At 43.4% G+C, this 72089-nt stretch overlaps 1 protein-coding gene and 2 long non-coding RNA genes across 6 annotated transcripts; 1 reads left to right on the top strand and 2 right to left on the bottom strand.

Moving 5' to 3' along the window:
- Positions 1-7039: 7039 nt before the first annotated feature.
- On the bottom strand, positions 7040-11360 carry LOC128928193 (uncharacterized). The gene is made up of 3 exons (XR_008472996.2): positions 11145-11360; positions 9727-9833; positions 7040-7771 (listed from the first exon to the last, which is right to left on the bottom strand). It is a non-coding gene; the product is annotated as an uncharacterized LOC128928193 (long non-coding RNA).
- Positions 11361-29788: 18428 nt separating this feature from the next.
- Positions 29789-69880, top strand: LOC128928192 (uncharacterized). Of its 4 annotated transcripts, none has more exons than XR_008472994.2 (3): positions 29789-29966; positions 35503-35676; positions 69478-69880. It is a non-coding gene; the product is annotated as an uncharacterized LOC128928192 (long non-coding RNA). The 4 variants fall into 4 exon arrangements; XR_013520531.1 differs by lacking the exon at positions 69478-69880 and adding an exon at positions 35753-38616; XR_013520530.1 differs by lacking the exon at positions 69478-69880 and adding an exon at positions 35727-38616.
- Positions 42798-64198, bottom strand: LOC118142997 (uncharacterized). The gene is made up of 14 exons (XM_078333036.1): positions 64058-64198; positions 62458-62485; positions 61877-61944; positions 61407-61434; positions 57501-57547; positions 56807-56828; positions 54855-54922; positions 54403-54433; positions 52508-52572; positions 52045-52069; positions 45830-45864; positions 45355-45416; positions 45180-45264; positions 42798-44475 (listed from the first exon to the last, which is right to left on the bottom strand). The coding sequence occupies exons 3-13, from the start codon at positions 61889-61891 to the stop codon at positions 45192-45194; spliced, it is 471 nt and encodes a 156-aa protein (XP_078189162.1). The 5' UTR covers positions 61892-61944; positions 62458-62485; positions 64058-64198; the 3' UTR covers positions 42798-44475; positions 45180-45191.
- Positions 69881-72089: the final 2209 nt, after the last annotated feature.

Here is a 72089-nt window from a genome sequence, read left to right as displayed (position 1 = left end):
CTGCAAACACAACATCATCAATGTACTGCAGGACAATGCACTCATCGTTAGGTGGAATGAAAACCTTGAGGTCCATGGTTAGTGCTTCTTCAAATATTGTAGGATAATTCTGAAACCCTTGTGGGAATCTAGTCCAAGTGTACTGCGTTTCTCCCCATTGGAAACCAAAAACGGGCTGGCTTATGGAAGACAGCCTGAGACAAAAGAATGTATCCTTCAAGTCTAAGCAAGTCAACCAGACTGCACTAGCAGGTATTTGTCTAAGCCAGGGGTATAGATTGGGCACCACTGGGTGGATTGTGACTGTAACTCTATTAACAGCACGGAAGTCTTGCACTGGCCCATATTCACCAGATGGTTTTTTCACTGGTAAAAGAGGTGTGTTCCATGGTGACTTACACTTTCTTAAAATCCCATATTCAGTGAGCTGTTCTATCTACTTCTGAATGCCCTGGACTGCATCCATGAAAATAAGGTATTGGTGGACTCTCACTGGGATGGCTCCTGGCAATAACTCTACAAAGACCAGTGCTTGATTGACTGCCAGTCCTTGTGGATTGTTTTCTGCCCAAACTCCAGGTATCCTAGAGTCAAAATCATACTTGCTGTCACAGCCTTGGGTCTATCTAGTGCCCAACCAGGAAGTGCCTCTGCATAGTCTCAATTCCTCAGACTTTGGGTGAGTGAGGGTAAACACCACTGCCTTAGATTGGCCTAGATTCAAAGTTACGTTCCCTGGTGGGCTAAAGATTTGTGCCTGCAATTTTTGGAGTAGGTCTCTTCCTAAAAGAGGGATTGGCCAGTTGGATAGGTATAGAAACTCATGCTGAATTTCCCAAGCAGCAATTACACATCTTTTAGATTGACAGAAGGGCCTTCTTTCTGACACTCTGGTGACCCCAATGATGGTAGCATAATTTTTTGTTAATGGCCCAACTGGCTGAGTCACTATTAAGTGCTCAGGACCTGTATCTACCGTAAGACTTGTTTGTTGGCCCCCTATATCCATTTTGACCATGGGATCCTGGAGGTGAAGAGAAAGAGAGCCCAATCTGTCTCAGTCTGCATAATTTTCAGCTTCAACCTTGCCTATTAGCTCAGTACTGGATTTCAGGACACTGGAATTATCATGCCATGGGCAAGGAAAGACCCTCTGGTTTGACTGCATCTCCTAAATTTTTTACCCTTATCCTTTTCTGGGCAATCATTTTTCCAATGACCTTCCTTTTTACAAATTACACATTGGTTCCTTCCTACTCTGAATTGGCCTCCTGCTTCATTTGGGTCCTTCCCTTGGCCCTGGGCACAGCCTTGGCCTTGCTGTCTTCCAAAAGAATTTCCCCTGTCAGCTAGGGTGACCACTAGCACTTTTGCCTGAGCTGTTGGCACTGTTTCATCTTTTTCTTTTAGTTTCTGTTTAGCCTCTCTCTCTTCCTTCTGATCATGGTTTATGAACACTTGACTTGCTGCTGATATAAGTTCAGAGGCATTCTTTCCATCAAACCCTTCAAGTTTTTGAAGCTTCCACCTGATGTTGCCCTGTGACTGACAAAGGCTGTATTTACCATTCTCTGATTTTCAACTGTTTTGGGATCAAAGGGAGTATAAAGTATGTAAGCCTCACAGAGTCTCTCATAGCACTGGCTGGGGCTTTCATCAGCTTTCTGTAGTGCCTCTTTGTATCTCTGTAATTGTTCTAAATGAGGGGTTTTTTGGGGTCCCAATTTGGGTGTCAGGGAATTGGGCTTCTGCATATCAACATGGATCATTTTTACCTTCAGACACATTGCTCTCCAGCCAGCGAAGAGCTGCTTGCTCTATATATTTCTTCCACACAGAACGGAGTAACAAGCAGCTGCTGACAGTCTGCCCAAGTAGGGTTATGAGTTAGGAACATTGACTTCGTTGTGTCTATTACTGCCTGGAGTTTTTCCTTATAAGAAGGATTGTGATGTTTCCTATTTAAATTATCAGTTGTGGAGAAGAGCAAATAGGAGTAGACTCATTCCTCTCCTCTCACCTGGCACTGTTCGTTAAGATGCATTTGAGCCTGAGTATCTCTAAGTGGCATCTACAAAACTCAGGTGTGGCCAAATCAGAGGTCCCCTGCTTCCTAGTCCTGCCTTTTCTCCCTGATTTTGGACAGCGGGGGTGAAGATTCCTCTCTCTGAGGTGATATTTGTGTCCTGCTGCTTTCTGAGCTTGTCTACTCCAAGGACATCTGTCCCTCTTCTTGTCTGAGCCTTGCTAGAGATGGATATATGGGACATATGGAGGAGGGGCATCTAATTCCTCTGGAGGAGCCTGCAAAATTGGTTTCTCTTGGCTCCCTAAGAGTTTAATTTCTTTTTTGGGAGGCTTATACATTACATTTTCTCTGGCCTCCTTTGGGCCTCCTCAGGCAACCAGGGTTTTGCAGTACTCAGCCATGCACTGTCTTAGCCACTTGAGCTGCATCTGAATTACATTTAGCCAAAAATCAATAGGTGGAAATTGATCTGGTTGCCCAGGTGGGCCTGATGCCCCTGTTATTATTTCACTTGGTTAGTAATCTTCCTGTCTAGGGTGCCCTCTGGAGGCCAACCAACTCTAAAGGCAGACCACTCCAGATTACAGAGGGTCCTTAACTTCTGAAGGGACAATTTGACACAATACTCCCCTGAAAATACTTTCTTGACATTTTCTAGAGTATACTCCATAGGAGAGCATTTTTGTCTCTTTGCCTCCCTCTTCCACTCATCATGACACACACACCTCAGACATTTTTTCCAGGCTGACCTGGCCGGGCCTTATTACATGGAGGTTTGGGTAATGCTTGGTCAGGAGGGTTTCTTAATCCCTTATGGTGCACCTGCCTTTTACAGGGATGCTCCTGTTGACCTTATTCACCACCCTAGAACAAGCCAGCTACACTCTCACCTCGGAGGGCAGAGTCCATGCTAAGGAAACTGTGTCTCCCCACGTCACTACCTGCATTGGTTCCTTCCAAAGCTGTCTCTTCCTCACACTTTCACACACCTCCCCCATCTCAAAAATCCTCAACAGACATGGCAGGTCCCTCCCACACTCTGGGGCAGTTCACACACACCTCTATTCCTAAGACTTCATATGGAGCCTTTCTCAAGTCTTAGGGCTACTTGCTCATTCGGCTGGTTTTACTTTCTCTGTACTGACTCAGCGAGCTCTATCTTGCTGTTCTGTGTCAATTGCTGGCTCAGGGGGCTCTATCTCACCTTTCTGTGTTGGTTGACAGTCTGAGTTTTGTCTTTTCAGTTTCTTAATTGTGGTTTTGTATGAGCAGAAGTTTGAAATTTTTATGAAGCTCAGTTCACTTTTATTCTTTTATAGTTACTGCCTTATCTCTCTAATCTAAGAGATCTTGGCTTATCCCAAAGTCAGAAAAATAGTCTTCCACATTTTCTTTTAGAGTCATCATAGTTTTAGTTTATACATTAAATCTGTCATTCATGTCACATGTCACATTACTTTTTGATATGGTGTGAGTTAGGATTTCAAGTTTCCTCTTTTTTTTTTTTCAACATACAGATATCCAGTATTTTCAGCACTACTGTTGTTTCCTTTTTTTCATTCATCTGCTTTGGTATCTTCATAAAAGATCAACTAATTTTTTACATATTGGTCTAATTCTGTACTGTTCCATTGATATCTTTTTCTGTTGATATATTTCTCTTGATCACTATGACTTCATAAAGTCTTGAGAAAAGATTGTGTGAGTGCTCTCAGTTTGTACTTATTCTTTCAAGATTAACTATTCTTGGACTTTTACATTTCTATATGAATTTCAGAAACAGTTTATTAGTTTATTAGTTTCTGCAATGAAGCCTGTTTAATATTCTGGGAGAATTGTAGTGAATCCAGATCATTTGGGGAGAATCAACATCTTATTACTGGTTTTCAAAAATTCATAGTTTTCAATGTAGCAATCTTGCATATCTGTTTACAATTTATTCTTATGTTTTATAACATTACTGTAAACAGAACTTTCAATTTTTATTTTCCAATTATTTGCTGTCAGTATGTAGATATACAATTCATTTTTGTATATTGACCTTGTAATCTGGAATGTTAAATGCACTTATTACTTCTAGTGGTTTGTTTATATAGAAAACTAAGAAATTTGCAAGTAAGAAGTATAGTTTTACTTCTTTCTTTCAAATCTTATGTCTTTCATTTCTTTTTATTGCCTTACTATACTAGCCAGGAATTTCATCGTGTAGAACAGAAGTTGTGACAGTGGGCATAATTGCCTTGTTCCTGATCTCAGGCAGAGGCTGGGTGTGACGTGGGAAGCAGGAGGGACTCACTGGTGTTGGAGGAGGACCATAAAGAGCCCTAATCCGGCAACAACTGCACACATGCTGAAAGAACTTATGAAAGAATGACTTGAATGCCTTATATTTTTATTTTATTTCATTCATTTTGAGATAGGGTCTCGCTCTGTTGCCCAGGCTGGAGTGCAGTGGCGTGATCTTAGCTCACTGTAACTTCTGCCTTCCACTTTAAGTGATCCTCCCCCTTCAGCCTCCCAAGTGGCTGGAGTTACAGGCATGTGCCACCACACCCAGCTAATTTATGTATTTTTTGGAGAGATAGGGTTTTGCCTTTTGCCCGGCCTAGTCTCAAACTTCTGAGCTCAAGTGATCTGCCTTGGCCTCCCAAAGTGCTGGGATTACAGGCATGAGCCACTGTACCCCACATCAGATATCTTAAGAGCAGGAATTGGCAGTGGCATGGAAGCCAGGGAAGCATGTGGAGGATGTGAAGCCTGCAGATGGGGGTGCAGTGCACACCTTGAGAGTCAGGATCCTGTCACGGTGCAGATCTGACAAGCGACCTAGCTGCTCGGCAAATGACCTGGAAGGCTCTACCCAGTGTCACAGCCAGGCATTCTGAGCTCCAAGGGTACAGAGATACAGAGGCAGGTGGGGAAGGCAAAGAGCCAGCTGCTGGGGTGTTCATTCTGCCTCCAAACCTCACCCCAAATCATGCCTGTGGGTTTGATATCATCTGGGCCTTGGGCTGAGTTGTATCAGGTAATAAATATAGCCCTATCTTTTCCAGAGATATAAATGGAACAGGTGTTGGATGTGTTCTGTGCAGTTTACATAATCACCTCCTATTTGCCCCCAAAAACCCCCTCAAAAAGTTATTGTATCATTGAGTAACAAGAACTAGTCTTACTTGCCTTGTAGTGTAGCCCTCTTGGCTACTGGCATCAGAGGCTCAGTACGAAAGATAGCAGACAGAGGAAACGATCTGGCCACACCACAGCGTGCAGCAGAAAGAATCATGGAGGCTGCCTTTTGGGGCCCTCCCTGCTGGGTGAAGATCCTGCAGCCTCAGACAGGCCCAGCCTGTGTCTGCAGGCCTCCTGCTGTGAGGCCAGTAGGACCCACACACCACCCTGCAGGCATTGCCCCTGGACTCCCATGGCTGGATGTTGGCAGTGTGAAGTAGAGTCACCTGCTTGCAGCCTTCTAGCAAGTGTTCATACTGAGGGGTGGCAGGTGAGAGAGCCATCTAGATCAGCTGTGGAAACTAAGGCACAAGAGACTAACATTTTCAGACTCCAGTGAGGATCCATTGTACTTTGCAATAGTAAGCCACTGGGGTATCCATTGGGAAGATTTTGGAGCAGCCAGTGGCTTGGCTTGTTAAGGGATGTGGGTGAGCTGGTTTGAAGGCTGCTGCTCTACTCGGCCCCAGAACACCTTAGCAGAAGCTGGCTGGGCCAGTTTTCTACAAGAAGCTGCTTCTGCAGTACAGCCCTGGCCTTAGAGGGGCATGGAATAGCTTCAGCTCTTCATTCAAGAGGGAACTCCTGCTGCACACCTGGGGAGCCTGGAAGACAAACCTTTGGAATGTGCCCCACTTTCCGGCTCATGCCCTGCTCAGGTCCCCTGGTGCTGGAGAACCTGGAGGACAAACCTTTGGAATGTGTCCCACTTTCCAGCTCATGCCCTGCTCAGGCCCCTAGTGCTGGCCACCAGGCTTGGCTTCCCCATCTTGGATGCAGTGTCTCTCTCCACCTGCCTTGCCAATGACAGAGCGAACATCCTAAAGTCCAGCACTGTCCTTGCAGCTGTGCCCAGAACCCACCACATCCTCTGTTGCCCAAGGGCACTCAGGCCTTCCCAGTCTGTTCTAATCCCATCCATACATTTCCCCCGACAACAGCCAGGGCCTAATGCCTGATGGGAGCACATACCCTCTGCCAGGCTGAACAAGAGCCAGGTACTCTGGTCTGTTCTGCTGTTGTCCCCACAAACTTTATTTTGCATTTCCTCATCACCACTGCCAAACCCCCAAACTCTCCATTCTGTATTCTTAGGTAACTATAAACTGCAATCGTCTCTAGGCAGTTCTGATAGAATTGCTAATAGCATCAGTTATTCACAAAAATGTCTGTTTAGACAACATTCTCTGGGCATTCTACAGACACATCCCGGATCCCTGGCCCCCTTCAGGCCTGTGTGCAAAGGGAGCCCTGCTCTGTGTCCTATGCCACTCCCAAGGCCCAGGTGAGGGCCTTCCCTGGAATATCTTCAGCCCACAACCATGACTCCCCCCATTGCTAACCCCCAGGGTGCTGTGTGACAGGGCAACGGGGTGAGAGCACATGGTTGCGTGTTCTTTGAAGTGCATATAAAAGACTGTGTAAGACCATAGAGCATCTTTCTGGGTGCTCATCCTATTTTCCAAGAACGTCACCAAAAACAGTTGTCTGTGGCCACTCAGCCAGGCCAGGAAGCCCCAGGTCCTAACTAGGGCCTTCAGCTGAGGGCAGGGAGGGCTTCACAGATCAGGCCCTTCCTAGTCTGCAAGATTAGACAATGTCACAGAGCTGGGGCAGTAGCTCACCCCATATAAAGGTTTGCTATTATAATTTCGATAATTAGTTATTGTTATTACTATCTGTGTTCTGATTAGGGCAATTTACACGTGGTCCCGTCCCCTGGTAACTGTCAGATTAATCGTCATCAGAAGTACAGGGTTCTGTTTCATTTTTTTCCCAGTATATAAACAGAAACATAAGGTGTGGCACGTGGCAGGGATGGCTGCTTCTCCTTTGCATGTGGCTATTCCTCACCAAGCACCCACTCCTTGCCAATCTCTGCCATGCCAGGCCCTCAGCTCCCTCTCCAGTCCTCACAGTGACCCCACCAGGTAAACAGCATTGTTTCCACTTGATAGATGAGAAACCTGAGGTTCAGGGAAGCGAAGGAACTTGCCCCTTTCCAAACTCTAGAAGGAGGTAGTGTTGGGATATGATCCCAGATCTATCTGACCCCAAAGCCTGTACCACATGTATGAGAACTTCTTGGGTACAAATATGGGACTGCCACACAGGTGCTTCCTTTTGGGTCTGTTTTTCAAATGCTTACACAGAAATAAATGCCAAGTCAACAGCTACTTTTGTCTTCAGTGAAGGCCCTGCCATGCTGTCGTGTGGTTTCATTGGTTGTGGTTACAAGGCATGTTCTTCGCTCCAACACCCCTGTGCTTTCTAGGGAAGTGGATTGCCATCTAAGTGGGAGGTGGGCTGGGACTATCTTCATTGTCTCCAGAGCTGGATGACTAAGTAAGGTGAATGCCTCTTCCAAGCCTTGATCCTTTTGCACTTGAAGAAGCACATTGAAAATACTAGAAAAACATGGCCATCAGGGCTCTGACATTTGGATTCCTGGTTCTCCAGACAGTGAAAAGCGTATGACTTCCAAAAATGAGAAGACTTGACATGTTCAAGGTTCTGTTTTAGAGAATAGTGATAAGACTTAGCAACTACCCTCCAGGAAATTCATTCCATTTGAGGTAGCACAGATATTGCAGTCTGGTCCAGCATTCCAGGATTCCAGAAGGCACCTGAGTGCAGAACCAGCTTATCCAGAGCATACATACACATAGAGTGTGATCGCTTTTCTTTCACCATATTTTCTGTCTCTTCAATTTCTCATGTATTCATCCATCCATCCACCCTCTCATCCATCCGTCCATCCATTCTTTCATTTCTCTATCCTGTTTATTCATCCACCCACCCATCCACCCATCCATCCTTCCATCCATCCATCCATCCATCCATCCATCCATCCATCCATCCATTCTTTGATGCATGCACGGATGGACGCATGGATGGATCCATCCAGTCATCAGTCAGTCCTATCTGTCCATCCGTCCATTCATCCATGCATCCATCCATTTATTACAACCAAACATATTCAAAGCTTTTGTTCCTATTCTTTCCTTAACCTGAAGCTCTTTTTCCCAGAGGTCCATATGGTCCATCTCTGCTTCTTTCCTGAATGTGCTCAGGTTTCCCTTTCCTAGCAAGTCCTTTCCTTACCACCCTATAGAATAACAGCAGCTCTCCCAGTGTTCCTCTCTATTCTCCTTCTTCTACTTTAGTTTTTTAATACCATTTGTTGAGGCAGCTGTTTTATATTATATATTATATATATTATATAAGACAGCTGTTTTATATTTTACAAATATATCACTGACCACCTCATATAAAAACAGCAACTCTCCCATTGTTCCTCTCTATCCTCCTTATTCTGCTTTAGTTTTTTAACATCATGTGTTGAGATACTCTATATTATTTTGTTTATAGGAGGATAGAGCATTTGTTAGCTTCATTATAATTTTATTATATCCTACCCTAAAACAGTACTAGTTCTAAAATAAGTACTCAACGTGTATTTATTGAAAAATTGAGTCAATGACGGAATGAATATTATAACTAAGTATATGCTATCTTTAAGAATCACTCTTTCGGAAGATTACATACTCAATTCCAATGGTGCCATTTGTAACTTTTTAAAATTAATAATTACTTGTGTCATGCTAAGCATGTGTGCATTTTTATTTCTAACTCATGATATGCTGCAGGAGGGCGATGTATCCCCACTGTTAAGATGGAGAATCTGGGGCTTCCCAAAGTGACATAGCTCATGGATGGCCAGCCCAGGCTTCTGACTCAGTCCATCTGCAGCCAGCCCCCTTCCCTACTCAACACGGACTCTCAGTCATCTCAGACTTCCTTTCACAGAAGCCTCTCATACCTGTTTTAAGAGCTGCACACAGAGCCCAGCCCCATCACCCTGTGGCCATACCCAGCCCTTTGCCATGTCCATCTGACATGTTTATTTACTGCCTTGTCTGATTTGGCACCAGATTATTTTGACTGCTTCCCAAACTCCATCAAAAAGTATAACTGTGCCTAAAGACAAGACCTAATGTGCTGCTGAGGACAATGCCAAAGGGGCTGGTCTCCACAGCTTATTATCCCAAAGTTTAAATTCAAAAAGGAAAAATTTAGAAAAACCATCCAATTAGAAATGTCCCATTACTTAGGAACAGTAACAATAAATAGATAAAACTTCAACCAAACTAAGAAGGTAGAACTGAAGACACAAGATTTATCACAATTTCAGAGGGTAATGATAGTTGCAAGTTGAGGAAACAGAGGGGTATAAGTGTATGAAATTGATGGTAGAGCCTGGAAAGACACATCCGGCAAGCAAGAAAAAAGATATCCAAGAAAATTTTGAAACTCACTAGTAAGAGAATGAATAACCATAGTGTAGATATAAATTTGATGTTACTGGATATTAATATCTCAAAGTAAAAAAGCAGCATTCAAAAATGTAAAGTAGAAGGGCAGCATTCAAAAGTGTACATACAAGATGAAAAATTACATTAAAATACCTGGAGAGAAGCATATGTGGCCAGGAGTGGTGGCTCACACTTGACATCCCAGTGCTTTGAAAGGCTGAGGCAGAAGGATCGCTTGAGGTCAGGAGTTGGAGACGAACCTAGGCAACATAGCATGACCTTGTCTCAAAAACTAATACCAACAAAAAAATTAAGCAAGCTGGCACATGCCTAGAGTCCCAGCGACTCAGGAGGCTGAGATACTGAATATATCCATCTCCTCCATTTTTCTTTTATCCTTTGGTAGTCTTTCCCTCCCACTCCTCTTTTCATTCCAAATCAACTAACCACCACTGTTCACCTTCTTGTCACTATAGATGAGTTTGAATTGCATATATAATTGTATAAAAATAGAACCATTAAAGTAAGCATTATTTTTTGCCTGATTTCTTTTATGCCACATAAATTATTTTGTGATTCATCCATGTTATTGCACTTACCTATAATGCATCTATTTTATTGTGATTTTCCCTGTAGCAGAAACCAGTTTAATACATTCTGTACCTGCGCCCTGTGAGACAGGCCCACCACCCACAGCCAGAAAACCCTAGGGCAGAGCACCCTGCAGCCCATGTCCAGCTCTTGGGCACTCGGGAAGGGAAGAGCAAAGTGCATCAAGTTCATAAAGAGAATAAAACAGGCTCAGGTGAGCCCAGGCCAGCAAGCCTCCAGTCAGTGTTTGTCTGTGGTGGCTGCTGGGCTCACAAACCCTCCTCAGTGCAGGCCAGACCTGTGGTGAGGCCAGCCAGGTCCACAGCCTTGAGCAGCTGGAGGTAGGTGAGGGGTGAACATAGTGGAGGTTGAGCCAGTCTGGCAGCCACTCAGAAGAGCAGCAGGTGCTTCTCCACCTTCCTGAGGTCTGCTGCTGCCGGCACCTGCCCACCATCCCAGCACAGGCCACCTCCTCACTGAGCGCCCCCTTGCACTCAGACACAAAGATGCCATGCAGTGCCCGGGCCAGTCTGTCATCCACTCCAGTCACTGCAGCCTGGCTTGTACTCCGGGCACCGTGTCACCTGCACCAGCTGCTTCTGTCTCAGATTGCTCAGGCAGGTCCTGGGACACACACTGCAGGGGGTTGGAAGGGATAGCGGGTGGGGTGGGGTAGCTGGCAGTGCTAGCCTGGAGGACGCTGGGCTGGGGGACCTGGGGTTGCTGGGCTGCACTGACCACAAGGCTGATTGAGTCAAGGCATCCTCCCTCCTGAGCAACATCAGGCTGAGGGCCCAGGCTGAAACCTCTCACGTGCTGGTGAGCTGCTCGGTGGTGGGCAGCTGGCGTGGCACAGCTGGCTCGATATCCAGCACCTTATCCATGTAGAAGTGCGAGTGCCAGAGGCTTGGAGAGATCGTGGGCACCGCCCTGGAGGGCTCAGTGAGACCATGAAGGCCTCGTGGTGCTCCTTGACTCACCCCACCATCTCCTGGCTGAAGACTGCAGGAGGCCTGAGCTGAAGGCTGCTCCGCTGGGCTGCTGGTTCAGCTCTGGGGCTTGACTGTGTGCTGGGAACCTGGGAACCGGATCCCGAGGCACAGTCCTTGACGGTGGGGTCCCATGATCTTGGCGGAAACTTTGAAAGGCAGCCTCCACGGTTCTGAGTTAGCCACGTTGCGCTCCCCAAAGCGCTTGAGCATCATGTCCCGGACATCCTGAGTGACCCTGGTGAAGGTCGTCATCTTGTAGCCATTGTGGCGCGTGCCCACAAGGGTGTCCACGCTGTGGAATATCCTGGCAGCAGCAGCCTTGGAGGGCCGGGCGGGGCGTGAAAACACTGGGAAGCGAGCACCTTCCCACCCCGCAGCGCCTCTGGGCCCCACGGCTTGTCTGCTTCCGGCGCTTCCCGCGCGTAGGGCTCCCCAGCATTCTGGGCACCGGGGCCACTGCCGGCACGCGTGAGCTCAGACAAGGTGAGCTTTCAGGCTCCTTGTCTGGCTGGGCTGCCAGGCGGGGCAGCTGATCTGCTGAGGGGTGGTTTTCTTCATCTTCTCGCCTACAGGACAGCAGGCTGAAAACTGCTGCTGTCCACTGCCGCAGCCTCCTGCACCTGTCATCCTGGTAGCGCCCTGGCGGCAGACAAGCAGCGGGCATGGCTGCAGCCACGTGTCCTGGCACAGGTGGCAGTGGAAGGCGGCCTCCTTTCGAGGCTCCCATGGAGGCCAGCACCATGTCTCGTTGACATTGTCTTCCCTGGAGGCGAAAGGACTGAAGCGAGGCTCCAGGCTATCGGCCCCACAGAGATGCGCATGCAGGGTTCAGGATCCGCACTCTTGCGCTGGGGCACCGCGCCTTTCAGCAGCAGCTGGAACTCCTGCAGCAGCGCCCCTGGTGGGATGCTGGGGCCTGGGTCCTGGCGGGCCGCTTCTTGTCTTGGCCCCTGCTCCTCTTCTCGTTGTTGAACCTTTGTCACTCTACCAGGAAAAGCATCCAGGCGTCCCTGATGCCGACACTGCCAGCGCGCTCAGCCGGGCTCAGGGAGAGGCGGTTCCTCCCAGGGCCCCCCAGGGGCCAGCAGGCCTATAGAGAGGAGGAGTAAGGCGCCCTGCAGGGCAGCTGGCCGGGACCCTGCGAGGGGCGGGTCAGTCTGGGCTTCAAGTTCAGCCTTTCAAGATTTCCCCGGACCCACGGCTTATAATGCACATGAGTCCCATGCCTTGTGCACCTCACGGTCACCACCCCTGATCTGCTCCCTCTCGTGTTGCAGCAGAGGGTGTGTAGGGGAGAGAGGGGCGCAGAGAGAGAAAAACCCCGGGGAGGGTGAAGATCTTTTCATAAGCTTTTTCCCATCTGTATGCCGTCTCTGATGGGAGCCTCTTTTGGTCTTTTGTCCATTTACTAATTGGTATGGTTGATATCTTATTGTTTTGTAAGTGGTTTTTAATGGTCTGGATGCAAGACTGGCGTTTTGGAAATATTTTCTCCCTGTCTGTGTCTCGTTTCTCCATTCTTTTAATATTTCCTTTCCCAGAGCGAAAGATTTTATTGTAATAAATTAACACCACTATCTTCTTTCATGGTAGAAATTTGTCTTTTATGTTCTTTAGTGTTGTATCTACAAAACCCAAAGTTACCCAAATATCTATTCCTTTTGTTATTTTACAGAAGTTTTACCACTTTTTTATTTAAATTTAGGTCTAAAAATTGAACTCGGGCTGGGCGCGGTGGCTCAAGCCTGTAATCCCAGCATTTTGGGAGGCCGAGGCGGGAGGATCACGAGGTCAACAGATCGAGACCATCCTGGTCAACATGGTGAAACCCCGTCTCTACTAAAAATACAAAAAATTAGCTGGGCATGGTGGTGTGTGCCTGTAATCCCAGCTACTCAGGAGGCTGAGGCAGGAGAATTGCCTGAACCCAGGAGGCGGAGGTTACGGTGAGCCGAGATCACGCCATTGCACTCCAGCCTGGGTAACAAGGGGGAAACTCCGTCTCAAAAAAAAAAAAAAAAAAAATTGAACTCATAAAAGTAGAGAGTAGAAAGGATTACCAGAGGTTGTGTTGCCTGGGAGAAAATGGGAAATTGTTCACTGGTGCAAAGATTCAGGTAAACAGGAGAAATATATTTTGAAATCTATTGTACAGCAGGATGACTACAGTCAATAATAATGTAGTATATATTTCAAAATAACAAAAAGTAAATTTCAAGTGTCTAACCACAAAAAAAAATTGAGATGATAAATATGTTATGCTTGATGTAGTCATTCCTCATTTTATACACATATCCAAGCATCCCATTGTACCCCATAAATGTATGCAATTATGATTTGTCAATTTAAAATATTAGTCACCTAAAAATGTGTCCTTTGAGTTAATTTTTGAGGTGCAAGGTCTGTGTCTCAGTTACTTTTTTGCATGTACTATATATATATACATGCAACAGATTCATCACTTTTTGAAAAAGCTATCCTTTCTCCATTGAACTGCTTTTACCTTTTTGTAAAAGATCAATTGACTGTGTTTGTGGGATCTTATTTCTGAGTTGAGTTTTCTATTCTATTCCATGGATCACTTTGCAAGACCTTGAACTTTGTTCCTCCTCCTCTACAACATTGTTGTCTATTCTGGTTAGTTTGCCTTTCTATATAAACTTTATAAGTAGTTTGTAAATTTTCACACAATAATTTGTTCATGTTTTGACTGGAGTTGTATTGAATTTATAAATCACATTGAACAGAATTGACATTTTAACAACACTGAGTCTTATTTTGTGAACACAGATGTTTCTTCATTCATTTAGATCTTTAATTTCTTTCAGCAGGTTTCTTTTTTTTTTTTTTTTTTTTTTTTGAGAAGGAGTTTCACTCTTGTTGCCAAGACTGGGCAATGATGTGATCTCAGCTCACTGCAACCCCTCTCTCCCAGATTAAAGTAACTCTTTGACCCAGTCTCCTGAATAGCTGGGATTACAGGCACCCGCCACCATGCCAAGCTAATTTTTGTACTTTTAGTAGAGACAGGTTTTCACCATGTTGACCAGGCTAGTCTAGAACTCCTGACCTCAGGTGATTCACACTCCCCTCGGCCTCCCAAAGAGCTGTAATTACAGGTGCAAGCCACCATGTTCAGCCCTCTTTTACATAGATTTTATAGTTTATCTCATATGAACCCTGCCCATATTTTGCTAGATTGTGTCTATTGCATTTTTTGATGCTAATGCAAATGGTATTGTGCTTTTAATTTCAAATTCTGGTTGTTCATTGCTGGATGTAGAACAGCAAATGATTTTGTATACTAACCTTCTATCATGCAACCATGCTATAATCTAGAAGGCTTTTTGGCTGATGCTTTGAGATTTTCTACATAGAAAATCAAGTTATCAGTAAGCAAGGAGCATTAAAATGCCTTATATTTTATATCTTTTATTTTATTTTCTTGTCTTATTGCCTTAGCTAGGATTTTGGTATGATGTTGAATAGAAACAATGAGAGGGAATATCCTTTCCTTGTTTCTTTCTTTCTTCCTTTTTTTGAGACAGAGTCTTGCTCTGTCCCACATGCTGGAGTGCAGTGGCATGATCTCAGTTCACTGCAACCTCCGCCTCCTGGGTTCAAGCAATTCTCCTGCCTCCACCTCCTGAGTAGCTGGAATTACAGGTGCACACCACCATGCCCAGCTAATTTTTGTATTTTTAGTAGAGATGGGATTTCACCATGTTGGTCACGCTGGTCTCAAACTCCTGACCTGATGATCTGCACACGTCAGCCTCCCAAAGTGCTGGGATTACAGGCATGAGCCACTGTGCCTGGCCTCCTTGTTTCTTAGGTATAAAATGTCTAGTTTTTCACATTATGTATGATATTGTCTATATGGTGTTCTTTTAGTAGATGTTCTTTATCAGTTGAGGAATTTCCCTTCTATGTCTAATTTATTAGCTGGAAGTTTTAACCATGAATGGGCTTTGGATTCTGTAAAATGCTTCTTGACCTATTAATATAATCAAATAACTTTTCTTCTTTAGCTAGTGTGTGATGGATTATCTTAACTATTTTGAGTGTTGAGCCAGCCTTGCATACCTGGAATAAGTCTCACCTGGTCTTGGTGTCTAATTCAACAATGTATTGCTGGATTCAGCATGCTAATATTTTGTTGAGCGTTTTGATGAGCGATATATGTCTGAACATTTATTTTTCTTTACATGTCTTCTGCTTTTGGTATTAGAACCTCATAGAATGAGTTTGGATATGGTCCCTTTGCTTCTGTTTTCTGGTAGCAATTGTAATTGGCATCTTTTCTTCCTTAAATGTTTCATACAGGACAAGGCATGGTGGCTTATGCTTGTAATCCCAGCACTTTTGGAGGTTGAGGTGGGTGGATCCCAAGGCCAGAAGATAGAGACCGTCCTGGCCAACATGGTGAAGATGTTTACAGGTGCAACGATTCAGTCTCTATTAAAAATACAAAAATTAGCCGGGTGTGGTGGTGCACACCTATAGTCCCAGCTACTCAGGTCACTGAGGCTGAAGAATCGCTTGAATCTGGGAGGTGGAGGTTGCAGTGAGCTAAGATTGTACCACTGCCACTGCACTACAGCCTGGGCAACAGAGCGAAACTCCATCTGAAAAAAAGAAAAAAAATGTTTTGTACAATTATCTACTGAAATGATCTAGGGCTGTGGGTTTCTTTCTTGGAAGGTTGTTAATTATTTATAGATTTCTATACTAGACAAAGACTTACTCGGATTATCTGTTTCTCCTTTTATAAGTTCTATGGACTAAATTTTTGTGTCTCCCCAAAATTCATGTACCACTACCTAATCCTCAAAGTGATGGTATTTGAGGTCCTTTGAGAGGTGATTAAGTCATGAGGATGTAGCCCTCATAGGTGTGATTAGTGTTTTTTTTTTAAGAAAGATTCTTCACCCCTTCTGTTATGTGAGAACATCTTGAGAAGATGGCTTCCATGAGCCAGAAAGTGAGTCCTCACCAGACATGAAATCTGTTGGTGCCTAGAATTGATCTTGGACTCTCTAGCCTTCTCTAGAACTAAGAGAAATAAGTTTTTGTGTTTATGAGCTACCCAGTTTATGGTATTTTGGTATAGCATCCTGAACAAGCTAACACAAGAAGTTTTGGTAGTTTGTTCTTTCAAGATATGGATCCGTTTTTTCCAAGTAATCAATTTGTGATAACATAATGTTTATATTATTCATTTATTATCCTTTTAATGCCCAGGACATCAGTGCTGATAACCTTTCCTTTCTGATATTAGTAATTTTTGGCTTCTGTCTCTCTGTTTCTCAGTTGACTCCTCTCCTTCATTTGCCATCCTCTTTCTGCCTCTTTGTTTCTTTCTTTTCCTTTCTTTTCTTCCTTCTCCTCCTCCTTCTTCTTATCTTCTTCTTATCCATTAGATTATATAAAAGCAAGCAAAACAGAGATTTTATTTTACCTTCATGTATTTTAATTTTATTTTACATTCATGTATCCTTTTCTAAGCTCTCCTTTCTTCATGTACATCCAAATTTCTTATTTTTCTTCCAGAAAATCTTCTTTTTAATTCTTTACAAAGTATATCTACTCATGACACATTTCCTCAACTTTTGTTTGTATGATAAAGTATTTTTCTCCTTTAATTTTGAAGGATAATTTTACTAGATACAAAAATATCAGTTGATTGTATTGTTCTTTCAACACTAAATATTTCACCTTACTCTCTTTTGATTGAATCGTTTCTGGCAAGAAGTCCTATGCAAATCCTATTCTTGCTTCTTTAAAAATCAAGTATTTTATTTCATTCACTTTCAAGAATGTGTCTGTCTTTGGTTTTCTGAAGTTGAAACATAATTTGTTCAGATGTATGTATATTTTGGTATTTTTCTGGACTCCCTGTATTTGTGGTTTCAGTAGTTAATGTGGGAAAATTCTCAGTCAATATTACTTCAAACACCTGCATTTTTTTCCCTTCTCTTTCTAGCATTCCCATTGTGTGAATGCTACATGCTACAAGAATTCTTGAGTATTCTGTTCTTTTTTCCCATTTTTTTCTCTTTGTGTGTAGTTTGGGAAGTCTCTACTGACGTATCTTCAAAATGACTTGTTCTTGACTGTGTTCAGTTCACTGATAAACCTGTTGAGGACATTTTAACTTCTGGTTGCAGAGTTTCAATTTCTAGCATTTCCTTTTCATTTTTATTATTATTTTATAATTTTTTTTTGAGATGGAGTTTTGCTCTTGTTACCCAGGCTGGAGTGCAATGGCGCGATCTTGGCTCACCGCAACCTCCACCTCCCGGGTTCAGGCAATTCTCCTGCCTCAGCCTCCTGAGTAGCTGGGATTACAGGCACGCGCCACCATGCCCAGCTAATTTTTTATATTTTTAGTAGAGACGGGGTTTCACCATGTTGACCAAGATGGTCTTGATCTCTTGACCTCGTGATCCACCCACCTCGGCCTCCCAAAGTGCTGTATTTTTATTTTTTAAGAGAAAGGGTTTATTTCTTTCATTGAGGCTGGAGTATAGTGGTATGAACATAGCTCACTGTAGCTTCAACGTCCTGGGCTTTAGAAATTCTCCCACCTTAACCTCTGGGACCACAGGCATGTGCCACTATGCCTGGCTAGTTATTTGGTTTTTAGAATGTTTTTTGTAGGGAAGGGTCTCACTTTGTTGCCTGTGTTTGTCTTAAAACTCCTGGACTCAAGTGATCTTCCCGCTTCAGCCTGGGATTATAGATGCGAGCTGGGATTACACACATGAGACACTGCACCCAGCCAAAATCGATACATTTAAAATATACTGTTTTTAATGTATATGGAAGAGGGATAATGACTATGAGCATTTCATTAACATTTTGTGAGAAGCCTAATACAAATAAAATTTCATGTGATTATTACTCACTTCTCCAAATGTCGAGAAATTTGCAAGAAATCTCCAAATGTCGAGAATATCCAAGAAATAATTCTGGCTGCTTTTTGGTGTTTTATTTTCTGCAAGTAGTAGCAAAGTAATGACATGGCTTATGGCCTGAGGCTTTACTAAGACACTTGGTGCCTGTTACCATTATTGCTGGGAGCTCCTGAGTTAGGCAGGAAGGCCAGGTGTCAGGGAGACTACTCAAGAGCTAAGAGCCAGAGAGGGAAGCCAGGTGCTATTGAACAAAATTGCCATGTCTTGGGGGTGTGCTGAGAATCCAACAGAAGCCTGTGTCAGGCTCCGTATGCTGGGTCTGAGGTGAGTGCCTGGGATCGTTGAATGGCTGGAATTCTCCAGAAACCTGGTTTATACAGTGCAGTTGAAACTTGTAGCTGCATCTGATGCACCTGGGGCAAGGCTGATTAGAACTACATGATTGGAACACAAGCTGGCTAGGTAGGATGGGAGGGCCCACGCACATCAGGGCAGACCTGTGCAGGCAGGCACATGGTCTTCACAGCCCAGCAGGCTGCCCAGTACCTCCTTGAGGCCCAGTTGACTAAACACACTTGAGCAATGACTGCCTCTGGGTGTGGGAGCTATGGTCTTGTTTCCAGTAAACTGTCCCAGCAAGAAGGAGCTTCTGATGTGCTTTCAGACTTGACCCTACTGATCTGGGCTGGGGAATTCTGTGTCTGTTCATGGCTGGTCATTATTGTTTACAAAACCTGTTGTGATCTGTGAGAATTTTAATGACTGGCTCAAGGTCATGATAATAATATGCTATGCCATTGCTGAGGCAATATATCTATTTTCAAGTGAAGATTGTTTCTAATTTTATATTAAGAATTACATGGAAGAAGAGCGGGGGAGGTATATACATGAAGATGAATCCATCAGCATTCCTTCAAACTACTGAACCACACTTTCTGATAGAAATTGGAGTAGGTGGCTGGAAGCAGAATGCCTGCATTGGAATTCTCATTCCACAGCTTTCTGCTGTGTGATAGTGAGTAACTTACTTTCTCTCTGTGTATCAGTTTCCTTTTCTCTAAAAGCAAATAATAGTGACCTACCTCATAGACTGTCATGGAGATTACAATAATTTATATATGTAAATAAGACTCAGAACATAGATTGTCCATAAATTTTAGCCATTGTTACTGCTCCTATTGACCTGAAGTATAAGGACAGAAATGTGCCCTGGTCCTTGCCTTGGGTGGAATCAGAAAAGAAGCAACAGTTCAGGGAAATGTTTGTATCAGGCATTTTCATTATTCAAAATAGAGACAGCCAGCTCCTTAAATATCAGGCTCTTCCCTTAGAGGGCTCTGCAGTCTAATTAAAAACTTGTTCTCACCTAAACCCAACCACTTTCCTACCCAAGGAAATGGCAGAACCTAACATGACTGTGAGGAAGTTGTGGTACGGATGTATGTAGCCAGGGAGGATCTCAGGGAAACTTTTCTAGAAAATCCAGACTTGACCCTTTTCATAGCTGGAAGTTTCTTTGTGGAGCAAGCACCCTGTATTAAGCAGGATACGCAATGGTCACTCCAAATGGTGTTATTATAACTGCATTTCTTTCTTCACTCACAAGTGCACAACTAGCTGAACTGATAGCTCTTACAAGAGCACTTGAATTAACAAAGAAAAAGGTAGCTAACCTTTGCAATGACTCCAAGTATGCTTTCCTAGTTCTTCATACTCATGCTGCCATTTAAAGCAGAAGACCCTTTCTTTTTTTATTCAGACGTAGTTTCGCTCCTTACCCAGGCTGGAGTGCAATGGCGCGATCTCGGCTCACTGCAACCTCCACTTCCTGGGTTCAGACAATTCTCCTGCCTCAGCCTCCTGAGTAGCTGGGATTACAGGCATGTGCCACCATGCCCAGCTAATTTTTTGTATTTTTAGTAAAGATGACGTTTCACCATGTTGACCAGGATGGTCTCGATCTCTCGACCTTGTGATCCACCCGTCTCGGCCTCCCAAAATGCCGGGATTACAGGCTTGAGTCACCGCGCCCGGCCTAAAGCAGAAGACCCTTTCTTACCACTAATGGATATTCTTTAAAATACCATTGGCAGGGGGTGGGCGCGATGGCTATGGGTAGATAATTTTACTAACTAGGTGGAAGCATTTTAATGTAATGCTGAAAAAAACCTCTGAGGTGATAAAAGTGTTAGTTAATATAATAACTCCCTGCTTGGTATATGTAAATACCTCCAAAGTGACAATGAACCCTCATTTATGGCAGCAATCACACGGGGGGTCTCAAGGAAACTAGGCATACAGTGTCATCTCCATTTTGCTCAGAGACCCCAGTCCTCAGTAAAGGTAGAGAAGACAAATGATGTCATTAAAAGATACCTCAAAAAACTATCCCAAGGACCTCACCTTCTTTGGGTCACTCTTCTTTCTATTGCTTTAATGTGGGTACAAAATACCTTTTCAAAGTTAGGTTTGTGCTCTTTTCAAATGCTATATGGATGGTCTTTCTGTACAAATGATTTTCTGTTAGACCAAGAGGCTTCTTAATTGGTTTAGCATATAACCCCCTAGCTCACTTTCAAAATGAACACCTTAGCAGAGAATCCTGCCTGCATAATAAAATATTAGAAGGGGGATTTGTGTCTATGCAAATGGCACACTTGGTCTAACCAGTTTTTTATACCATATGTAAATCATACACCACCACCTCACCAGCTTATCTATAAAATGCCCTGCATTTCACCACAGACCAGGAGTCCATTTATTTCAACCCCTGTCTGCAGCAGAGAGTTATTCTCTTTCTATTGCCTATTAAACTTCTGCTCTCAACCTCACTCTTTGTGTGTCCATGTACTAGTTTTTCATAGCTGTGAGACAATGAGCATCAGGTGTTACTCCAAACAAGGAAGCTGTTTTATTATGAATGTATACTTGTGATTATGCTGTCTCCTGCTTAAAATGTTTTCAATCGTTTTCCATTAGAATGAAATTTAAAACTCCTTTATGGCCTGAAAGCCTACACCAGTTGACTTCTAGCTTCATCTGGGAGCATATTATTTCCTTTCTTACTATAGTATAATGACTACTTCAGCTAGGATTGATTGTTATATAACCCACAGAAGTGAATACTGTACAATTTAAGCAACAAGGTGAATTTATTGCCTATTTATGCTTATTATAGAGAATTAAAAGAATAGTCTGTCTCATAATTCTGGAAGGACAGAACTAAGCTTGGTTTTAAGAGTTATATGAACAAAAATTAACAAATAGGGTGCATTATACTACCATTGGACTGACATAGGTCTGACCATTTTCTGATCTTTAGAGTACATGTTTAAAATTTAAACGTGTAAGAGAAACTATTATTGTCTTGGCATGGGTCACATGTTCACCCATGGGCCAAGAGGGTATGAAATGTGGGAGAATTCACTGATAGAAAAGAGAATGCTATTTGGGAAACAAATGAAAGGAATTTTGAGTGAGTAAAAACAACACAAATTATTTTAAGTATTTATTAGGTGATGTGTTACTTTTTCAGCAATGCCTGCCCTAGACTGTTAATTTCAATGGTTACCTTTTAAAATTCTGTCAAAGCACATTTTACTGGTCAACATAACATTAATATGTGTATAATTTTATAATACACGTTTCTTTTACTTTAACTTTTATAAAAGCAGGGATGACATCTATTTAGATTTTTGTAGTATTTTTGCATCTATTATTCTACCTCAGCACGAAAGGCACATATAATTTATAGAATACTATAAAATAAAGTTAATTATGCAAAATTTACTGATTTGGTCAATTATATGATGTTAAAATATTTAAAAGAATTTTATAATGAAATAGAAAATGTGCATATTAAAAGTAAAAAGAATGAAAAATTCTATATTTGGTATATGGGCAATTATGAAGAAGAAAACAAAACCACAAACTGCACAAAAAAAGCTTGAAAAATATTTTATCTCTTTCTTATTTATAAATCCTAGTTTTGATAAATATAGAATTATTGGCTGACATTTATTTTGTTTCAGACTAAAAGCAGAAGGACCCCTATCCCCCTGGTTTGTATGTTTTTTGCGGAGAAATCTGCTGTTAGTCTAACAGATTTTTTTATAGGTTACCTACCTGATATTCTGTTTCACAGCTCTTAAAATTATTTCCTTCAAATTGACTTTTTTAGACAAACAAGGGCTGAAGGAATTTGCCACTACCAAACCAGCACTACAGGAAATGCTAAAAGGAGTTCTAAATTTTAAAACAAAAGCTTGATATGCACCAAAATAGAACCTCCTTAAAGCATAAATCTCACAGGACCTATACAACAATAACAATGAAAAAACAAACTAGGTAACAACTGACATGATTAATTGAAGAATACCACACATCTTAACATAAACATTAAATGTAAATGGCCTAAATGTTCTACATTAAAAAAGTATAGAACAACAGAATGGATAAAATTCCAACAACAACATATCTGCTATCTTCAGATACTTAACACATAAGCACTCATGAAATTTAAGGTAAAAGGGTGAAAAAAGATATTCCACAAGAAAGAAAACCAAAAGCAAGCAAGAGCAGCTATTCTTAAACAAAACAAACCTTAAAGCTCAAAAATCTGTTGCTTTGAAAAGGTCCAAAGACAAAGAAGGATACTGCATAATGATATAAAATTAATCCAACAGGAAGGTCAGTTAATATCCTTCTTTGTCTTAAAAAAAAAGACAAAGAAGTATATTATAAAATAATAAAATAATTAGTCCAACAAGATGATATTAGAATCCTAAATATAAATGCATCTAACACTGGAGTTTCCAGATTTATAAAACGATTTTTACTACACCTAAAAACCAAGATAAACAGCAATACCATAATAATGGGGGACTTCAATACTTTACTGACAGCACTAAATAAATCATCAAGGCTGAAAGTAAATAAGAAGCAATGAACTTAAATTACACTCAAAAAGACCAGGGGTGGTGGCTCATGTCTGTAATCCTAGCACTTTGGGCGGCCAAGGCAGGTGGATCACAAGGTCAGGAGACTGAAGCAATTCTGGCCAACATGGGGAAACCCCATCTCTACTAAAATACAAAAAAAAAAAAAAAAATAGCCAGGTATCACACTGTGCACCTGTAATCCCAGCTACTCAGGAGGCTGAGGAAAAAGAATCACTTGAATCCAGGAAGTGGAGGTTTCAGTGAGCTGACATTGCACCATTGCACTCCAGCCTAGTGACAATGAGACTCCATTTAAAAAATTACATTTTAGAATGAATAAACTTAGGCATTTCAAAAACATTCGTCCCCCAAACTGCAGAATATACATTTTTCTCATTAGCACGTGGAAAATTCTTTAAAATATACCATATAGTAGGCCTCAAAAAAGTCTAAATAAGTTTAGAAAAGTTAAAATCATGGACACATGAGATCCAAAATGGCTGATTAGGAGCAGCTCAGGATTGCAGCTCCCAGCAAAAGCACAGAGGGTGAGTGAACACTGCATTTCCAGATGAATTTTTGTTGCCCACAGACCAGGAGATTCCCAGGCGGAGGAGCCCCATGGTTCGCCAGCGTGGCTGGTTTGGCTGGTGCGGCTGTTTTGTCAGTGCCCTGGTGCGGCAGTTCTCTGTAAAAAATACATTGGTCTGGGAGCTGTTTTAGCTGGCTATTGGAGCTCTGGGAAGGCAGAGTCACCCATACATCTGATTAAAAAGGGGACTGAAACAGGGAGCCAAGACAGGAGATTCCCAGGCAAAAAAGCACCACAAATCTCAGCGTGGCTGTTTCAGCCTGTGCAGTGGGTTGCCGCAGGGGAAATTGCACAGATCCTGGAAACTTTTCAACAGGTGACTGGAACACCTGGGAGACAAAAAAAAAAAAACGGCTCTGAGGCAGGGAGCCAGGTGATCAGGCTCCGCTGGTCCCACCCCCACAATAAAACAGCAATAGGAAATGCTCTGGATTGAGCGTTTCACAGCAAGCACAGCTGAACCCGGGTTGGTCCAGCTTTGTGGGGGAGAAGCATCTGCCATTACTAAGGCAGTCCACCACTATGGAGGTAATTTGCCATTGCTGAGACAGTTCACCATTACAGAGACAGTCTGCCATTATAGAGGTGGGCCACCATTGCCGGGGCAGTTCTAACTACACCTGTATAAACAGGACTGCAGGGAAGTTCACATGGCAGCTGGGCAGAGCCCACAGCAGCTCAGCAAAGCCTCTGCAGGCAGACAGTGACTAGTCTGCCTCCTCACTGGGCAACGCAGCCCTGAAAAAAGCCAGCAGCACAATAGAAACCCACAAATAAAGCCCTAACTCCCCAGGACAAAGCACCTCGTATTAAAAAAAGGGGGATTTATGAGTTCTACTGCAGCAGACTTAAATGTACCTGCCCAGCAGTTCTGTGTGGACAACAGAGCTCATGGCTTAGCACTTGGAGGCCCAGCTCTTTGCCTCAGCATGGTCTCCTATCAGGCTCAGCTCCTGTGTTTTTGGCAGCATGTATCTACAGGCCCAGCTCTGGCCTCCCAGTGGCCTCTTTAGGCCAAGCTGGTGCCTCCCTGGCGACCTTATCATGCTCAAAGTTGGCTTTCTGGCATCTTCTCCCAGACCAGAATGTTGTCAATTGGACCTCTCCAGGCCCAACTCTTCCTCCTGGCTGCATCTACAGGTCCAACTCATGCCTCACAACAATCACATTTTGCCCTGCTCCTGCCCATCTCCTGGCAGCCTCTGTAGGCCCCAGCCTTCCTCAAGTCTGGCTTTTCTCACCCACCTTTGGCCTCCCAGTGGCCTAGACAGCTCCATCTCCTGCCTGACAACAGCCTTTCCAGGCCCAGCTTTTGCCCCACATGGGCCTTCTCAGGCCTAGTTACTACATGTTTTTCAGCTGACTTTGCAGGTCTATGTTTTGCCTCACTGTCACTTTTTTCAGGATTACCTCATGCCTCACATTTGCCTCTCAAGATTCAGCTTCTTTTTCATGGCAGCCTTTGTTAGACCTGCTGCAGCCTCACCATGGCCTCTCCAGGCTTATCTTCTGCCTTTTATTGAACACTCAAGGTCATCTCCTGCCTTATGGTTGCCTTTTCTGATGCTGCACTTGTCTCACAGTTGTCACTTCTGGATTCAGCTTTTTAGGTCATTGATGGTAAACAGCAGTCAAAAGCTTAAAGCTTCCCTGGACTCTCATTTGTTTACTTCACGCAGTGTGTGTTTGCAAAATACCTGTCTCCACTTGTAACCTCGACAGTGCATTTCTGTCAGATTTGTAATAAATTCTGCCTTAGTTTTTCACAGTTGTGTCTGTTTTATTTACTGTCTAATGGTTTGTCTTGTCTTCTGGGGGTTAAGAGGGGAATAGGCCTCTGCTTGGGCTGTTAGTCTTTGCCCTGGACATAGCACCTTCTCATTTCATGTCTTCTGTTTTTATATATTTTACAGTTTTTTTCTTAGCCTTTTATTCTTTCAACCAGGCTGGAGTGTCGTCATGTGATCATGGCTCACTGTGGTCTTGGACTTTTGCCTTCAATCAATCCTCCTAACTCAGCATCTTGAGTAGCTACAGGCACATGTCACCATCCCTGACTAATTTCTGACTTGTTGGAGAGTTTGGTTCTCACTCCATGGCTGGCCTTAAACTTTTGGACACAAGAAATCCTCTTGCCTGGGCCTCTCAACATGCTGAGATTACAAGCTTGAGCAATCATGTCTGGCCTAACATTTGCTCATCATGAAGTATTAAGAATTTACTTTATGATCAATATATTGATGATTATATACATTTGTGACATTTATGAATGTGTAAATATTTTAAAGTTTTCTGGGATACCAATTTATTTTGAGGCAAATACTACTTTGTCATGCAAGTTGAAGTGCAGTGGTGTGATCTCAGCTCACTGCAACCTCTGCCTTCTTGGCTTAAGTGATCCTCCCACCTTAGCTTCCTGAATAGCTGGGACCCCAAGTATGAGCCACCATGCCCATCTAATTTTTATATTTATTGTAGAGACACAGTCTCACCGTTTTTCCCAGGCCAGTTTAAAATTTCTGGGTTCAAGTGATCTTCCCCCCTCAACATACTTCTGTGCTGGAATTACAGGTGTGAGCCACTACATCTGGCCTGCTATTCTCTTTTCATGGATCATTAAGAGTTTAATTTTTAATTAGCATACTATATATATTTGTAGATACATGTGTGTATGTTCATATGTGAATATATGGGTGGGTGTATATATATATATTTGTGAGACGGAGTTTCACTCTTGTTACCCAGGCTGGAGTGCAATGGCATGAACTCGGCTCACTGCAACCTCCTCCTCCTGGGTTCAGGCAATTCTCCTGCTTCAGCCTCCCAAGTAGCTAGGATTACAGGCACGCGCCACCATGCCCAACTAATTTTTTGTATTTTTAGTAGAGACGGGGTTTCACCATGTTGACCAGGATGGTCTCGATCTCTTGACCTCGTGATCCACCCGTCTCGGCCTCCCAAAGTGCTGGGATTATAGGTTTGAGCAACCACGCCCGGCGGGGTGTATATATTTTCATAGCGTGTGCACGCGCGCACGCACACACACACACACACACACACACAGTGAAAGAGATATTTGAATACCTAGAAATTGATACGCTTCTTCCAGTTTGTGAAATGACCCTTAGCACAAACATGAAAGAAGTACAAAGTATCATTATTAATGACCATGGACCAAGATGACAATGAGCCAATAGTACTTTGCATCTCAACCACTTTACAGCAGAGCATCTCAAAGGACTGGATATATCAGATCATCATATTCTTTCACATAGCTTAGAATGCTTTGCAATTATTACTTCTCCTCAGACCTCAGTGTAATCCTCATCAGTGTGAAATCAGAAACTTTCCCCAATTATAGAGAGATTGAATAACAGCTTTGGAAAGGAAATAGTTAATGCATTTGGTTTGTCAGAACAAGTTCCTGGCCTAGGCAGATGGAATATTGCACAAGTGTGTGTGTGTGTGTGTGAACATTCTTGTGCACAGATGTGGGGGTGGAAGTAGGGGGTTGATAAAACTAGCAGGGGGCAGGCTGCTGGGAGCAGGCACTTGTTTTGACAGCAGCTGTGTAACTCTAGCACTAAGAAATAATTGTAAGCATCAGTTTCCTCTTTTGGAAATTAAAGATTATAATTCCTCCCTTGATTCATTGATTAGGTGGTCCACTATATGCCAAATATCTAGTATAAAACAGGTGCTGAATAAATACCACTTTCTGTAGCTCATTCTTAATCACTGCTTAATTTTAAAAATAGAATGACTACTACTTTTGTAAAAATTGTTTGTAATTATTACACAAAATCTAAATCCTATAGAAAAGTATGAAGAAGGCCAGATGCCATAGCTCACACCTGTAATCCCAGCACTTTGGAAAGGCAGGGTGGGAGGATTGATCAAGGCCAGGAGTTTGAGACCAGCATGAGTGACATAGCAAGATTCCATCTCTATAAAAAGTAAAAAAAAAAAGAAAAAACAGTTATTGTAATGCACACCTGTAGTCCCAGCTACTGAAAAGGCTGAGCAGGTGGCTTGCCAGAACCCAAAAGTTTGAGGCTGCAGCCTGGGCAACAGAACGAGACCCTGTCAGAGAAAGAAAGAGGATAGAGAAAACAGAGAAGCAAGAAGCAAATCATGCAATTTTCAACTACCAATAAATTACTCAACATTAGGTGATATGGCCAGGCACCTTATCTCACACTTGCAATCCCAGCACTTTGGAAGGCCAAGGTGGGTGGGATCACTTGAAGTCATGAGTTCGAGACCAGCCTGGCCAACATGGCAAAAACTTGTCTCTACTAAAAATTCAAAAATCAGCTGGGCGTCATGGTGGGTACCTGTAATCCCAACTACTTGAGAGGCTGAGGCATGAGAATTGCTTGAGCCTGGGAGGTGGAGGTTGCAGTGAGCCGAGATTTCACCATTCCACTCCAGCCTGGACAACAGAGTGAGACTGTCTCAAGAAACTAAGGTAAGATGGGAGAATTTCTGAACTTCGTATAAATGCCTATGTGTAAGCGGTATCTTCATTCAACATTCATTAAAATTATGATAAAAGATAAAAGTGTCATGATTCTATTTAATCTGCAGTTTCTATTTTCACTCACAGCTGCTGTATTTTTGAAATTGGTTTGAGAGTTTCTGTATAATGCATGCATACTTGGATGACATCTTTCTTGGAAGAATATCCTTAATTCATTTTCATTTTCTTCAGTTCTTCCTCCAAGTTCTGACTCTATTATTATCTGGTTCTGGCTGGGGCTATGGGAAGACCTGAGGCTGGCTTGAGGTTCTTCTAACATGTGCCTTATGTTCTCCTGCTGAAAGACTAGTAGAGTACTTTCTTTATCATTGAAGTTCAGTAGCTTAGCCAGGGTTGGCTCTAGGCCAGTAATTCTGTATTAGTTTTTCCAGGTATACGGGGTGCCCTTTGACTGCCTACTTATCTCCTCTTTTCTTCCTTTCTTTCTTTTTCACTCTCTTTTTTCCCTCCCTCCTTCTGTCCCTCACTCCCTCCCTTCCCTCCCTTCCTCTCTTTCTCCCTCCCTCCTTTCTTTTCTTTCTTTTTCTTTTCTTCTTTCCTTTTTTTTCTTCTTTCTCTTTTTCTTTCTTCCTTCCTTTTTTGCTTTCTTCCTCTCTCTCTCTGTTTTTTCTTTATTTCTATAGAACTTTGCTCTGTCACCCAGGTTCTAGAACACAGTGGTGTCATCATGGTTCACTGCAGCTTCAAACTCGTGGGCTCAAAAAATGTTCCTGATTCAGCCTCCCGAGTAGCTGGGACTACAGGTGTGCACCACCACACCTGGCTAAGTTTTGTTACTTTTGTAGAGATGGGGGTTTTGGTGTGTTGCCCAGGCTTTTCTCAAACTCCTGGCCTCAAGTTTTCCTCCCACCTCAGCCTCCTAAAGCACTGGAATTATGGGCATGAGCCGCCGTGCCCAGCCGTTTTTTTTTTTTTAAGGTTCTTTAATTCAGGGTCGTCAATTGACAACCCAGTGTTAGACTACTATCTCTAATCTCCACCGCTTTTTTCAGTTGCATTAATGTACTTCTTTTATCCTCTGATTCATTTTGATTACATAAAGCATTTTCTGCATGTTGCACTTTTTTTTTGAGATGGAGTCTCACTCTCTCACCCTGGCTGGAGTGCAGTGGTACAATCTCAGCTCACTGCAATCTTTGCCTCCCAAGCTCAAGTGATTCTCCTGCCTCAGCTTCCCAAAGTAGCTGGGATTATAGGTATGCACCACCACACCCGGCTATTTTTTGTATTTTCAGTAGAAAAGGGGTTGTGCCACGTTTGCCAGGCTGGTGTCAAACTCCTGACCTCAGATGATCTGCCCACCTTGGCCTCCAAAGGTGCTGGTATTACAGGTGTGAGCCATTGTGCCTGGCTGCCACATTTTCTTTATTCTTCTTTCCATCAAGGGAAGAAAACTTAGGTTGATTCCATCTCTCCACTATTATGAATAGTTGCCCTCAAATTTTTTTGACACTTGTTATCAAAAGATAGAATTTAGTTTCTCTTCCCTTGAAAATGACCATAGTCCCCTGCTTCTGTAAGTAGAATACAGTGAATTGTTGCTCATGATCTGCCAAAGTTAGGTCATAAAAGATGATATTGTTTCCACATGGCTCTCCCTCCTGGGGTGGGTGTGCTTAGAACCCATTCACCATTTTGTCAGAAAACCCAGACCATGTAGGGAGGTTACGTGTGGGTATTCCACCAGATAGCCCCAGGTGATGCCCTGGCTGACAGCCCACATTAACCAGGAGATACTTGAGCAAGAAAACCTTTGACAGTATTCTAACTCCATACTGTTTAAAGGCAACCACATCCTGAGCCAGAACTGCCTAGGTGAGTCTAGTCAGCCTCCAGAATTATGAGAAGACTAATAAGTATCATTGTAACTGTATAATTTGGGGCGGTATTTTTTTGTTGTTTGTTAGTTTGTTTTCTCAGATGGAGTCTCACTCTGTCTCCCAGGCTGGAGTGCAGTGGCACAATCTCAGCTCACTGCAACGTACACTTCCTAGGTTCAAGTGATTCTCCTGCCTCAGCCTCCTGAGTAGCTAGGATTATAAGTGTGAGCTACCACACCTGGTTAATTTTTAGTAGAGAAAGGGTTCATTATTTTGACCAGGCTTGTATTAAACTCTTGACCTCGTGATCTGCCTGCCTTGGCCTCCCAAAGTGCTGGGATTACAGGTGTGAGCCACCACACCTGACCAGTATGTTACACAGCAATAGGTAGCAAATACACAAAGTCATCTTCCAATACAAATATGTCAATTCTCCACTTGATACCATTCAATGGTTTAGAATTGAGTGTAAAACAAAGACAAAACACAATCCTGAATCCATCTGACAAGGGATTAATAATTAGAGTATATAAGGAGCTTAGGTAAAAACAAAATCAATAGGACAAAAAGCTCTAATAATCTGATTTAAAATGGGCAAACAATCAAAATAGACATTTCTCAACAGAAAACATACAAATGGCATCTTTATAAAAAGATGCTCAACATTGCTGATCAAAACTACAATGAGCTATCATGCAATCCCAGTTAAAATGGCTTATATCCAAATGACAGGCAGTAACAAATGCTAATGAGGATATGGAGAAAAGGGAACCCTGGTACACTCTTGGTGAGAATGTAAATTAGTGCAACCACTATGGAGAATGGTTTGGACAGTCCTCAAAAAACTAAAAAGAGCTACTTTATGACACAGTAATTCTACTGCTGGGTATATACCCAAAAGAAAGAAAATCAGTATATCAAAGAAATACCTACGTTTCTATATTTGCTGCAACATTATTCACAATAGTCAAGATTTGGAAGCAATCTAAGTGTCCATTAACAGGTGAATGAGGCCAGGTGCAGTGGCTCACGCCTGTAATCCCAGCAGTTTGGGAGGCCGAGGTGGGTGGATCACAAGGTCAAGAGATTGAGACCATCCTGGTCAACATGGTGAAACCCTGTCACTACTAAAAATACAAAAGATTAGCTGGGCACAGTGGTGCATGCCTGTAATACCAGCTACTCGGGAGGCTGAGGCAGGAGAATTGCCTGAACCCAGGAGGCAGAGGTTGCGGTGAGCTGAGATCGCGCCATTGCACTCCAGCCTGGGTAACAAGAGCAAAACTCCATCTCAAAAAAAAGGTAAAAAAAAAAAACAGGTGAATGGATAAGCAAAATGTGGTACATATACACAATGGAATATTATTCAGCCATGATAATAATAGCATCCTGTTACTTGCAACACCATGAGTAGAACTGGAGATTATTTTATTAACTAAAATAAGACAGAAAGAGGGAGACAAATTTTGCATGTTCTCAGTCATTTGTGGGTGCTAAAAATTAAAACAATTGAACTCATAAAGATAGAGAGTAGGATGAAGGTTACCAGAGGCTGGAAAGAATAGTGGGCTGGGGGGGTGGTTCACAGGAATAATTAATGGGTACAAAAATACAGTTAGAATGAATAAGATGTAGTACTTGGTAGTACAAAAGAGTGACAATGGTAAACAATAATTTACTTATTTAAAAATAGCTAAAAGGGACCAGGTGTGGTGGCTTATGCCTGCAATCCCAGAACTTTGGCAGGCCAAGGCAGGAGAATCACCTGCCAGGAGTTCGAGACCAGCCTAACTAGCATAGCAAAACCTTGTCTCTACTTAAAATACAAAAATTAGTCTCAGCTACTCAGGAGGCTGAGGCAGGAGAATAATTTGAACCCTGGGGACAGACATTGCAGTGAGATGAGATTGCAACACTGCACTCCAGCCAGGGAGAAAGAGCTACACTCCAGTGCAAAAAGAAAAGAAAGAAAAAGAAAAAAGGAAAAGAACATAACTGAATTGTTTGTAAAATAAATAAAGAATAAGTGGTTAAGATGAGGAGTATCCCATTTACCCTGATGTGATTATTACACATTGCATGCCTGTATCCACTAGGAGGCAGAGGCTGGGCCTAGAAGGGCCTACCACAGGCAGGAGCCAGGCCTGGACAAGCCCACAAGAGGAGGCTTTGGGCCTGGAGAGGCCACTGACAGGCAGGATCTGGGCCTGGAGAGGCCAACATCAGGACCATTTGGCCCTGACCAGGCCACTGGGAGGAGGCTGGAGCCAGGCCAAGAGAAGCCAACTTGTGGAAGTTTCGGGCCTGTAGATGCCGACAGAGAGCAGGAGCTGGGGAGGCCACCATGAGCCTTTCAGGCCTATGGAGGACACCAGAAGCTAGGCAGGAGCTGAGTCCACAGAGAATGCTGGGAGGCAGGAGCTGGGCCCAGTGAGGTCATTGGGAGACAGGAGCTCACCCTGGAGAAGCCAACGTGAGGAGGTTTTGCAACCAGAGAGGCCACTAGGATGGCAGGACCTGGGCCTAAATTGGCCAACTTTAGGAACATGTGAGCCCCTGAAGCCACCAGGAGGAAGCTGAAGCCAGGCCAATAGAAGCTGACTTGAGCATATTTGGGTCCTCAAGATGCATTCAGAGGGCAGGAGCTGATCTTGGAGATGCCATCATGAGGCATGAGCTGTGTGGGCCTGGAGAGCTTGATTTCAGGACCTTTCAGGTCTACAAATGCGACAAGCAGCCGAGTTCACAGAGGTTGTTGCAGGGCAGGTGGGGGGCCTATAGATGCAGCCATGAGGAAAAGCTTGCCCACAATGGATTCCAGAAAGCAGCACCTGGGCCTGGAGAGCCCACAAAGGGATGAGCTTATGAGCTGGGCTTGGAGAGGCCACCAAAAGCTTCCAAGTAGCGGGCGTGCAGACCTGAAAGGTCTAGTGAGGAACAAGCTGGGCCTGCAGAGGATGCCGAAAAGCAGGAGCCTCCATCAGCCTGGGGAATTCATGGTGAGGCATGACATGTGCCTAAAGAGGCCATCAGAGAGCCAGGAGCTGCCATGAGGCAGGCACACAGGCAGGCAGAAATGGCCTGGGGAGGCCAACATCAAGGGTAAGAGCTGGGCCTACCTGTTAGTAGGCAGGAGATGGGTCTGTCCAGGCCACTGGGAGGCCAAAGGTGAGCCTGGAAAGCCCAACTTGAGGAAGGCTGGAGCCTACACAGACTGCTAGGAGCTGAGCAAAAGCTGGGCCAAATGTTGTTGTGAGGCAGGAGTTGGACCTGTAGATGTAGCCAGGAGGAAGAGCTGAGACCGGAGAGGCTGACTTGAAAACATTCTGAGCTGAAAGAGGAAGCCAAGAAGCCAATGCTGGGCCTGGAGAGGTGTCTACCACAGGCAGGAGCCAGACCTGGAGAGTTACACGAGAGGACTAGTGCAAAGACACATGTACACATATGTTCGTTGCAGCACTGTTTACAATAGCAAAGACTTGGAACCAACCCAAATGCCTATTAATAATAGACTGAATAAAGAATATGTGGCACATATACACTATGGGATACTATGCAGCCATAAAAAAGGGTGAGTTCATGTCCTTTGCAGGGACATGGATGAATCTGGAAACCATCATTCTCGGCAAACTGACACAAGAACAAAAAACCAACCACCACATGTTCTGTCTTAAGTAGGTGTTGAAGAATGAGAACACATGGACACAAGAGAGGGGAACATCACCCACTGAGGTCTGTTGGGGGGGTGTGGGACTAAGGAAGGGATAGTGGGGGGTGGAGAGGTTGGGAAGGTATAACATTAAGAGAAATTCCTGATGTAGGTAATGGGGGCATGGAGGCATCAAACCACCATGGCATGTGTGTACCTATGCAACAATCCTGCAAGATTTGCACATGTACCCCAGAACTTAAAGTGTAATAAAATTTTTAAAAAAAGAAAACAGGCTCCAAGGTAGTGACTAAACAATAATTTGTAATGAAACAGACTAAGGCACAAATGAGTCAATAAAATTAAGAAAAAATAAAGCAGGCTTTCAAGTAGTGAACTAAACAATATGTAATCAAAAATAACAATCATATATAAATGATTCAATAAAGTATACAATTTTTTTGAGATAGAGTCTCACTCTGTTGCCCAGACTGAAGTGCAGTGTTGTGATCTCAGCTTTCTGCAATCTTCACCTCCCATGCTAAAGCCATCTTCTTACTTCAGCCTCCTGAGTAACTGGAACTATATGCATCCACCACTGTGCCTAATTTGTATTTTTTTTGTAGAGTTGGGGTTTCACCATCTTGTCCAGGCTGGTCTCTAACTCCTGGACTCAAGCAGTCCACCTGCTTTGACCTCCCAAAGTGCTGGGATTACAGGAATAAACCACCACACCTGGCTTGTTTTTATATTTGACATGACAGAACCATTATAACTTAACTCAGGTATAAGTCATTATAAAAAATTTAACCTCTTTAATAGGACAGGACAGAAAGATCCTAACATGTTATCAAAGCATAGGGTAGGATAAATGTCATCACAAATAAATGGGAAGAGAGTAGGCCCTTCGGAAAATGGCGTGGCAAACGATTACCTCTATCAGAAACATATGGATGACCCTATCCTAAGAAAAGTAAAAGGAAGAAAGAGAGGAATGGGGGGCGTGGGGGGGCACTGCAGAGGGTTTCCATGTTGTAACACCCAGCTCAGCAAAGACAAAATAAAACAAGCACTCTTACTCACAGTCTAAGCTGACACTGCCTTTTTACAGGTTAATTTTGCAATTACCATTAAAAGTCTCAAAAGCACTCATTGTCTTGACTTAGCCCTTTCACCTCCAATAATCTAGCATACAAAAACACTTGAAGATTGAATACATTCAGGTCAATAACTCTTTATCCACCTATTACACAATCAAAAAAAGTTTAAAAGCTCGTTGGTAACGAAAATTGTCCTTAACAAATGGGCTACTATTTAGTTTCTATTTATACCACTCAGCTGGCCTTGAAAGCCATGCATACTTTCAATTTAAATAGGCCCCAGCCTACTTCTCTGGGCTTATTTACCAACACAGTCTCCCACAGGTGCTGTAAACCTGTTAAACAAAACCCCTGGCTGTTCCCCAAACACTGCCCACCTGCCTCACAGCAGCACCTTTGCCGATACCGTTTCTGCTTCCTGACACATTCTCCTTCTCCCACATCTAAGGCCTACATAGGACCCATCTCATTTCGTAAAGCTTCAGCCATACCTTCGAGTTAAATTTCTGACTCCCATGATTCCCAGGCACATTCTGGTACTGCTGGGTGTACATTAACACAATTTGAAATGTGGTTTTGCATCTCTTTTTTGCACCTGGCTGAGGTCTCAGAGAACAGAGGCTAAATATTTCACAGCTCCCCCAATTTCTAAACACAGTGCTGTATACTGAGTGGCACCTTCAGATGATGACTTTGTACTCTAAATGTTAAACTGAAGGATAAGTGAAATCATATCAGGACTAATATATAGAAATAAATTCTTGAATTTTATCCCTTAATAGAGACGGCCATTTGAATGCTGGCAGGTAGGAAGAAAAGAGGAGGATTAAAAAGTCCCAGAAGTTGGCATTTTAACTACTGCAACAAAAAAGGAGAATAAAGCAGAGTAGCAAGGTAAAGACCAGAGAAACACAGGTCACTGCAGAATGGAAGAATCTTCCAAGCTTGTCAGTAATGTAAGTTTCTCATTTTCTAATAAAGTAGTGTGGCATAGGTCACTGTTTAGAGGCTTGTCTTCAAAATGTTTTCCAGGATCAAGAACAATCTACAAGAAACAAAATTGTGAGAAAAAGCAGCATGCTCATGGCTCCAAAGAGGAGCCGTGAGCACAAGGCTACAAAAAGGACCAAACACATTCTCAACCTGCAATGTGCTCAGTGTCTGTAAATCATAAGTTAGGTGACGAAGGGCTAGTGGTTTTACATTAATAACTTTTCTTCTTGCCCCCATGTTATCTTTCTCACCTGACCCACCCAATAAAACATCCTTAAAATACCTCTCTCAAATTCCTTGCACATATGAAGCTCCTCTCAAATTGCGTGCACATGCTTGGAGAAACTCAAAACACAGTTAGTACACTAATACACAACTAAACTTGATCAACACAAGGCTTACAAGAAAGTGAAGAGAACAGCAAAACTGGGTCCAGCAGCCATCACCTAAAGAACTCTTCACTCGTTATACTGGAGCAAGTGATTTCTCTGGAACTAGGAACCACAGAACCCTGAGAAGGACCAGAATTCAAGGCCTGAAGTGAAAATGTAACATTTCCCTCCAAGTGCTTATTTCTGCAATAAACTGGTTTAGTTCTGCAATGAACAGCTAGATTTATAACTGATATCAACAAACACTTTTTTGTTGTTGCTGCTTGATGTTTTTATTTTTATTTATTTGTTTTTAATTTTTTTAACAGCACTTTCCAGGCAGATGTTTCTACAATAAGTTCTGTTATAGTAATCTCCAGGCATTTCTCTAGTTAGACTCTGCATTTATCTGTTTTCCTCTTATCCCTGCTCAAAATTAGAGATTCATATCATTTAGCTTCATCTGGGAAGTATTAATTATCCCTAGACTTTCCTTCATGCCCGTGATGAATACATCAACTGGCACAGAATTGCTTTGCAGGAGGATTTGAAGGGGATTTTGCCTCTGAGACTAGGTTAACGTCCTTCCTTTCTAACACTTTTTTAACCCAGCACTTTGGGAGGCAGAGGTGGGTGGATCACAAGGTTAAGACATCGAGACCATCCTGGTAAACATGGTGAAACCCCGTCTCTACTAAAAATACAAAAAATTAGCTGGGCATGGTGGTGCATTCCTGTAATCCCAGCTACTAAGGAGGCTGAGGCAGGAGAATTGCCTAAACCCAGGAGGCAGAGGTTGCAGTGAGCCGAGATCATGCCATTGCACTCCAGCCTGGGTAACGCGAGTGAAACTCAGTCTCAAAAAAACAAAAAGAGCGCCTTGCTCTGTCACGCAGGCTGGAATGCAGTGGTGATGTAGTCGTGGTTTACTGCAGCCTCAACCTCCTGAGCTCAAGCAATCCTCATCACTTAGCCTCCCAAGTAGCTGGGACTACAGATGGATGCCACCACACCCAGCTAATTAAAAAATTAAAAAATTCCTACAATATATTTTATTGTAGGAATGAGATCTCAATATGTTTCCCAGACTGGTCTTAAACTCCTGGAATCAAGCAGCTCTCCTGCATTGATCATTCAAACTGCTGGGATTACAGGCAGTTACTACTGCACAAGGCCATTAACACTTATATATGTCAAATATATACAAAATAAAAACCACTATGAAACATAAACATGCTCCATCTTCATGTAACTTACCATAACATGAATATGTTTTAAAAATGAGGTAAAAGCCATTAAGAAAATGAAATAAAGCACACACAAAAATATCCATCAAAATTACAAACACTCAAAACTGGATGAACAAAACTTCAAAAAGGCTGAAAACAATTGACAAATAACTTCATCAAAAAATGTAAAACAGAAACAACACAAGAACAATTTATGCTCTCTAAAAAAACACATTAAGATCAGAAAAATATTTAAAAACAAATTAAACAAAGATTATAAAAGTTTTCAGAGTAACACAGATTTCAAATTATCAGAATCCACATAAAGTTTGAGCCATGTTGACATTTTATGAGGTCTCTTCCTGGTGTTCGAGGCATCTGCAACACAGAGGTGCAAGGGTCACTGGGGAGGCACAGAGATGGAGGGAGAAAGGGTTCCCTAGGATGGCTGTGCAGGTCTCAGAGAGCTCCTCAGGCCCTGCAAGGTGACCCCTGAGCTCCCCACAGTCAGATCTACTCAGATGCCAAGGCCTCTGTGCTGCTCTCTTATGAGGGGTTATCTGTCCACAGAGAGTGTCTGTAAGGGTCATGGAAGAACTGAACTTGGGCAATCACATGGGCATCTTCAGGGGGTTGGTTCCCCAAAGAGTAAAATAGACACGGAGAAATGGGGAAATTTCAAGGACTCCAGGATCAACATGCAGAGTCTCATGACGCTGAACCCTAGGAGGAGGAGAAGGTCATCTCATGACACAGGGTGAAGGGGTCACCCTGCCTTGTCACCCAGATTCTCTGTGCCATCCAGACAGAAGAGCTGCATATCAAATATGCATAGCTTCCTAGAGCACATCATTGTTATTGCCTAATAAGACCTGGTCTTTCTAACGTCCCACCAGACCTTTCTTTGCATTGTAATTTTTTTTGAGACAGAGTCTTACTCTGACCAAGCTGGAGTACAGTGGTATAATCTTGGCTCACTGTCACCTCCACCTCCGAGTTTCACCACGTTGGGCAGGCTGGTCTTGATCTCTTGACCCTGTGATTTGTTTGCCTCAGCCTCCCAAAGTGCTGAGATTATAGGCGTGAGCCACCGCACCCAACCTGCATTGTAATTTTTAAAATTATGTTTCGGTAAGACATAAATTTCTCACTTTAGTATATTCTAGCATAAAAGAGTAACAGAAGACATTCATTTGAAAGAGTAAAAAACAGTGTATGTATACACACAAACACATTCATATGTGTATGTTATTTCAAAATTGAAAAAAAGTTTTATTTTTTTAATTTTTTATTGCATTTTAGGTTTTGGGCTACATGTGCAGAACATGCAAAACAGTTGCATAGGTACACACATAGAAGTGTATTTTGCTTCCTTTCTCCCCTTCAACCACATTTGGAATTTCTCCCCAGGCTATCCCTCCCCAGCTCCCCCCCCCGCTGGCCCTCCCCTTTTCCCCCCAATAGACCCCAGTGTTTAGTACTTCCCTCCCTGTGTCCATCTGTTCTCATTTTTCATCACCCGCCTATGAATGAGAATATGCGGTATTTTATTTTCTGTTCTTGTGTCAATTTGCTGAGAATGATGTTCTCCAGGTTCATCCATGTCCCTACAAATGACACGAACTCATCATTTCTGATTGCTACATAATATTCCATGGTGTATATGTGCCACATTTTCCCAATCCAGTCTATCATTGATGGGGATTTGGGTTGGTTCCAGGTCGTTACTATTGTAAAGAGTGCTGCAATGAACATTCGTGTGCATGTGTCCATATAGTAGAATGATTTATAGCCCTTTGGATATATACCCAGTAATGGGATTGCTGGGTCAAATGGGATTTCTATTTCTAAGTCCTTGAGGAATCGCCACACTGTCTTCCACAATGATTGAACTAATTTACACTCCCGCCAACAGTGTAAAAGTGTTCCTTTTTCTCCACATTCTCTCCAGCATCTGTTGTCTCCAGATCATTAAGATCGCCATTCTAACTGGCGTGAGATGGTATCTCAATGTGGTTTTGATTTGCATTTCTCTAATGACCAGTGATGATGAGCATTTTTTCATATGATTGTTGGCCTCATATATGTCTTCTTTTGTAAAGTGTCTGTTCATATCCTTTGCCCATTTTTGAACGGGCTTATTTGTTTTTTTCCTGTAAATCTGTTAGAGTTCTTTGTAAATTCTGGATATCAGCCCTTTGCCAGATGGGTAAACTGCAAAAATTTTTTCCTGTTCTGTTGGTTGCCGATTCACTCTAGTGATGGTTTCTTTTGCCATGCAGAACCTATGGAGTTTCATTAGGTCCCATTTGTCTATTTTGGCTTTTGTTGCCAATGCTTTTGGTGTTTTGTTCACGAACTCCTTGCCTACTCCTATGTCCTGGATGGTTTTGCCTAGATTTTCTTCTAGGGTTTTTATGATGCCAGGTCTTATGTTGAAGTCTTTAATCCATCTGGAGTTAATTTTAGTAGACGGTGTCAGGAAGGAGTCCAGTTTCTGCTTTCTGCACATAACTAGCCAGTTTTCTCAACACCATTTATTAAACAAGGAATCCTTTCCCCATTGCTTGTTTTTGTAAGGTTTATCAAAGATTGTATGGTTGTAGATATGTTGTGTTGCCTCCGATGCCTCTGTTTTGTTCCATTGGTCTATATCTCTGTTTTGGTACCAGTACCATGCCGTTTTGATTACTGTTGCCTTGTAGTATAGTTTGAAATCCGGTAGTGTGATGCCCCCCGCTGTGTTCTTTTTGCTTAGAATTGACTTGGCTATGCAGGCTCTCTTTTGGTTCCATTTGAAGTTCATGGTGGTTTTGTCCAGTTCTATGAAGAAAGTCAATGGTAGTTTGATGGGGATAGCATTGATTCTGTACATTACTTTGGGCAGTATAGCCATTTTCACGATATTAATTCTTCCTAACCATGAACATGGAATGTTTTTCCATCTGTTTGTGTCCTCTCTGATTTCGTTGAGCAGTGGTTTGTAGTTTTCCTTGAAGAGGTCCCTTACGTTCCTTGTGAGTTGTATTCCTAGGTATTTTATTCTTTTTGTAGCAATTGTGAATGGCAGTTCGTTCTTGATTTGCCTTTCTTTAAGTCTGTTATTGGTGTAGAGGAATGCTTGTAATTTTTGCACATTGATTTTATATCCTGAGACTTTGCTGAAGTTGCTTATCAGTTTCAGGAGTTTTTGGGCTGAGACGATGGGGTCTTCTAGGTATATTATCATGTTGTCTGCAAATAGAGACAATTTGGCTTCCACCTTTCCTATTTGAATACCCTTTATTTCTTTTCCTTGCCTGATTACTCTGGCTAGAACTTCCAGTACTATATTGAATAGAAGTGGTGAAAGGGGGCATCCTTGTCTAGTGCCCGATTTAAAAGGGAATGCTTCCAGTTTTTGCCCATTCAGTATGATATTGGCTGTTGGTTTGTCATAAATAGCTTTTATTATTTTGAGATACGTTCCATCGATACCTAGTTTATTGAGAGTTTTTAGCATAAAGGGCTGTTGAATTTTGTCAAATGCCTTCTCTGTGTCAATTGAGATAATCATGTGGTTTTTGTTTTTGGTTCTGTTTATGTGGTGAATTACGTTTACAGACTTGCGTATGTTTAACCAGCCTTGCATCCCCAGGATGAATCCTACTTGATCATGATAGATAAGTTTTTTGATTTGCTGTTGCAATCAGCTTGCCAATATTTTATTGAAGATTTTTGCAACTATGTTCATCATGGACATTGGCCTGAAGTTTTCTTTTCTTGTTGAGTCTCTGCCGGGTTTTGGTATCAGGATGATGTTGGCCTCATAAAATGATGTGGGAAGGATTCCCTCTTTTTGGATTATTTGGAATAGTTTCAGAAGGAATGGTACCAGCTCCTCTTTGTGTGTCTGGTAGAATTCGGCTGTGAACCCATCTGGAACTGGGCTTTTTTTCTGTGGTAGGCTCTTAATTGCTGCCTTGACTTCTGACCTTCTTATTGGTCTATTCATAGTTTCAGCTTCCTCCTGGTTTACGCTTGGGAGGACACAGGAGTCCAGGAATTTATCAATTTCTTCCAGGTTTACTAGTTTATGTGCGTAGAGTTGTTTGTAATATTCTCTGAGGATGGTTTGAATTTCTGTGGAATCTGTGGTGATTTCCCCTTTATCATTTTTTATTGCGTCTATTTGGTTGTTCTCTCTTTTTTCTTTTATCAATCTGGCTTGTGGTTTGTCTATCTTGTTGATCTTTTCAAAAAACCAGCTCTTGTATTTATTGATTTTTTTGAAGGGTTTTTCGTGTCTCAATCTCCTTCAGCTCAGCTCTGATCTTAGTTATTTCTTGTCTTCTGCTGGGTTTTCAGTTTTTTTTATCTTGCTCCTCTAGCTCTTTCAATTTTGACGATAGGTGTCAATTTTGGATCTCTCCATTCTCCTCATATAAGCACTTATTGCTATATATTTTCTTCTAGAGACTGCTTTAAATGTGTCCCAGAGATTCTGGCATGTTGTGTCTTCGTTCTCATTGGTTTTGAAGAACTTCTTTATTTCTGCCTTCATTTCATTGTTTATCCAGTCAACATTCAAGAGCCAGTTGTTCAGTTTCCATGAAGCTGTGCGGTTCTGGGTTGGTTTCTGAATTCTGAGTACTAACTTGATTGCACTATGGTCTGAGAGGCTGTTTGTCATGATTTCAGTTGTTCTGCATTTGCTGAGCTGTGCTTTACTTCCAATTATGTGGTCAATTTTAGAGTAGGTGTGATGTGGTGCTGAGAAGAATGTATATTCTGTGGATTTGGGGTGGAGAGTTCTGTAAATGTCTATCAGGTTTGCTTGCTCCAGGTCTGAGTTCAAGCCCTGGATATCCTTGTTGATTTTCTGTCTGGTTGATCTGTCTAATATTGAGAGTGGAGTGTTAAATTCTCCCACTATTGTTGTGTGGGAGTCTAAGTCTCTTTGTAAGTCATTAAGAACTTGCCTTATGTATCTGGGTGCTCCTGTATTGGGTCCATATATGTTTAGGATCGTTAGCTCTTCTTGTTATATTAATCCTTTTACCATTATGTAATGGCCTTCATTGTCTCTTTTGATCTCTGTTGCTTTAAAGTCTATTTCATCAAAGATGAGAATTGCAACTCCTGCTTTTTTTTGCTCTCCATTAGCTTGGTAAATCTTCCTCCATCCCTTTATTTTGAGTCTTTGTGTATCCTTGCATGTTAGATGGGTTTTCTGGATACAGCGCACTGATGGGTTTTGGATTTTTATCCAATTTGCCAGTCTGTGTCTTTTGATTGGTGCATTTAGTCCATTTACATTTAGGGTTAATATTGTTATGTGTGAATTTGATACTGCCATTTTGATGCTAGTTGGCTGTTTTGCCCGTTAGTTGATGTAGATTTTTCATTATGTTGATGCTCTTTAGCATTTAGGGTGATTTTGCAATGGCTGGTACTGGTTGTTCCTTTCTATGTGTAATGCCTCTTTCAGGAGCTCTTGTAAAGCAGGCCTGGTGGTGACAAAATCTCTGAGTACTTGCTTGTTCACAAAGGATTTTATTTTTCCTTCACTTCTGAAGCTCAGTTTGGCTGGATATGAAATTCTGGGTTGAAAGTTCTTTTCTTTAAGGATGTTGAATATTGGCCCCACTCTCTTCTGACTTGTAGGGTTTCTGCCGAGAGATCTGCTGTGAGTCTGATGGGCTTCCCTTTGTTGGTGACCCGACCTTTCTCTCTGGCTCCCCTTAGTATTTTCTCCTTTATTTCTACTCTGGTGAATCTGACGATTATGTGCCTTGGTGTTGCTCTTCTTGCAGAATATCTTTGTGGTGTTCTCTGTATTTCCTGTATTTGAGTGTTGGCCTGCCTTCCTTGGTGGGGGATATTTTCTTGGATACTATCCTGAAGAGTATTTTTTAGCTTGGATTCATTCTCTTTGTCACATTCTGGTACACCTATCAAATGTAGGTTAGGTCTTTTCACATAGTCCCACATTTCTTGGAGACTTTGTTTATTCCTTTTTGCGCTTTTTTCTCTGATCTTGGTTTCTCGTTTTATTTCATTGAGTTGATCTTTGATTTCTGATATTTTTTCTGCTTGGTCAATTCGGCTGTTGAAACTTGTGCATGCTTCGTGAAGTTCTTGTATAGTGTTTTTCAGCTCCTTCAATTCATTCATATTCCTCTCTAAGTTATCCATTCTTGTTATCATTTCCTCAAATCATTTTTCAAATCTTTTTTCAAGGTTCTTAGTTCCTTTGCATTGATTTAAAACATGTTTCTTTAGCTCACAAAAGTTTCCCATTATCCACCTTCTGAAGTCTAATTCCATCATTTTGTCACAGTCATTCTCTGTCCAGCTTTGTTTTCTTACTGGTGAGGAGTTTTGGTCCTTTCTAGGAGGTGAGGTGTTCTGGTTTCGGGTGCTTTCCTCCTTTTTGCACTGGTTTCTTCCCATCTTTGTAGATTTATCCACCTGCCGTCTGAGTAGTTGCTGACTTTTCGCTTGGGTCTCTGAGTGGACGTTCAGATTATTGATGATGAAGTATTTCTGTTACTTGGTTTTCCTTCTACCAGTCTAGCTCCTCCCCTGTCCAACTGCTGAGGTTTACTCCAGGTCCTGCTTGTCTTGGTTCACCTATAGCAGCTGGGGAACAGTGAGGGATGCTACCAGTTTCTTTTTCTGCTATCTTTGTCCCAGATTGATGCCTGCCAAATGTCAGTCTTCTGGATATAGAGGGGTCAGGGAGCTGCTTGAGGAGACAATCTGTACTTTATAGGAGCTCAAGTGCTGAGCTGTGAGCTCTGTTGTTCATTCAGGGCTGTTAGGCTGCTACATTTAATTCTACTGCAGCAGAACTCATAAGAAAACCCCTTTTTTCCTCAGATGCTCTGTCTCGGGTGCTTGGGGTTTTCTTTATGAGTGTCCATTGCGCTGTTCTGCCCAGCTAGGAGGCAGTCTACTCACTATTTGCCTGCCGAGGCTCCGACCTGCTGGTGTGAAGTCCGCCTTGTTGCTGCAGGCTCTGCCATGCTGCTGCGGTCTCTGCCCTACTGCCACAGGCTACGCCCTGCAGCGGAGTCTTTCTGTTGTGGCGGGTTGCCTCGGCAATGACAGGCCTCTGCACATTCACTGAGAGCTTCAATCCTGGGTTGTTCTCACCATGCCATCTCGAGTCGGTCTCCTGAAAAAAAATTTAAAAAACATAGCCTCCCTGAATCCTTCCCTCAACCCCTCCCAAGTGAGCGTGTCCCTGACATGTCTTCAGGGCTTTGCTTTGCTGGCATTTGACAATGATACAGAAATGTCAATGCCCAAACCCATGCTCTCCATATAGAAGCCTCCAACCTTATCTTGAAAAAGAAAGCAATGAGGCCACCCCAGGTGTGTAGGGCTCCACAGAAGCTAAAGGACTTCTGGGACTGGGCATATCTCAGTTCCTCTTGGATTTTACTATGTTCACTGCTTCATACCAGGACCTACTGAGTGCCTGCTGGCCTGCAATACTGGGCTGAGTGGGCTGCTTGCTCGTGTGACAAGAGCCTGGGGGTGCCTCCACCCCTCTCACACCTTTTCCAGGAGGCCTGAACCAGGGGGATTCATGGTCAACCCTACTGTCTCCTCAGAATAAACTAGCAATGCTCCCTGTTGGCTTCAAGGGGCTGGGAGGACAGAGCTGGGTCCCCCCAGATGAAATGTTGGTGAGTTTAAGTGTCACTGCAGAAAAATAACACAGTGCACAGCCCTCAGAATCCCACACATTGTGGCCCAACTGGCACCTCAGCATCTCCCTCACTAAGCAGCCTGTGGAGGGCTCAGCCCAGAAGGCTGATGCTATGGAGTGGGTGTCTGTTCCTGGAAAATGTTCTCAGGGCATCCTTTACTTGCCTTCAGAGGTTTCTAACATATTTTACAAATGTCCAAAATGTTCTGGGCATGCCGCCTGGTGTTCTTCCTGGGCTTACTGGTTTTCCTGATGGAAAAAGAAAAAAGTGAGCATAGCCATGAAGAACACAGACACTTGTCTCCTTCCCCCTCATTATTCTGCCCGCTGCACTCTCACCTTTCCTTCTTCACCTTCAGCTTCTTTGTTGCTTTTTCTGCAGGTTTAGAACTTTCTTCCACCTGGGAGAAAGAGAACAGTTGTGCATGTCCAGAGATACCAGTGCAGGACACTGTGAAGGGAGTGTTCAGAAGAGACCCAGATGTCACTGGGGGGGTCCTCCAGCAGGGTGGGGTCCAGGTCTTCTGATTTTCAGCCTGGCTCCCTCCCTGGACCTAGGGTAGTTCAGAAAGATTCAAAGCTGCAACCTGGGGGTCAGTAAACAGACCAATGTCAAGGCAGTGGGCAGGGGGGCTGGAGAGGGATTTTATCAACACTGAAGACACCAAGGACCTCAACTGTGGTATGAGACCAAGGCCTTCAGGAGAACAATCACATGACAGGGAAAGAGGAAAAAAAACAGAGCTAAAAAAGAAAAGGTCATGGGTCAGAAAGAGGATAAGAGAGGAAGAGGATACAAAAAAAGATAAATTACCTGCTGATGGCTGCCTGCAATGGAGTCTTCCAGTTCTGTGAAGCAAGTATCAGAGCGTCCAGAAAAGGAGCAGTGATGGGGTAGCCATAAAAAGGAAAGGGGAGACTTAGAGTTGAGAGAACCACTCAGACCCCACTATCTTAGAGCATCCAAAAAAGAAGCAGTGATGGGGTAGCCATAAAAAAGAAAGGGGAGACTGAGAGTTGAGAGAACCACTCAGACCCCACTGTCTTAGAGCTGTGGAGCTATGTTCATTTCTAGAGCCTTCTCAACAGCCTGTATTTTTTCTGTGCTATGAGGAAGGGACCCCTGACTTTCCACATACTTTCCCAGCCTTCACATTCCATAACTGAGGAAAAGGAAAAACTGTGTCATTCTCTTTTTCCAAGAGGCAGCCACCCTCTTCACAATGTTGTGTATGATGTGAAATTCCCTCCCTCCTCTTTCTGTAGGGCCTGTTTCTGTTCTCATGAATCCCGTTTCCTTTCTCCCTGTCAACCTACACCAGTCCTACTGCTCTTCGATACAAGACATCAATATGAATATCAAGCCTGCCTTGTCAGGCCTTCCAATAAACCTGTGGATCACACGCTAGGTCAGCAGCACTTGCCATAGGCCCGGAGTTGTGCTGGGGCCTGTGGAAGGTGATAATGTCTGATGTCACAGTTAAGAGTGACTGTTCTATGTCTGGAATGGCCTTAAAGACTTGGAAAATATTCAGCCCTCAAAATAATCCCAGTAGCTTCTGAACACTTGGAAACAATGTAACAGAATTTGAGGTAAAGCCTCTTGCCCAGTTGCCTTAATCTGCAGCTGAGGCCAGCAGTTGTCAGCACATAAATAAGAGGCCCTCTCAGGGTTTGCCTGAGATATGCAAAGACCAGTAGGGAAGGCACCTGGCAGTCCTGACACAGAGAACTAGCTGGGTCTGACTGGAGTGTGAGGAGCAGGTCAAGGCTGTTGGGCCAGAGAGGAGAATGTGACAAGACAAGTGACCCCTCTGCCAGCTGTCCAGCAGTTCCGTCCTGGGCCCACTTTAGTCCAGGGACCAGGCTACAGGGAGAGTGAGAGCCACTGTCTACAGAAACACAGCACCCCTCCACACATATCCCCTAGGATTCCTGCCAGCCACAGAGGGCCTTGAGCAAAAGTTGGCCTCGGGCCTCTCAATTAAAAACCAAATCCGTTTTCATTCAAAGCCCAAGGATTTGGCATTGGATAAGACCAGGTGAGGAGTGGAGGCCAAAAATGTGCTCAGTCATGTGTTCTGCCCTCAGGACCCAAGGATTCTGGGGCATACGTAGGAATCCCAGAGGAAAGATTCTCTCCAGGAAGCAGTCTTAGAGCAGGAGCAGACAGTGAGGACAGTACAGGAAGGTGTTGTTGCAGGTCCCGAGAATGTAGAGAAAGAGAGTGGACCCCTTTCACCTGGTACATGTATGAGCGACTTTGTCTTCAGAATCACATAGCGCCTGTGAGGGGCTGTGTCCCACCCCACACTCAACTTTACACCTGCATACTAATCTTCTGTTCTCTATTCACAAAACCCATGAGAACAAAACTCTTATGACTTTCTCATTAAGATACAAAACAAGCCAAGTGAGAATTCTACACCTATTTTCCTTTGATATTTATTAACTTCAGAGATCCCATCCTAGGCTCCAAAACAAGAATTGTCTCTCACTGTTGTACCACAATTGTACCCAAGAATTGTCTCTCACTGTTCAACCCTGGAGTGTTGGTCCCTCCCTGATCAGTCTATTTCCTCCTGGATAGATTCATGAGCCCATGTACACACACAAAAACAGCACTGCTGCTCTGTCCACTGTGATACTCCCTGGGCTCTGTGACCTTGGGGGCCTTTATGAAAGCACTGTTCACAGTTGTGAGCCTTTAGATGAGACACAGGACATGAAATAATCTTTCAACAGTTCACTGACACTGGCTCATAGCATCTCTTACTTTCAATCTGAGAACCCTAAGATTCCACCCTTGATGCATGTGCACTCAGTTAGGTGAGTGCAGCAAACAGAACCTAGGCCAGACTCACAGCAGCTGCTTCCCAAATGATTCTGGGAGAATGGCGATGCTCTCTTAAGAGTACACTTTTGGCAACTGGGCATTGTAGCATGGCTCTTGTGAGGAGGTTACAAACTTTTTTCATTTATTTAAATATGAATGAGCACATATGCCACTGAGGACAACACTGAAATGCACAGGTCTAAATCCAAAGATGAGGAAGATGTGACTCTCCCCCCTGGTGATTCTGGCAGAGTGGTTGCTGCTCTGATCTGATCATTCATGGATGGGTACTTCAAAGGCACATGAACAAGCTCCAGGACCCCTGTGTGGTACAGGGAGGCCACAACAAAAATAAAAAAACCTGGTCCACCAAAGGAGAACTCATAAACAGAAAAAGGAACATCTTCTGCAAGGAGAAAAACTGAACCAAAGTAGCCAGAATAGAGATGAGGAAGATACTTCATTGATTTCAGAGACAACCCTATTCTCCTGTAACCTTGGATCAGAACCCACTCAGGTTTCTTGATTACCATGAGAAACAACAGATTGCAGAAGATAAACAGGACATCTTTTCACACTCATGATGGATCTCAGCAAAGGAGTTGTAAGCATTGGAACATCACTGGAGGCCAAGATGGGCCACCCAGAGCTGAGCTCTGGGATGAGAAGGCATGATGAGGACATAGTCCCTGCCCTCTCAGTGACTAGTCATGGCCAGGATTCATTCACACATGAGTAAAATGAAACAAAGTTTGGGACTAATAATTCCAGCACTATCTCAGAGAAACATGCAAAATGATATCTTATAGGTCACACAGGAGAGCTGCAAGGACCATCTGGACTCTGGAGCAGCACCTCTCCCTTTGCTGAGCTCACCCTGCACTGAAGCAGGGTCCCTTCAGTGTGGGCAACTAGTGTGGGCAGGTGCCCTGCCTGAAAGCTGACACTCCCTCCAGTCACACAAAATTCTGAGCCAAACCACACGTGGCCAACAGCAACTACACAGGGACCAGCTGTCAGATGACTCCCAGAAGCAGGTGAAAAGGAAGAGCTGCTCTCTGTCCCAGCAACAGGGAGACCAGGCCTGGGAACTATGCTGTGTCTGGCCTGACCGTGAAGTCCATCACTGCTGATCATATCCTCTCTGGGCCAAATCAGATATTTCAGGAACTCACTCCTGTTTTCTGCCTCTCATTGATTTCTGGTGGTGCCACTGCCATCAACATACAGGAAAATAGAGAAGACAAGAAAAAAGAATGTAGCACCTCTGTCCAGGGTCTTAGGAAGACTGCCAGACAGTGCTAAAACCAGCTTTGAAGTCCAAGTGCAACTCATTCTCCCTATGTCAAAATATGAACATCCCAGTTGTGCCCAGGTGATGATGTAGAACTGATGCATATCGTCAAGAAAAAGGCACAAATTACGAACATATTCAACCACATTATGCAACTGCTGAGATATTTCATGACCACCAGGCCTGCCTTACAAGATCTCCTGAAGGAAGCACTAAACATGGAAAGAAACAATCAGTGCCAGTGACTACAAAAACATACCAAATGGTAAAAACCATCGACACAATGAAAAAACTGCATCAACTAACGAGCAAAAAAAATAGTTAGCATCAGAATGGCAGGATCAAATTCACACATAACATTAACCTTAAATGTAAATGGGCTAAATGCCCCAATCAAAAGACAAAGACTAGCAAGTTGGATAAAGAGTCAAGACCCATTAATGTGCTATATTCAGGAGACCCATCTCACATGCAAAAACACACATAGGCTCAAAATGGAGAGATAGAGGAAGACTTACCAAGCAAATGGAGAGCAAAATTTAAAAAGAAAATTAAAACAGGGGTTGCAAACCTAGTCTCTGATAAAACAGACTTTAAGAGACCTTAATGGTAAAGGGATCAATGCAACAAGTAGAGCTAACAATCCTAAATATATATTTACCCAACACAGGAGCACCCAGACACATAAAGCAAGTTCTTCATGTCCTACAAAGAAGCTTAGACTCCCTGACAACAACAGTGGAAGACTTAAACATTCCACTGTCAATATTAGACAGATCAATGAGACAGAAAATTAACAAGGATATCCAGCACTTGAACTCAGATCTAGACCAAGCAGACCTAATAGAAATCTACAGAACTATCCACCCCAAATCCACAGAATATACATTCTTCTCAGCAGCATATCACACCTACTCTAAAATTCACCACGTATTTGGAAGTAAATCACTCAGCCAATGCAAAAGAATGGAAATCATAACAAACAGTCTCTCAGACAACAAGGCAATCAAATTAGAACTGAGGATTAAGAAATCACTCAAAATCACACATCATGGAAACTGAACAACCTGCTCCTGAATTACTGGATAAATAATGAAATGAAGGCAAAAATAAAGATGTTGTTTGAGGTGAATGAGAACAAAGACACAATATACCAGAATCTCTGGGACACATTTAAAGCAGTGTCTAGAGGTGGATGTGGTAGTTCATATTTACGAGGTGGCCTGGATCTATTCCACAGGAGAGGAATAGCAAAGAAAGGGAATCAGGGCTTTTGGTTTCTAGATCCAGGCCACCTCGTAAATATGAACTAGCCAATCTCAAACAGCACACGACACAGCACAGGCTGTGTGTCCCTGGCCCCCTCTTAGGGCTCCTCTTTCCTAATCTCACCTGAGCTCACTTATTGATTCCTGCCAAAGTCATCTCCTCCTTAGAATCTATATGTGCTGCTGCCTGTATATCATCTCCTCTAGAAGATTTTGTACTGAATAAGAAGCAACCTTTCTTGAAAAAGATTTAATTCTAGCCAAAAGCTTTTATTAACTAACTTTTTGTTACTAGGCAATTAAAACAAGACTTGAAAGCACTCAATTATCCTATGATTTAAAGATGACCCCTACTTAGCATGTAATATTTGTTCTTCCACTTTTCCTTTTTAACACAATGTGTGTGCACCATGGAGGTCACTGCTGCACACTGACTCCAGCATTGAGACAGCCCATCATGTGAGCAGTGCAGAGGAGGGGCACTGATCCTCTCCAACCCAGCTCTGCATGTGATTCCAGCTGGAAAAATTGGGCCAGGCTAACACCCAACTTGATCCTTAAGGTTTTAAAAAATACTGTGTCTTGGCATTGGGTTCTACTGAGTTTCAAATGCTTGTGGTCATTATCTTTTTAAATATGATAGAATATGTCACTAATTGTTCTTAGATTTTGAATATAAGGTAAGGAATGACTCCACCACTGTAGACCAAAAGCCTGTGAACTCTGTGTGTTTTACATTAACAATGACACTAAAGCCCACTGTACAATGTACCTACTCAAACAAACCCCGGGAAAGTTGACCATTCAGACCATCCAATAATGATAGTATCTGGGATCTGAATAGGTTTTCATTCTTCCACATGCACACAGAAGTGCTGGAACAACTTGGCATAGTCAGGAGTTATGCTAGGGCACACCACAGCTGACTGTACAGTATACCTATTCCAACACCGGGTTATGCAACCATTGAGAATATCTAACAAAAATAGACAGTGTTTGGAACTTTCATACATTTTCACACTTTCTTGTGCACCCAGAGATGCTAGGACTCCCTGGCATAGTAACGAATGATACCAGGGCATTATGATGATTCCAGTGCAGTAGAGCATAGCATCACCTTTTCCCCCATTCCTGAGCTCACAATTGCCTGTTCCATTGAGGAGACAAGAACATAAAATGTTCACCACTGCCTCAGCTCTGAGGATGGGAATATACAACTAACCTTCACATTCAGCTATGGTAGAGGATGAAGGGACTTATTTATAAAAGTGCAGTGGTGATAAAACTTGTTTTTAGAACGTTAATCTTTGTGTTGTGCATTGCACATGTTTTCTGGGAGAAAGCACACACACTTTCAAACATATCCACAATCACTCCATGGAGACTCTCTCCCTTATACCTTCTGACCCTGATGCACACCATCATATTCTATCTAAATGATGCTGCTGCTTCCAGAAACTAGAGATCATCTCAAGTTCTCTCCATCGTTTTTACACCAAATTGCTCAAACCTCATTTCCAGCAGAAAGCTCCAACCAGATTTGTTCTCCAGCAAATGTAGACTAGAAAGTACCACCTTTGTCAACACTAAGATTTTTCCTTAGCAAAGGGGTGATCTCCCAGAATACATACCGTCATTCAATAAAGTTGAGTGTCCCTGCATTTAGGAAAAAAGCAAAAACAAAACACTATGAGGGTCAGGCATGTTGTGTCTTCTGTGCACAGGTTTTGTCTTCACTTGGGGACATTACAAAACCAGGTGAGAAATACTGGTAGAGGCAATAGCCCCAATGCCTAGAAGATGTCTGTGGAAAGGCACAATGTTTTTATCCATGATGCCATGATGTTTCCACTTTATTTTCATCATATTCACTTTTTAAAAAAACAGTATTTATTCTGAAAATATATGCTTCCTGCCACACAGTTTGTAAAGAGCTGTTAAATTATGGATGCCATCTTGAATCATACTTAGTTGGAAAAATAACTCACTTTGCATTATTTCACAAAGAAAGGGTCATCTATAACGTACAATGTAAGATTTCCATATTCTAATTAAAATAAACAACAAAATACCAATTTAGAAGAAAAACTTTACCTTGTGAATGGCTATAACTTCTTCTGATGAATTTATCCCAGGAAGGGTTAGTGATGAAACAAATTCTGTATGCAGAAAACAGAGTAACAATCAACACATTGTTTTCACTGAAGGAGCCACTCTGGTGGCCTTGTGTGCTGTGAAGAGGGTGCTGGCCTGTGTTGACAAGCTGGGTTAACAGCACAGGCTGAGCTGCTGCTGGCCCATCCCGCTTGGTGGTAAAGGCAGGCAAATGAGATCATGAGAAGAGCCATGGACAACGAGGCCTTGGTCCTCTAGCTAAAGCAAGCTCCTCAATGTGAGACAGCCCATCTCAAGCAGGGTGCACCACACATGGCACGTCGTGCTTCCCTGCAGCATTTCAGGGCTCCTCCTTCCTAAACTGACCTGAGCTAACTTGCCCTCCCTTCATGATCCCCTCGAGGTCATTTCCTCCTCAGGATCCACATGTGCTACTGCTGTGTCCCTCTTAGATGATTTTGTAATAGATGAAAACAACCTTTCTTCAAAGAGGAGACTTAATTCCAGCCACAATATTCTATGTATTCACTCAACTTTTGTTTTAAAGAAGACTATATCAAGACTTGAAAATACTCGATTATCCTACCATGCTCTTGCTGGCACTGACTCCAGCACTGGGACAGTGCGTCCTTGGGAGCAGCGTGGGGGTTCTGACCCTCTCCAACCAGGTGCACAGAAGATTCCAGCAGAGATGAGTACCAGGACAACACCCAAGTTTTTCCTTCCATTCTTTTTTGAGATGGAGTCTTGCTCTGTCACCTGGGCTAGAGTGCAGTGTCATGATCTTGGCTCCCTGCAACCTCTGCCTCCCTGAGTCATTGGGACTAAAGGCACATGCCACCACACATGGCTACATTTTGTATTTTTAAAGACTAGGTTTTACCATACTGGCCAGGCTGGTCTCGAACTCCTGACCTTGTGATCCACCTGCCTCAGCCTCCCAAAGTGTTAGGATTACAGGTGTGAGCCTTCAGTTATTTGGTGCTGTGTCTTGGGTGTGTGCTGAACTGCAGCATATGTAAGGCTTGTGGTGATCTCATTAAATATAATATGTCTGACTATTTTCTGCTTTTGACCAGGAGCTGAGAAAATAATCTAGCACTGCAGCCAAAATCCTGACCACTCAATGTCTGTGTCCCACTTCTGACCACACCAAAGTCCACTGTAAAATGTACCTATTCCCACACTGAGTTATGTGATGTTTGGGACAATCCTATGAGAGAGAAAGTGTTTGGGATTTCTAAAGGCTATCAAACTTCCATATGCACACCTAGGTGCTAAAACTCTCTCACATAATGACAAATTATACCAGAACTATGTGATTACTTCCGAGTAGTAGTGGTGGCATCAACTTTCCATCCACTCTTGAGTTCATCTCTGCCTCTTCTACTGAAGAGATAAAGAGCTTGGCAATTTCATCTCTGCACTATCTCCATCTGATTACTGGAGATATTAAACTTACCTCCAGCTACAGATGTGGTGGAGGATAAATGGGCTGATTTACATAAGGTGTTCAGTGGTGATGAAATCTTTATTTACAACATTCACCTTTGTGTTGAGCTCTGCACATGGAAACATGCTTTCTGGAGAAATGTACACAAACTTCCAAAGACATTCACAATCACTATAAACAGACTCTCACCTTATAACCCCCACCTTGAGGCATCCCATTCTATTTCACAAAAATGACACTATGGCTAACAGAAACTATGGAGGAGAGCCACCACTCTTTAGTACACTCTTAATTTCTGCCCAAATCTTGTTTTCCAAAAGGAAGCTCCAATGACAGTGCCTCATTAGACAAAGCAGGCAAGAAAGTGTCACTTTCTCAACACTAAGATTTTTCCTAAGCAAAATGATCCCAGAATACGTACTCATCCATTGGGTAAGTGAAGATGACTCTTCCTGCATTAAGAGAAAGAAAAACACTGAGGGTAAGATTATGCTGCGTCCTGTGTACACAGGTCTTTTTCTTAACGGTTCCTAACAGGCACTGTTAGAAAACCAGATGGAAAATTGTGGTGGTGGCTACAGCCCCAAACATAAAGCCTAGAAAACACTTGTAGAAAGGCACCAGCTTTTTGGGCAGGATTTTAAAGCTTATTTTGGTTGTAAATTCATAATTTTCAAGAAAGATTTTCTCCTGAGGAAAATACTTGCTGACATAGTTTATATAAATTCTCATTTTACATTTTCCTACCTAGAAATTCACTAAGTCATCTATAATGTACATGGTAAGATTCTCAAATCTTTATTCAAGTACAATAAAAAGAAACATAAGAAGATAAAAAAAAAAATTTCCCTTTCAGACAAAGGAAGAACTTACTGTGGTAACCGAGAGGGATTCCGGAAAGGATTTCATATGGGGACATGCTGCAGGGTACCCTTGTTGATCTAGGAGACATAGGGCAAGTGTCACCACATGGATTCTACTGAGGAAATCCCTTGCGTTGTATTGGGTAGTGTGGACAGGAGGCTGGCTTATGAAGGTGAGTTACAGCAGACGGAGCTGTAGACCCACCCTCCTCATCTCACTCTGTTGCTCAGGCTGGACTGGTGTGGCATGATCTAGGCTCACTGCAACCTCCACCCCAGGATGAAGTGATTCTCCTGCCACAGTCTCTCAACTAGCTGGGATGACTGACACCCACCACCACGTGCAGTTAATTTTCATGTTTTTAGAGACAGTGTTTCGCCATGATACCCAGGCTGGTCTCAAACACCTGACCTCAAGTAATTAACCCACCTCGGCCTACCAAAGTGCTAGGATTACAGGCATGAGCCACCACACCCAGCCTGTTCTCTGCTTTTAAACAGGAGCTAAGGAATAACCCAATCACAGCAGCCCATAACCTCTCCGTGTGTGTTTCACATTTCTAACCACAGGAAAGTCCACTGTAGAATTTACCTATTCTAATCCTGGGTTATGTGACCATTAAGACCATCCCATAATGATAGAGAGTGCTTAGAATTTCTATAGACTATTGTACTTCCACATGCACACCTAGGTTCTCAAAGTCACTGCTAGGGTAATGAGTTATACAAGGGCTGTGTGATGAATGCAGTATAATAGCCCATAGCATCAATCTTCCACCCATTCCTGATTTTTCACTTCCCTCCTCTATTTAGAAGGCCATGAGTTTGGGAAATTTATCTCTGTATAAACTTTATCTGAGGAGTGGATACATTAAACTTACCTTAAGCTACAGCAGGGTCCTAGCATGGGGGCACCCATAAGTATTAAAGATATGGAATAGAGAGCCCAATATTCAATGCATGCATACACAGTCAACTGATCTTTCAACAAAGGTGCCAAGAATGAACAATGGGCAAAGGAAGTCCTCTTTAACAAATGATGGTAGAACTCCATATTCTCATTTAAATAACGAAATTGAGCAGTGTGCTCAAGGGTCTGCTTCTTCCTCCATTTACAAGACACTAGAGCTTTGCAATGACCCCAGAGCAAATCTTCATCCTGTCCCCCATGCTCAAAGAGAGCCCTTGATATCAGGAGTAAACAGCAAGGACAGACAAATGAATGTGCTGCCGTGAAACCTAACAGTTCAGAAGGTGAGGATCAGTTTCTCCCAAGCATCTGAGCACACTGTGGAAGACTTGTTGTCTTCAAGATTAAGTAACTGCCATGACAGTACTGTGTCCCAAACCAAAGGCTTTAACATTTTGCAGTGTCAGAGGCAAAAAAGAGGTATTTTCAGAAAGACCATCTTTAAATAATAAAGCAAGAACAGGGGACACACAAAAATAAAAAAAAATAAGAAGAGGTGATCCCAGACAGGGTACTTGCACTTCTCACCACTATGACATCAAACTCTGACAAGAACAAACTTCATCCATGTTTTCTTTTTCTTCTCTTTCTACATACTCGCTCAGCTGCCCAAGCAGTAGGCAGAAGCTGAAGGCTCCTGGGAACCTGCTTTATTAGATTCCGCCTGTAATCTTGTTGCCTACCTGGAAAGGTGTCTTCTTCACTGTTGAGATTTTCCAGAATCCACTCTTTAGATCCATCAACAGCAGAGTAAGTCAGAGAGAGGTACACTCACTTCTACTCCAGCTGAAGCCATGTCGGCTCACATAACATCCCCTGGCTGGTCCTCTGGGTTCACATGCATTCATACAGTCCCTCTGATCAAAGTTATACACTTGCAAAATTATTTGCCCTCACTAGACCCCCAATATTCTTTAACCAGAACCCAGAATCAGGTTTCTATATATTAAAACCTTTGTTCCACAGCAAGTGAGCTACTTCAGGGTACATACCATAAACAGCGAGTGATGAACTCTGCAATTAGACAAAAAAAGATGCTATGAGGATCAGATGAATTCTTCTGCACCCCCACCCCCACCCCCACAGATCTCTCAGTCTCCTGATGACTTCAGGGAACTAGTTGTAAGACAATGGTTGAGTCAAAGGCCAAGAATCAAACATGCTAGAATAGAGGACACCTGTGGAAAAGACAAGACCTTTTCCCACAGAATTTATCTAGAAGTTGATTTACATTGGCAAATACACAATGCCTAAACCAAAGAGGAAAACTGGTGTTGAGGAAAATTCCTCTGCGTTACAGTTGATAATGAATGCTGTCATCTAAAAACATTCTAATATATCACGTATCCGATGGGAAGACACTCCCATTGAATTCCAACCCCAAAAAGAGAATTGGACATGTCAGACATAATGTGCCTTCTCAGATTATCACAATTAACAGAAGGAAAGAAATTAGAAAAGAAACGGTTCTTTTTTCATTTTGTTTTCTTTTGAAGTTTAGGTTCCAGGATGCATGTGCAGGACTGTGCAGGTTTATTACACAGGTAAACATGTGCTATGGTGCTTTGCTGCATGTATCAACCCATCACCTAGGTTTAAGTCCCGCATCCATTGGCTATTTATCCTGATGCTCTCTCCCTCCCCAATCCCCACCATTCTTTAGAGGACAGAAAAAGGGGTACTTACCTCACCATCATCCTCAGAAGTGATGCTCCTGCAATCCTCAGAAGGAGCTGGAGGGAGACAGAGTAAAAGTCAGTACCCTCGTGGCTGGAGACTGTGAGTAACTCAGGGAGCTTTGCTGGGTGTGGCATATGGAATGTGGGACTGAAGATTCTGAGACCATCTCAGAGAAACAACTATGTTCAAATAGTACTGTGAGGGAGTCTCACCAGATATCTTTCATCTTAGACAATGCCAAGACCTAATAATATTCTCGCATTCCCAATTCCCAAAAGATATTAACCAATCAAAAAGCAAGGCTTAGATTTTCCCAGGAAAAACTGGTCTCCTGGGAAAAGTAATCATTAAATACCAGAGCAAGAAATGATGGTTACAACAGCAGCCCACAAAGCCCATGGACACACATTCTCTCATCTCTATCTTATTAAAATACAACAGAAATAAGTCAGACCTCTACAGCTATTTTTTTTTTGTTCTGGCTTCATAGCCCCCTTCCTAGGTTCCAAAGCAACAGGTGTAACCCAACTGCTCCCAGAAATACTCCTAGGGTATCATTTTTGGATTTTGTTTGTTTGTTTGTTTGAGACAGAGTCTTGCTCACCAGGCACCAGGCTGGAGTACAGTGGTGGGATCTTGGCTGACTGCAACATCTACCTCCTGGCTTCAAGCAATTCTCCTGCCTCAGCCTCCTGAGTAGCGGGGACTACAGGCACACACCACCACACCTAGCTTATTTTTGTAGTTTTAGTAGAGACGGCGTTTCACCATGTTGCCCAGGATGGTCTTGATCTCTGGACCTCGTGATCCACCCACCACAGCCTCCCAATGTGCTGGGATTAATGGCCTGAGCCACTGCACCCAGCCTAGGGTATCGTTTTCTACCTGTAGAAATTGTCCTACTGCAGCTTCCCTCATGGATGGTGTCCATTGGCCAATCTTTAGAGACACAAATCTCAGCAAGAAGTTATTTCAGAGAGTGACTCACCCACCCTCCTACTCCAGGTGAGGTCACACTGGATTACACGAGATAACCCTGAGCTTTCCTCCGTGTTCTCAGACTCTCTCTAGGCTCTGTGGAGCCAGAGGTCTTCAACAAAACATTGCTTACACTTTCCAGCCTTCAAGTAAGAAAGAGAAGCTGAAGGAATCACCTTTCCATTTTTCCTTCCACTGGCCCATTGTAGATCTCACCTCCAAACCCACAACCCTGAGATCCCAACTTTGATGTGCACACTTTAAGTAACATGAGTCCAACAATCAGACCCTGGGCCAGGCTCACAGTAGACATGCAAGACAGCATTCTGTGGGGATGGAAATGCTCTCTCATGTACAGCTAATGAACCATTTCATGGTGGCTGTTGTGATGAGGTTTTGAATATTTCATTGTATATATTTATTTAACTATAAAGAGGCATGTATATGACTGAGAAGCATACTAGATGAGACAGCTCCAGAGATCCAGACATGAGGAAGACCTGACTCTACTCTCCTGGTGTTTTTGCAAAATCGTTTGCTGCTCTGATCCTACCACACATTTACGGTTACTTCCTGGGCATATGCACAAGAACCCGTCACTGTGTGGGGCTGAGGATGTGACAGTGAGGACAACATACAGGTCTGGAGGGATTCCAGCAGGGATGTGCTTGCACCCAGTGGAAGAGCATGGCCCTGTACACCCTGTCCAGACTAGATGAGAGAAGGAGCAGAGGGGTGGGAGTGTCTCACTGTTCTCAGGAGCTCACCCTCATCTCCAGAGACCCTGACTCAAAAGCTGGGCAGGCTCCAGGATGAGTGTGTGGCTCAACAGGCTGGATAGGCTGTGAAGAAAACCTTTCCACACCTGCACTAGATCCCAGCCCAGGGGAGACCTAGAGCTCATCCCAGGGGTGTGTTCATTAAAACATCCATGGAGCCTAAAGTGACCATTTCAGGACTGAGCTCTGGGGTAAGAACAAATGAGAAAGACACAGTCACTACCCTGCTAGTTAAATACCCATAGCCAGGGTTTCTCTATTTGCCTGTGGAAAGACTCAGACTTTGAGGTGGAAGATTTTAAACCATCTCCAAAATAAGTGTAAACTGAGATGTTATGGACTGCACAGAAGAGTTGCAAGGATGACCTGGAGTCTGGGATCAGTCCCCAGCCTTTTGCTGAGATCACCCTGCACTGGAACTCATGTCCTTCCCCACCTGCCCTGCTACTTTGGAGTGCTGCAGCTGCCCAGGCCAAGAGCTGGAAGACTCTGTCCAGTTGAAAAGCATTTCTGGGCCAGAGGACCCTCGGCCAACAGGGTCTACTGAAGAGTCAATCCTCAGGAGATTTTCAGAAGAGGTGAAAAATAAAAACTTGTCTGTCTCAGCCACAGGAAAATCAGGCCTGGGACCTCTCCATGTCTGTTCTGACCCTGAGATCCATTCCTACTGACTTGTGTTCTGTCTGTTCTGTGTCAGAAAAATGGGGACCTGATTCCTGTTCTGCCCTTCTTTGCAATGACACTCTGCTGGTACCATTGCCATCATCGCACAAAGAGATGTAAAAGACATGGGTCAGGAAGGAAGCTCCTTTCTCAAGGTATTTATGGTGATGTTCACACCAAGCTTTTGACAGAGAGGAAGGCCAAGTCCTACTCACTCCGCCCCAGAAGGGGTCTCATGTCCTGCCTGGGCCCTGGTGGTGACGCTGAACTGATGCCCCTAACATTGCAACCTTGACCTTCTCTTTTAACAATATCCCAAATGTCCTCATTGTTTCCCCTCTGATCCTCTAAATCATGTTCCCCTTCAGGTCTAGCATGAGGCTCTCCCTTGCTCTCTCCCATGAAACCCACTAAGCAGGTGTCCATTAATTCTGAGAACCTCAATGTTGGTAACACTAATATTTTCCTTGACTCACACACAGCAGCGCCCCTGCAGCACCAATGGGAAGCCTCGTCTAAAGATTAAAGATGTCTAGGACAATCTGGTGATGAGAAAATCACTTCTGGGGTGAACAAGTGACATTGCACAATCAAACAGTTTCATTCTTTTGTTCCATTGGGAAAATACTGACACATATGGGACAATCAAATTTTACTGAAAAGCGATGCATCTCCACAGAATGAGTGCTCCAGAAAAAACCCTCAAACCATCATGTGTTCCACTTGACATTCATTATGACTTAAAGCACCTACCTTGGCTCTCTGTGTGTAAAGGTTTTCAGAAGGAAACAAAAACCTATTTCAAAAGTAGCATCAATAGGGCATGATGAAGATTCTCCTGTCTAGAGCTGAGTTCTTCATGGAGACATCTGTTTCTGACAGCATGCCCTAGATCCTCACACCTATCAGGAACCTGAAGCTAGGGAGGTTCTCCAGAGAAATGCAAGCAAGAAAATTCCCCCTGACTTATCACTTAGATTTGTCATTAGGAAGAAAGTGATATTAGAATGTGTACAATGTTAGAGAGGGGAACAGCACACACTGTGGGGGAAGTGGACGGGAGAGCATCAGAATAAAAAGCTAATGTATGCGGAGATTAATACCTGGGTGATGGGTTGACAGGTGCAGCAAACCATGCCACAATTTTAGCTGTGTAACAAAGCTGTACGTCCTGCACATGTATCCCAAAAATTAAAATCAAATTTAATTAAAAAAAGAAATTGCCAGAGAAGGCAAATCTAGAAAAACAGAAAGTAGCTTAGCAGCTGCCTAGGGCCAGGGGTGTGGGCCTTGGGAAAAAAAAGAAGTGACTACTAATGGCTATAGGATTTCTCTGAGGGGGAATAAAAAGATTTTAAACTTAGATTGTAACAATGGCTGCACAACCCTGTAAATATAGTAACAACACTACCTCACCCACTTTAAATAAGTGAATTGTTTTGCATGTCAACTATGTGAGAATAAAGCAGTTTAAAAGATAAAGAATACTTACAGAGGTCATTTGTGGCTGTCCCGATGTCCTGCAACAAGAGAAAAACACACAAAATATCGTAAGCATCATATCATGCTGGGTGCTATTGGTGCAGATCATTTCACATGGTCATATTAGAAAACCACATGTCACTGGTCCCCAAATGAAGCATAGAAGATGCTTCTGTAAGAGACAGAAAGATGTTTTAAAAATATAGCAAGTGGCCATGTAAACTAGCAAATACCAAATAATTTTTCAAAAATAATATGTTGCTACTAAAAAATATGCCCACGACCAGATTGTAAGTTATGCTATCTATTGACTGACATCGTCAATCAGGCCTCAGCTGGTCAGAAACTCCACTGACTGGTCGCTAGAGTCCATGACAATTGAGGTCTGACTCACAATGGCAGTCAAAAATGATATTCACTTGATATTCCAGAGGCCCCAGAAAAGAACATTTCTCTTCTAGACAAAGAAATGAATCTCACCATGTCAGACGGCATCTCATCATCCTCAATGTCTTCTAAGGTGAGGTCCTGTAGGACCTCAACAGACCCTAAGAGAACACAGAGTGGCAGTCAGTGCATTGGTGCTGCTGAGAAATCTCACAAGAAGCTTTGGGAAATGTGGACTGGGCTGGAGTGTGTAAAGCTGGGCGTTTGACAGACATGGACCGAGCTGCTGCTGGACCATTCTTCTTGGTGTGAAGAAAGGAGAAGGAGAGGGGCAGAAAGAAATGAAAGAGCCTGGCTTCCTAGCAAGGGCAACCTCATCAATGTGAAATCGTTATTTGAAGAACCGGTTAATACAGAAAGGCAGTGTACTATAGAAACAGGAAGTAGATTAGAGCTGCCTAGAACCAGGAATGTTGCGGGTTGGGGATAACAGAGGAGTCACTACTAAGAGGGTTTTCTGATTGGGAACAAGGAGCTTCGAAAATTAGATTGTAACAATTGTTGCACAACCCTGTAAAAAGAGTGAAAACACTGAATCACCTAATTAAAATGGGTGAATTGGTTTGCATGTCAACTACATCTCGGTAACTGTTTATAAGAAAAACAATACATACAGTGGTGATACCGGGCCGCAGGCTTCTCCTGCAATAAGAGAAAAAGAAACACCATGAGGATTACATCTTGCTGGGTCCTGTTGGCACAGGTTTTGTATTCACTTGTTGACATTAGAAAACCAGATGGGTAGGCTGGGCGCGGTGGCTTACGCATGTAATCCCAGCATCTACAGAGGCTGAGGCAGGCAGATCATGAAGGCAAGAGGTTGAGACCATCCCGGCCAACATGGTGAAACCCTGTCTTTACTGAAAACTACAAGAAACCCGGCATGGTGGTGGTGAGAACCTTCAGTCCCAGCTATTCGAAAAGCTGAGGCAGTAGAATTGCTTGAATGCAGTAGGAGGACGCTGCAGTGATGTGAGATCACACCACTGCACTGAAGCCTGGTGACAGAGAGACTCTGTCTCAAAAATGAAACTAAACTAAACAAAAAACCAGATGTAAACAGTGATGAAGTCACAGGCCCCAAATGGAGCACAGGGGATGCTTGCAGAAAATGCAGTGGGTTTGGAATACTTAGCAGGTATCTATGCTGGCTGAAAAATACAAAATTATTTTTCAAGAAGAAAATGTGGCTACTGAGAAATATGCCCAAGACCAGATTCTAAGTTATGCCATCTTTTGACTGACATGGTCAGTCAGGCTTCAGTTGGTCAGAATCTCCACTAACTGGTCACTAGAGTACATGACACCTGAGGTCTGATTCACAATGGAAGTCAAAAATGATATTCACTTGATATTCCAGAGTCCCCAGAAATAAAAATTTCTCTTCGAGACAAAGAAATGCATCTTACCACGTCACGGGGTAGCTCATCATCTTCAATGTTGTCTTCAACATTGAAAAATCAAATCTAAATTCATAATCTAGCTTCCACCTTGGGCAATGAAAGAAAAACAGCACTATAATGTCGAATAGAGGAAAAATAAATAACGACTGTAGAAATTAATGGAATAAAAAACAGGAAATCATCACAGAAAATCAACAAAAAAAATAGTTCTTTGAAAAGATCAATAACACTGATAAACCTCTACCTTGTCTAATCTCAAAGGAAAAGAAGGAACTCATGATGTATTAATAATATCAGTTCAAGATGAGTTGAATCAAAAAATAATAATAAAGGAATATTGTGAACACATCTGTGCTCACACTTGTAAACCTTATATGAAATGAGCTAACTTTCTGGATCTGTTTCAGGTTAAAAGTCTTCTCATGATAAATGAATCATCTGAATAGGCCTATATTTATATTAGAAATTGAATCAATAGTCTTTTGGATATATACCCAGTAATGGGATTGCTGGGTCAAATGGAATTTCTATTTCTAAGGCCTTGAGGAATCGCCACACTGTCTTCCACAATGGTTGAACTAATTTACACTCCCACCAACAGTGTAAAAGTGTTCCTTTTTCTCCACATCCTCTCCAGCATCTGTTGTCTCCAGATTTTTTAATGATCTTATAACCTTATAACCGCGAGTGCCCGTTCGACGGCCCCTGGGGAATGCGCTCCCTTTTCCCAAAGGTCCCTCGGCTCCCGTGTCGACCACCCCTCCATCGGTCCTAGGAACCCAACGCCGCCACGTCTGGCACTTCAACTTACATCTGGCTCCTCAACTGTGGCGTGGCGTCTTGGCCAGGGGTCCCACAAGGTGGCTCCCCAAGGTTGTGCCGAGGGTCCTCTCCGCGGCGCCCGAGAGCCCGCAGGCGCGGGTGGCTGGGCCTGCTTGGGCTCCGAACCGCTGAGGCTCCGCCACGCAGTTGCGGAAGCGACTGACGGCCAGGACCACCTGCCTTGCGCAGCCTGGCTTGGAGGAGGCGACTGCGAGTGCCACGGTGTGGGCGAGTGGGCCGAGTGGTCCCCGCAGCCTCCCGACCCGGCCACGCTGCGCTGGCTGCGGGGCTTCGTGCTGGAGGCGGTGGCCTGCCAGAATGACGACGACTACTTTACGCCACGGGATCCTCTTCGAAGACCTGGACCACAATGGGGGTGGCGTGGTGGACATCGTGGAGCTCCAGGAGGGGCTGAAAAACTGGAGCTCCGCATTTTACCCGAACTCCGATGAGGTGAGGGACCGGAAGTTGGCAGAGGCAGTCGGGAGAGACGTTGAGCAGAAGGTGAAGCCAACCCTGCCCTTTCCAGAAATGCTTTCAAAGGCCTTTGGAGTAAGGGTGGGGTTCTCCTCTGTGAGCCTGGTCACGCAGAATAATGTGACCCAGCGAAACATGTTCTTAACCTGCTTCTTAAAATAGCCACTTTCCCGCAGGGCGAGGTGGCTCAGGGCTGTAATCCCAGCACTTTGGGTGGCCGAGGCCTGTGGATCACCTGCGGTCAGGAGTTTGAAATCAGCATGGTCAATATGGAGAATGCCTGTCTCTACAAAAAAGATACAAAAATTAGCCTGCCATGGTGGTGCGTGCCTGTAATCCCAGCTACTTTGGAGGCTGAGGCAGGAGAATCGCTTGAACCTGGAATGCAGAGGTTGCAGCCAAGATCACGCCATTGCACTCCAGCCCCGGCGGCAGAGCGAAACTCAGTCTCAAAGGGAAAAAACACACACACACTTTGCTTAGTGACAAAGGCCTCCAGGACTTTTGGGAAGATGCCGTTTCTGGTGACTTGTTCAACATGTAGCAACCAGCACACAACGTCAGGGGCCATGTTAGCCTCTGTGCAGAAGCAAAGGACCATCTCTTTTCTTAGGGAGTTCTCTGCCCAGAGCAGTGTGCTTTCAGGGGCGTCTCCAAATGGCAGGCACAGGTAGAGCCCCAGAGCGATTCTCTTTCTGACATCCACACCAAGGTCTAGGGGAAGTCAGACTTTGATCCATGGGTTTATGCTTAACTGATTGTTTTAGAACCTCACCTATATTAGAAATGCCTTCCTCCTCTAAGCCAGTCTTGACCTGATTATTTTTAAACTATTTAGGGGGAAGTTTCAGGGTATCAATAGAGAAAAATTATTTCTTCTCCATCAATGCTTAGCAGGGTCTTCAGATATTACTCCTGTTGAATTTTAGGAGTAATATCTGAAGACTGTAAAGCTATACATGTACTACTCCTAAAATTCAGCAGGACTAATACCTGAAGACTGTAAAGGTCTTTATCGGTGAGATCTTTGTTCTTGTTGTTGGTTGTTGTTAGAAGTCCAAAACATCTGGACTCCTCTATAGTCTTCTGGCCAGATACAGGAAGCCAGTTTTGCATGTAAGACAAGTATTTACTTCAAAGGTGGGGGGGGGGGTCAAAGTATCTCCCCTCCCCTTTGAAATGGTCACCTTATTTGAATCAGGTTAGTTAGCCATCTCTCTCTCTCTCTCTCTCTCTCTCTCTCTCTCTCTCTCTCTCTCTCTCTCTCTCTCTCTCTCTCTCTCTCTTCTCTCTCTCTCTCTCTTTGTTTTTTCCCTCTTTTTCAGAGGTAAGTTCTCATCCTATTGCCCAAGTGATTTAACTCACTGCAGTCTATGGCTCCTGGGCTTAAGCAATCCCTCCTCAGCCTACTAAGCCTCTGCAAATACAGGTGCACACCATTGCACCCAGCTACTTTTTTAGAGATGAGGTCTTGCTATGTTGCCCTAGATGAGGATCATGTCCTTTGCAGCAACATGGATGTTCCAAAACAAACTAATGCAGGAACAGAAAAGTAAATATCACATTTTCTTACTTATAAAAGGAAGCTAAACATTGAGTACACATCAATTGAAAGAAGTGAACCATAGACACAGGGCCTACTTGCAAGTGAAGCATGGGAGGAGGATAAGGATCAAAAACCTACCTATCAGGTATTACGCTTATTCATTGGATGATAAAATAATCTGTACACTAAACCTCTATCATATGCAACTTACCTATATAACAAACCTGCACATATGCCCCCGAACCTAAAATAAAAGTTACAAAGAAAAGAATGCCATTAACAGTAGAAGGAGGTGAGACTGGTATTGGGGAGAGAAAAACAACAGATGTCTGCCATGGTCACTAATCCTGTGCTATTCTTCCTCCTAGTCTGGATTTCACATCTTGATATGAGCTCATCTGTAGGAGAAAGGAAACTAAAAGCACTGTTAGTGAATGTTCATAGGAGCAACAGCCCACACCAGGGTGGGTAGTTTCCTCTGGCCACCAGAGGTTGGGGAATGCAGGGCAACAGGAAATGGCTGGGCAGAGGCCTTGGGGATTCATCGCTGGGTGCTCAAGGCCACCTGGGGCCACTGGAAGGTACAACCAAAGCCTGAGGCTGAGAAGTCTCTCATTAAATACCACCAGCCTCTCACCAAAGACCCTGGAGAAAATCTGCAAGGTGACCAGGCTTGCCATTTGGGGCCTGTGGCCCATGCGTCAGGAATAGGCAAGAAGCTAACTGTCCTTCCTCTCACCCAGGGTCACTCAGGAGAAACAAGCATAGTCTAAAACATGAAGCTCACAGCACAGGTTAGGAGGTGATATTAAGAGTGAGGTGTGTCAACAAAATTCTAAAACCAGATACCAGACTCCTAAAGGCAAGGTGCCTGTGGTAGAGTCTGAAGATATATTCTGAGGCACAAAAGCCAGGGGAGAGAGTCCTTTATGGAGGAAGGAAAAGGAAAAGATTCATTCTGAATAAATGATAACTCTAAACATATACTTTTTTTTTTTTGAGACAGAGTCTCACTCTGTCCCAGGCTTGAGTGCAGTGGCGCAATCTTGACTCACTGCAACCTCCACCTCCTGGATTCAAGCTATTCTCCTGCCTCAGCCTCCCAAGTAGCTGGGATTACAGGCATGCACCACCACACCCAGCTAATTTTTGTATTTCTAGTAGAGACGGGATTTCACCATGTTGGCCAGGATGGTCTTAAACTCCTGACCTCATGATCTGTCAGCCTCGGACTCCCAAAGCGCTGGGATTACAGGTATGAGCCGCTATTCCCAGCCATGATTTTTTTTTTCTTTTTGAGATGAAGTCTCACTCTGTCACCAGGCTGTAGTACAGTGATGCGATCTCAGTTCACTCCCAGGTTCAAGCGATTCTCCTGCCTCAGTCTCCTGCGTAGCTGGGAGTACAGGCACGTGCCACCACACCCAGCTAATTTTTGTATTTTTAGTAGAGACGGGGTTTCAGCATGTTGCCCAGGATTGTCTCAACCTCCTGACCTTGTGATCTGCCCACCTCAGCCTCCCAAAGTGTTGGGATTACAGGTGTGAGCCACTGCGCCTGGCCCATTTATTTTTTCATATGCAGGCAAGTGATATGACTATATATTTTATATTAAATTATATGACACAGTGTATAATAAATTATATTATGTTAAATATATTGTAATATGGTATGTTATATGAGCTTCTGTTGGCCCATCTTGGACCCCCATGCAACTGCCATGGAAGTTATGTAGAAAGCAAGGCACAAAAGGAGAATGTCTTTGCTGCTCCACAGGGTTCGTGGAGACTTTCAACTTAGGTTCTCAGTCACAGTGCTCCCCACATGGGCATGGCTCACAGAATAAAATCTGAGAACTGTGAACAGGAAAATCTGAGATCCAGAGGTTGTCTGCAGACCATGGTTCAAGATGTTAGGTTGTCATAAGAAAACACATAGGGCTGGTCTAAGGGCCCTTATTCATATCTGTCCATAGCCAGCATTTGTACCTCATCCTTGTGTAACAGTAAGATCTCCCTCCTTGGCAGCCTGGCATTTAATCCAGGCTGGCTTTTTAAAAACCCTTAGTAGGCTGGGTGCAGTAGTTTACACCTGTAATCCCAGCACTTTGGGAGGCCAAGGTGGTGGATCCCCTAAGGTCAGGAGTTCAAGACTAGCTTAACTAATACGGTGAAACCCCGTCTCTACTAAAAATACAAAAATTAGCCAGGTGTAGTGTGGGTGCGTATAATCCCAGCTAATCGGGAGGCTGAGGCAGAATAGCTTGAACCTGGAAGGTGGAAGTTGCAGCAAGCGGAGATCGTGCCATTGCACTCCAGCCTGTGTGACAGAGCCAAACTCCATCTCAAAGAACAAAACAAAACAAAAACAAAAACTTAGTAACCCAAATCAAATGTCCCTTTTCTGGAAATGGATGAACAAACTGTGGTACATCCATACAATGAAATACCGCTTAACAATTAAAAAGAAACAAACTACAGATTCACGCAACAGCATAGATGAATTATGTTCAGTGAAAGAGGCCAGACAGAAAGAACTACATACTTTATGATTACATTTATATGAAATTCTAGAAAAAGCAGAATTACAATGACAAAAGGTAGATTGGTGTCTGCCAGGCATGGGGAAAGTGTTGACTGCTAAGTAGCACAGGGAAACTTTTGAGGGTAATGAATATTTTCTATGTTTTGATTATTTGGTGACTTTTTCTCGTGGTTAAATATATATAGCATAACATTTGCCATTTTAACCATGAAGTGTATAGTTCAGTTGTATTAATGACATTTATAATGTTGTGCAACCACTCTCTATTTCCATAACTCTTTTATCACCCCAAACAGAAGCTGTGTTCCCATTAAGTAATAACTCCCCATTCCCTCTTCCCCTCCTGTGACTTTCATTGGATATAAATTAAACCTTAATAAAGTTGATTCTACAAAATGCACTGTCTCTCTCCAGTCCCTGTGATAAATGTCCTCCTCCTAGGCAAGGTCATTTTTATAGCATTTTATGGACTAACTCCCTCTGGACTTTCCTCTGTACTCTGGGCCTGAGTGCCCAGGTTGCTGGCAGTCAGTCTCCCTTCCCAGGGTGGTCACAGATTCTACACACCCATGGCTTCCCCGGCTTGTTTGGGTGCTTATTCTCTAGACCTTGCTCTAACAACAAGGCCATTTCCTTCTCTCTAGCTAGTCATCTCTCAATAGTCTTTTTACCCAGTCCTACCTACCAGCATCTGTCTTAGGCAACATATACACAACACTCACACACACACACACCCATAACGACAGCTTCTCCCTTCAACAGTGTGGCATGATTGACATCTGACCTCTGCACTTACCATTATCACAGCAAACTAACTGTAGCCTTTCTCTCTTTCCACATAGAAACCTCTGCACCATGAGAGCCAAGTAGAGGAATGCGCAGGCTAAAGCACAAAAGAAGAAAGATGAGGCAGAGGTCCAAGTAAACCGCTACTTGTTGCACCGTGGAGGCCACGGGAGCAGAAACATGGGATGCCAGACGCCGAGGATGCTGGTACAAGTTGTGAGACTGCACGCTACTGTCTAGAGCTTGTTTCAGTGGATCTAGAACTTCATTGCCATCTGATCGCCAGTCACCTCTGAGACCGACCCACCTTCCTCATAACCAGGACTGCCCATGTTGTTCTTTTGCCCTGGACCTGTGACATTCTGGACTATTTCTGTGTTTGCTTGTGGTCAAGTGTAACAGTCATACAATAAATCACCTCTTCTGCTGTCAGCTGAAGAATTTAAAAAAACAACAAAAGCCAGTGTGGTGTGGCCTGTTTTGTGTCTTTCTCACTTCCACATCCCTAACCCTCTTATCTTTATCGTTTTTCCCTCTCTCACAAGTCAGCTAAATCCAACTTGAACTTCATACTTGTATTCTTAGATAGTACAGACTGACTTAAAGGCCAGGTAAAGAGAAAGACATTGAGTTTTCTCTTAAAAGACAGGAATCCTTTCTATGTCAACCTTTCTATGATACTCTTCTAATCATGCACTTCCAAGGACACACAGCTTGCATCTTCCCAGTGTCCTGTCCCACTCTGATGTCTAGCAGGGCCCTTGGATCTTGTTGATCCCGTTGTCCTTTTGGGTGAAAAAGTAAAATGCAGCTCTCCCTTTTGGCTCCCCTTCTCCTCCTCCAAAAGATACATAACCCACCCTTTCTCTCTCATTTTTCACCACAGTAAGGGCAAGGGTAGTCTTTAGTTAAAAATGGCTTCCCATCATTTCATAAGAGGTGGCTGCAAGGTGGTTCAGACAGTGATCATGTGGATGGGGTCCATCTCTCATTTCGTGAGGCCTGAGGGGACACAGTCTTAAAGCATGGGATTAGGGAAAGATATTAACACACTCAGTAATAGAAACATGTATAGCTTATGTGGGTCAGAATACTTCAAACAGGACTGGACCAACGCTGTCCACTCCAGACTGCTCCGTAGGGTTTGAAGTATTGAACCCTCTCCCCACACAGCTCTGGGGGACTTGCAAAGGCAATTGTTCACTCCAGCAGTGGGTGCAGGAAGAGCTCCTCTGCCCTTCAATATTCTAAGGAAAAGGTACTGCTGCGGTTATGGAAGTAATCTTAGAATAAGGCTAACCCTTGTGGACAAGTAGTAGAGTTTCTTTGAGAGGTGTGGTTAGAAGAAGGTTAGAAGAAAGATCAAAGGATAGAGAGTGATCTTAGCGAATATGGCACACCCAAGAAGAACTTCCTATGAAATAATTTACCTTCCTGAGTGCCTTCTGGAAAAATCACATTTACCCTCAGTTTTAGTCTCCTTCTTCCACCATCCTTTGCTATAATTCCCTTCAACTCAATGGCAATCCACCCTCTCCCTAGCCCCTCAAAGTGGGTGATGGTATTATGGAAAATGAAGGGATCATATAATAAACAAAGTGTGGTTTTCCCTAGACTCAGCTCAACTGGTGCCCAGTTGAAGGGCCCTCTGTGGGGGAGGATTATGCCTAGGAACTCCAGGCAGGTAACAGCTGTGAGATAACCAGAGCTCTGCAGCAGAGGGGACAGAGGAAGACACACATGAAATTGAAGAACAGCTCCCGGTAGGCCTCTCTGGAACATAAGTGGAATCTTTCCAAATACTTAAGAGAGGAAGGTAACCATTTATGGAGGGGAAGCTGATATTTGGGCCATAATTTCCCTCCACTCCAAAGAGAAGAGAGGGGGCAGTTGCCACGTTGCTTTCAAACTCAAGATCACATTTGAGTGACCTTGAGTCGTGAGGTCTGCTCACTCAAGACTCAGGAGTGGAGTCTTGAGTGAGCAGACCTCACTCAAGTAAACCTATACAAAAGCCATATTAAAACAAAACTAGAAAGCAGCAAGCTGAGGGAAATGTTCCCACGACAACTGAGGAACAAAGGGTGGTGCCCTAAAGTAGAGAGAAGAGTGTCTACAATTCAGTTAGGAAGGTCAACACAACAAAACATTTAAAATGATAGTATATGCCCCAAGATAAACCAAAGAGAGTTTATTTACAAAGAAACTATCTAGTTGTGGTTTTATGAAACTACCTAAGACAGTGCAGTTACATGGTCTCTCCAGGTAGCACCCCATTTATCACTTCTTGATCTGAAAAGGTAAGAGGCAGGAAAGGTTACAAGGGCTCAGAGGAAGAGAGGATCCTGTCAGAAGATCAATGAGCTTTGTTCCACCCTTCTCACAGGGAGGAACCAAAGGAAATAAATACTTTAAACTGAATTCCTTCCTACCTCCAGTCTCCTGCCAGGCTTTCTACTGGCTGAGATCAGCTGGGAGCCCAACGGCACAGGCACCACGCAGACGAATCCCAGAGAGGTCACACTTGTAGGACAAGAGCAAGGTGCAAAAGAGAGAGAGTGAATGTGAAGCAGCAAACAGGACGTTCAGCACAAGAGGAAAGAATGTGAGTGTGCAATTCACGGAGGAAGGGTTACTAACAAGCTTATTGGCCGCTTGAGACTAGCTC

The sequence above is a fragment of the Callithrix jacchus genome, chromosome 7 (assembly GCF_049354715.1).
Source record: "Callithrix jacchus isolate 240 chromosome 7, calJac240_pri, whole genome shotgun sequence".
Taxonomy (NCBI): domain Eukaryota; kingdom Metazoa; phylum Chordata; class Mammalia; order Primates; family Cebidae; genus Callithrix; species Callithrix jacchus.
This window is presented reverse-complemented; position numbering and strand designations above follow the sequence as displayed.

Bases quoted from the DNA above. Each gene is read 5' to 3' on its own strand.
- LOC118142997 (XM_078333036.1), bottom strand. The intron at 54,923-56,806 runs GTATGTACCCTG...TATGTCTCCTAG, and splicing joins TTCATCACTCGCTGTTTATG to ATCAACAAGGGTACCCTGCA. The intron at 45,265-45,354 runs GTGAGAGTGCAG...TTTTTCCATCAG, and splicing joins CTGAAGGTGAAGAAGGAAAG to GAAAACCAGTAAGCCCAGGA.